This window comes from Hydra vulgaris, chromosome 08, assembly GCF_038396675.1.
Source record: "Hydra vulgaris chromosome 08, alternate assembly HydraT2T_AEP".
NCBI classification, from domain to species: domain Eukaryota; kingdom Metazoa; phylum Cnidaria; class Hydrozoa; order Anthoathecata; family Hydridae; genus Hydra; species Hydra vulgaris.
In genome coordinates this window covers 47,840,099-47,912,187 of record NC_088927.1, presented here as the reverse complement: position 1 = coordinate 47,912,187, position 72,089 = coordinate 47,840,099, and the positions used below count along the sequence as shown (strand labels likewise).

Sequence of the window (72,089 nt, the reverse complement as noted above, 5' to 3'; positions counted from 1 at the left end):
ATTGAATTTTAAACAATTTGGTGCCCTTTACAAAAAAAATTCGATTTGCCTTCTAAAGTGATAAATTTAAAAATAGAAAATGCATTATAAACTAACTTTTCTTTAAAAATTATTAATTATTACCAAAAATCAGATAGAATAGACATTCATTGATAAAAATTCCAAATTTTAATGATCAAACATGTAGCTCTGTCAGGAAATATTAGTTGGCCCAAGACAAGTTTTAAGTAAAATACGCAAAAAACATCAAAGTGATCCCAAATCATTAAAAATGTTTTAACAGTATTTAATTTTATTCTGCTTCTGGTAAATATTTATTTAACAAGGAAAGATAGATGTTTTGTAAATTTTTTATTTGAAAATGAAACCGTTTAAAGAAAAAAAATTCCATTATTTTAAAGTTTGTGAACTTTTATACTTTTTAAGCGGAAATTTTTTTTTTTTTTTGCAAAAATCGTGACGTAATGGCCAATTTTACATTTCGCGAAACAGCCTTGTATACCATGATCTTAGTGGTCAGCGCAAGAAAGTATCATTCAGAATACGATCTAAGTCCGCAAATTAATTTATACTAATCATGCGAAAGGTTTATTTTTAAATTATGCGAATGTCGAAAAGCTTTAAAAATAGCTGTTTACAAATGTTCTTAAACGTAATAAGTGTAAACGTAATAAGTGTATTTTAACTTTGCCGTGTTTTGAAACTTCCTGTTTATTTTAAAAATCTGTTTTGATTTTAATAATGATTTTTCAACAAAATCGCACTTGCCTCTCTTTCAAAATCAGCGAATCAGATTGCTCATTTTTCTGCCTATTCTGAGCCTGTATAGGATTTCAAAATATGCTTCCGGTACATTTTTGTTCGATGCATCGTGTTCGATGCATTGAACTATTAATCGCTTTCAATATATTGAACACGATGAGTTGTTCCATGCATCAAACATGATGCAATGACGCATCGTTAAACGATACATCGCCGCTCCCTTCTTAATATAACGAATTTGTGAAATTTTTTCTTTCATTAATAAACGTCTATACCAGACAATTCGAACAATATATAAAAAAAAGAAATTATTTAAAATAATGCAATCATGAAAGAATTCAATTTGAAATCTAACATAACTTAATTAACAAAAAAAAGAAAATAGCTCAGATTTACAACAAAAAAATTAAATAAAGTAAAAACACTATTTCTTGCTGAATTTTATGCTGATTATTTTAGTTAAAAAAAGTATTAAATAACCATTTGAATTAATTGAAAAAAAAATTAAAAACAGTTTATCTACCAATAAAAAAAATAGACACATGAAACTAAAATAATACAATACCAAATATCTTCAAACCATTATTTAATAAAATTCAACACAAATACATGACTAAATATTCAAGTAACAACTTTGTTTAACCCAAAACTATACATGAATCCACCAAGATCTCAATAACTATTAGAGGACCTAATGTATGGAGTAAGATAATTAGTAATGATATTACAACACTTACAACTCTTGAACAGTTTAAATAAAAACTAAAACTATTACTTTTAAATAATGGGCAAACAGAGAATTATTTTTAAAACTATCTATAAAAATATAATATTTAAAAATTATCTATTAGTGCATACTTTGTTTGTCTGGAAAGGTCTAAAGTCTTTAGTTAAATACATTATAGTCAATTATTATAAAAATATTATAAATATTATAAAAACGTCATTATATAGATTTACAACATTTATAGATTAGTAACAATAATTTAAAATTATTCTTTTTCTTAAATGAGAGGGAGAGGGAAAAAAAAGTAATCTACTTTGAATTTGAATTTTTTAAATTTTTTATATTCATTTTTTTAAATTTCTTTTCGTTGAATAAATATCTTGCACATATATACATAAATATATTTAAACAATTTTAAAATGTATTCTACAAAACAGAGTGTTCAATGTTCTTAAAAAAACAGAGCAATTATAAATTAGTAGAAAATCACTTAGCGAAAGTTTTTCTCATTTAACACAGTGTTTCATCAACAGACTCGTCAGAAATGAATGATCAAATTAATAAAACTTCAATTTGTACCAAAAAATAAATTACAGTAAGTCGCAAATGTCTTAACTACTGTAAATTTTCACACATTTGTGGAATTTGCTGACACCATTATGAAAAGAATTCTTTGGAAATGATTTCTTATTTTTTAAAAGAGGGACTTAATGTAATTATTATTTGAGTTCATTTATTTTTATAGTTTTTTAGGAGGAACTTATTTTCGTGCCTACATTTAGAAATTAATTCTGATTTTTTGTTTAATAAGCATTCTTGATTTGCATGTGTAATTATTTCAAATTTTTCTTGAAGGCATAGTATGCATTTTTTTGGAAATATTGTTATATGCGGGTGCTGTTTTAAGGATGGACCAATTCAGTAAAAAATCATAAATATTTCAATAGAGATTCCTTAACTTTTATTAAATAAAGAGTCTTTATTAATGAAACACAGTGTTAAGTGAGAAAAATTTTCGTAAAGCGATTTTCTACTAATTTATATACTTTGAAATTTGAATTTATATAGCATTGCATGACCGTAAGTTATTCTTCATGTTATTGTGATTAAATTACTTCCTTAACTGTTATTAAAAATAACTTTAAATTTTTAAACTATTTTGCATTTTACATAAACTTCTTTGAAACATTTCGCTCTTGTCTTTCATTTTTAATTTTTATTTTTAGTAACAACGTATTTATATAAATGTCTAGAAGAAACAAGGGACTTGATGATAAAGCAAACCTGTCTTCTTCTCGTCCTTGTCATCTTTACATATATTATAAAACACAGAACTTGTAAATAAATGAAGAAAAAAAAGTTCTGGTACAGGTATTTATTATTCAACGCGCTTAAAGTTAATGCATAGGTGACAATTGTTTTACTGTATTATAGAATAAATTTAAAAAAAAAGCGAAAGAGCAGCCTAATCCAAGCTAGCTCAAATTCAAGCTATTACTGAAAAAAAATGTATAGACTGCTAAATGTTATAATGTGGCAAAATCTACTCTTTTTGACAGAACAAAAGGGTCATCTAATGACCAAGGAGCGCCAAGAAAGATGAGCAGCACCACATAAGCTATTATTGTTAATTTATTTAAATTTATGAGCGATATAGGCTTTGGCTTGAATAGAAAAGACATGTTTATTGTTGTTGAAAATTATTTAAAAGAATCAAACCAAACTAGTTTATACAAAGACGGCAAACCAACTACAAAATGGTACTCCGGTTTCATGAATAAATATTGTAAAGATATTTGCCCAAGAAAAGTAAGCGGCATGCAAACTATTAGAGCTATAGCCGCACAGCCAGCTATAATTGAATTTGGCTCGAGTAATTAGCATCAGCATATGATAAACGTAACTTAGGCGATAGGCGGTTTCAAATATTCAACTGTGATGGGTCATGTTTTCAATTTTATAAAGGTAAATTCGAAATTATTTTGTAGAAAAAGAACAAAATATCCTAAAAAGCTAGTACCATTGAATGAAAAGCAAATGACGACAATCTTGACTTGTTGTGACGTTTTCGGCTATTATTTACCTCATCAAGTAATTTATAAAGGCGAACATATTATGAAAGACCATATTATGGGCACCGCCTTTGCACCAGGCAAAGGCGGTGCCCAGAATGTTTATTATAACAGTAGTAGTTCAGACTGGATGAAATCCGAACATTTTTTGTCATGGTTTACAACAGTCTTTTTGCCTCAGTTTTTTTGCGTCTTTTGCAAATAGACTTTCAGTTTTTAAGGTTCTAAGTCTTTATGACCATGTTTCCCATATGAGCTTAGAATTGAAAAAAAAAGCTTTAGAAAATTGTATTTTACTTTTAAATACGTTAATTTTAGATACTAGCCAATTTTTAACCTTAAACCTGGCGCTTGTGTTGGGGATTTTATATTGGTGAAACAAAAAAGAGAATTTTGCAAAGAAGCAAAGAACACTAAATTAATAGCATAGATGACAATTGGCATTCTTCTAGAGCGGCTAAATATTGCAAAGAATACTATGAAATAATTAGCTGGCTGCACCCAAAAACGTTATCTATAAATGACAACTAAAATGAAAAAAAAAAAAATGGCAATCGCGTAAAATTAATTAAACATTTCAGGAAGTTAAACAATCTCAATTATTACTGAACAGGGATAACGATGCAGAGGCGTCCCAAGAGGGAGTCATAAGGGGATATCTAGCCCCTCTACGAAAATTAGTCGGCAAATTAAACGAAGTCGGCAAATTGAAGACTGGAGTCTTCAAAATTGGATATATTGTTGGCAGTCGGCAGATGTCAGCCAACAAAGCTCTTTTTCTTTCTTAGGAAGTAAGGAGGGGGGAGGGGGGGGGGAAATCAAAAGTAATATTTGTTTCAAATAGTTGGAGTTCACTATTTTAAAAAATCATAAAAAAAAACAACTTTTATTGGCGTTGTTTTTAGAATTACTAATACCAACCATTAAGGTTGGTTTTTAATATTTTATTTTGTTACAGTTTTTAAATTGACATTTTACGTCTAACAACGGTCTGTACAAATCAGACTGGAAATTGGAGATACCACAAATATTCTGCAGCACTTAATTATATTGAGGGTTCCAACTAGCGTCGTTGTAGTGCATAAGTCAACTACTCTGTGGGCATTTATGAATAGGTTGTGGCACAGCATGCATTATTTGTCGACTGTTGCACCAAATATATTAACTACAGTTATGCATAAAAGTTTCGTAGTCTTCAAATCATTCAGAAAAGTTCAAGAAATAACCAGCTCAGGTATACTTTTTCACATCTGAGGCAATTTCAGAAAATTCAGCATAAAAAAATTTAAACTTATTAAAAACGATATTTTCATGATAACCTGAACTTAAAGCATGATTTAACTTTAATGTGATAGACGATTAAACGGTTGCCTTTTTTATTAAGTTGCCGAATATTCGTGACATCTCTACTGGAAATATCTCTTTAAAAAAAAATTAGTACGCTGTTGTTTTTATGTTGTATAACTTATCAAAATTTTACGTACAACAAGAAATGACGCTAAAACACTTCATTTATATTTGTTATACTTCGAGGCTATTTGAGCAGTCTCATCATCAGACAATAACGTTTAAAAATTTTTACTAAATCATTAAAAATAAAAAATTGTTTAAAAGAAAAAAATGAAAATATGCATTGCCATCATTTTTTAGATTTCAAAAAAGCTGGGTAGCTTTCTGAACTGGATGGCAATGATTATCTGACGATTCTTTATTCAGAAATATTAGATATTCCACCGATCTCATGAGAAAACTTTCAACACTGGGATCCAACAGCATGGCCTTAAAGTAACAGAAAAAATAAGATGCTTTTTGATTTAGAACGGGCCAGAGCAAGAAAAAAGAGAATTTTTTCCAAACACGCTGTTTGATTTTAACAACAGAATGCGATACTTCAGCACAAAATGAAAAAATTCATCCTAATGGTGAAAAACTTTTTCGCCATTGATAACTTTACAGCAATAAAAAAGATTCACTGTTTTGTTTTTGCTTTTTTGTTATTTAAAATTTTAAAAGGGTTTTATAACTAAAAAAAACCAAACCCAAGAATTCCTGAACATGAAGCAATGAACACTAAAGATGCTATTCTGTTTGGAAAACTCTCGAAAAAAACCATTGAAGAAGCAAAGACTGTGTGTTTTGATCTTCAGAGTTATCAATAGAGAGATGAAAAAGTGGAGAGACATCTTTGAAGTGATTGTTGATGCAGTTTTAATCTGTGCCAACAGCAATCTCACCCTTTGGAGTACAAAAAAAGCCATCGATCAACTAAAAAGTGGAACTTTTCGTGTTTATTGAGTTGATAAACCATTATTATGGCTTATCATTTAGTAGTTGAACAGATTGCATCTGTTAAATCAAAAAAAAAACAACATTCTATTTTTCACCTCAAATTCAAAATGAGCTGATTGAGTTACTCGGGCAGAAAGTCGGAAATAAAGCATTGTCAAACAGAAGCTAATTTAATAGAAGAATTTCAAAAGAAGCTAAATACTACTCTATTCTTTTTTGACTGCACTACAGATGCCTCCCACAAGGAGCAGATGACCCAAATAATCAGGTACGTCCAATCAATTGTGAAACCTGTACAATTGAGGAAAGCTTTGTGTACTTTTTTTTTCTTTTGTAGTTATTTTAGATGCTCCCAGAAGTCCTTATGTTCTTATCACAGAGCACCGCGGGAGAGCATTTAACAAGAAGTTCACGCCTCTTTTCGTACCATTGTCGCTTGTTGGGCGAGAGCTAGCGTCGAACCTCGGACCTTTGGGTTCTGAGCCAGAACTCTAACCACTGCGCCACGGCTGCTCATTTGAATTTTATTGAATATCACCGAAAAACCAGAGAAGGTCTTACAACAGAGATCACTGAAAAGTTAGAAAAAGATTGTTTTAAGGTTGTCGCGGCCAAGGTAACGACAATGGAGCCAATATGTTTGGAAAACACAATGGCGTTTATGCTCACATTCATTATGGGCCAAGAGCGTTTGTCTAGTCTAGCTATAGTTTTAATTAAACATGAAGTGGCCGACACTCTTTATTTTGATGACATCATTAGTGAATTTTTTTATACATTTATTCTAGGTGCCTTAAAAAGTCCCTTGCGGTCTTATCACAGAGCACATTTGAAAGGAAGTCAACGCCTTCTTCATTCCCAATGTTATAAAACTTGCCCGAGTTGAACCACGGATCCGTGGTTCAACTAGCTTTTGAAACAAGTGCACTAACCACTGCGCTACAACTGCTGATAACTTGCCTCCATAAAAACAGAAAAGTGAACGTGAAAAGTGAAGTTTGAGCTACATTTATGACAAAATGTACTTTACACTTGATGTGATAAAGTTTATGATCCAAAATGATGCAAAAATAAAGCTACACTAAATGTTTTTCATGGTTATAAAAACAAAATTTATATTCAAGCAAAAAAAAATTTTACGGCAGAAAAATTATGTTTATATGAACACTAGTACTTATATAAATAAAATCTTTAAAAAACGGAATAATATGGAAACATTTAATATTATCGAAAATAACTTACAGATTTCGAAATTAGACGAATTGTTGAAGCTGCTGACTAAGGAGGGTCTCACAAAAGCATTGAAAATTGTTTTAACTCGGCTATTAGTAGGTTGGTGAAAAAATATAAACACACCGGTAAAACTGAAGGCTCTGTTAGATGTAGGAGAAAGCCTAAAACTTCAACAAAAAAAAATATTTGTACAATCTCAACACTGTCAAAAAAGATTGTAAAAACCAGAATATGTGGTTTTGCGATCTTTTTTGACAATCTTTTTTAGATAAAACTAAATTTAAACCTTACTAATAGCTCAAAACGGACAATATATCGTCAAATAAGGGTGAATATTTTTTTCTGGAAAGCAAATATAAAAACCCTACCTTAGTGAAACCAATTGTAAAAAAGTATAATATTGAGCACAAAGCTTGGACATGAGAACAATGGGCTAAAGTTACTTGGAGCAACAAATAACTTTAGCCCATTGTTCTTATTTTCTATTGTTTTGTTTTATAATGGTCAATTTCACTCTTGGAAATTATTTGGAGAAACATTAAACCCCCAAGCATGCAAGGCATCCCTTTTAACATGAAAAAAGAGTAATAATTGGGTTACTATAGTGCACATAAAGTTTGAAATTTTACCGGTTAAAAAGCGCCATGGACCAGCATTTGTATCACATAATCTTAGTTAACCAACATAGACCAAGTATAAGATAACTTTTTTCCTAACTGTGACAATTGTACAATAACCACTCTCGCACTATGTGTGATGTATGTTTGCGATCGTTGTCCTTGTAAAACACAAATTTATGTCCAATTTTTTGACACTGGTTGTTAAGTTTTCTTTGAAAATGTTTTAGTACACTATTTTGTCTATATTGCCCTCGGCTAATGGGATGGGTAATTTACGTAAAATGTAAATTGCCCACCCCATTAGCTGAGCAACAACCAAAACCATTACATGACCACCACCATGTTTTACGTCTTGAATGTTGAGGTTTCATTTCTTCATTCGCTCTTTGCCATATATTTACTTGACCATTTAAACCAAAGATGTTAAATTTACTTTCATTAGTAAATAAAACATTCTTCCAGAGGTTAAAATCTTTGTTTTTGTAATCATTGGCAAACTTGAGTCGATTTTTTTTATTTTGCTTGCTTACAAATAGTTTGCTCCTAGCCATTCTACCATGTAAGTCGTTTTTTCTTAAAACTCTACGGATTGTTTCTGGATTCACATTTTTTCTAAATTGTTTTTTTACCTCAATGGCAAGCTTTGGTGCACTTAAACATGGATTATCTTGGATTATAAGGTTCTTCTCTTATTGTAAAACTTTTTTGGGACTTATTTTCACTTTATTTTTTTATTCTATTTTCATTTTGAGAAAGTTCTATAATATGCTGCCCTTTTATTAACAGTTTTTGTAATTTCTTGTTGACTTTTTTATTTCGAAAACAAAATAGGAATAATTGTCTTTCTTCAAGAGTCGTGTGTCTCTCCATTTTTGTATTTTAAAGCACACACAAACTAATTAAAAAACATATAAATAATTAACAATATTAATAATAATTTGACAGATATCATACTAAAACAAAATAATGTAATTGCGGTTAGTTACTTCCAATATTTGAGAGATATAGCAATAAATGTAGTTGCATCATTTTCACTGTGACATGTTTTTACGATAAACATGTTTTTTATTATTGTTAAGAAACTAATTTAAATCAACATAAAAACAAATGTCATAAAAACATAAAACATAAAAATAAAGATTATGCCACAATGTATACGTAACATAGAATAATTCAAAAATAATGTTGAATCACGAAAATGTATATTTTACTATGCTGCATCATTTTCACTGTGAGTCACTGCATATATATACATATATATATATATATATATATATATATATATATATATATATATATATATATATATATATATATATATATATATATATATATATATATATATATATATCAATTCGCATCCATATTCAAATATTTTTATACATATTTTTATTTTTGTATATTCACGTATATAAAACGTAGCGAATTTTAATGGAGTCTTAATGGCATTAAAACTACAAATAGATATTTATACTTTTAATGTCAGTGAAATATTTTCCGTGAGAATTGAGAGAAAGTTAAGTTGTATGTAATTTTCTAAGCTCTATGGTAGTTGCTTCTGAAGGAATCATTATTGACCCTTAAGGAACCGCTTTTAATAAATAAGAAACTTCTGTTAAGTGCTAGTATAGCTTAAAGACTATAATCAATTAACTTTGGTGCCAGTTCACAGTGGGACAGAGTTGCCAAAATACCTTAAAATCAATGTCGGCATTGCCCGGTGAAAATTTGTCACAATGGCGAAGACATATATGTTTATATATGTGTGTGTAAGTATGTTTGCATATGTGTTTGTGTATGTGTATGTGTTTATATGAGGATGTATATATGAGTTTTTATTCTTCACCTAGTATTTTTCAGAAAAAATATTTTATTGTAAATTTACTAAAGGCTTGTGGGCTTTAAATGTTATTTAATGTTATTGTAAATTATGTTATTGAGTTTTATTCTTCACGTAGTATTTTTCAGAAAAAATGTTTTATTGTAAATTTACTAAAGCCATGTGGGCTTTAAATGTTATTGTAAAGGGGCTCTATGAAAAGATTGTGGTGACACCAGTCATCCGTATCTTCTTTGAGCTCCTGTCTGTCTTATATATATTCTTTGTGTAACGTAAAAGTTTCATTGTAATTTTATTATTTTATTTTATATAAACAGCGAAAAAAAAAAAAAAAAAAAAAAAAAAAAAATGTTGATTAGAGGAAATATCTAGTTAAAAAAACATTAATATTAATTTAAGCGTTATTTTATGCGGTTATTACAGGCTAGATTGACATGTGTTCCAAAACGCTGTTTTGCATTTTTTGTTTATCAACTTTCTTACGCTACTATTGTTTTAAATTAACTTTAATGACTTTCATTTTAAAACATATTATTTTAATTAACAATGTTTTTTTCGCTAGGACTTTTAAAACCAATTTAACGTAAGTGTAATCGTAAGTTTTTATGCATCAAAAATAGACAGTTTTCGATATATTTTTTGCCACTAACCTTTGCTATTAGGTATCAGATAAACCAACCTCCAATATCCTCCAAACATTTGCTTATGTAAATCTCATGCTAAATGTATGTAAATAGCCATGCATCATAAATATTTTGCAACTTTTTGCAATAAAAAAAGTTGTAACAAAACATTGGTCTTCGGTTAATGGTCAGTTGATGAGAAATACTGAACATTTAAAAAAGATGTTTTGTACGCAAAGAATATTTACAAAAACTTTCATTACTGTTATAATATATAAGTTGTAAATATAAATCTAAAAAAGTTATTTTATGACAAATTTAAGCATTGAAAAGTAATATTTTTAATGTTTACACTGATAAAAGTTGTCTTGTCCATTAAAAATATTTCGCATTTTTCACCAAAATTTAACTTTTATAATATTTTTTTTTTATATTTTATAACTACATGTTTATTACTTTATTTATGTATTTTATAAATAAATATAAAACTATTTCGGTCTTTCCCTTGTTGACAGTCAAGAGTAGACTGTGAAGATATAATAAAAGGAACTCCAGAATAGGAAAGTTCTTTATCTTCAATAAAAAACTTTATAATTTTTTTTTTGTCAATTCTATAAAACAAATAAATAAATATTGCCATTATATCTACAACAACTTATTTCAGAAAATGAAATAAAAACATAATTTAATATCTATTTATAAACCAAGATTGTAGGATATAGAAGGGTATTAATGCATTATTTTATTTTTGTTTTACTTTTTTATCTTTTAAAAAAGTAAATATTTCAAAACTTATTTTAGTTCTTAAATTACATATATTTACATTAAAATTGTTTAACTTAATAAAATAGACTCTAGAAGTATAATATAAAATATTGAAGAAATAGAAAAGATCATTAATGATATTTGGGTCAAATCATTATATTTCAACCAATTGCCTGTGGGTCACCATCTCTGATTTTTACATATTGTTATGTGCATTATGTAGATAGGTTAAATTTGAAATTTCAGACTTCCAAGTACAACGGTTTAGAAATTATAGCCTCAGAAACATGACACAGTGGCCTCCCTCGATTTACAAATGGTCAAAACAGACTACTTTAGAGCTGTATAACTTTCAACAAGTGTCTCAATTTTTCTAGAACTATTTTCTGGATAGTTCTCTCTTTAAAAAAGTGGTTTTTATTAACTTGTGTTAAATAAGAAAAAAATTATGACCTCCTCAACTTGGAAAAAATCATAAAATTGCTAAAATATGCCAAAATAAAACTAACTGTAGCATATTCTGTTCATCCACAAGTTTTTGCAGATAAGTTTTCTAATTAGTTACTACTGTCTGCAATAAATGGGCAAAATATAGGGACCTTGTTGCAGTTTAAAACTTAAATATATCTGAAAACAAAATGTCCACTTGCCTAAAAAGTCCATTTGTCAGCCATTTTGAGATGCTTGTAAACTTTTCTAACACTTTGTTTTGATCTAAGATTAACAGGATATAAGACCATTAGACCCAACTATCTGAAAATGCAAACATTATAAACTTGTCGAACCCACACCAAAAATGCCAGCATTTTTAAATAACCCTATTCTTCAATCATCAACGGTTGAATGTGTTACTAGAAACCAGTGCCCCTCTAATCTGCCAACAGGCCTATGTGAAGGGTGCAAAAATTAGAAGTCATTTCTTAATAAAAGGAAAGATATGGTTGGTTGTCCTCTCTTTGATCTGGTCTTTATAGAAGACAGGGGCACAAATAAAGGGTTCAGTAACTTTTTAGAGACCTTCATTATTGTTCAAATAAAGGTCTCTAAATTAATTTAGATAGTTAGATACTTAATATCTATATAAATTTCAAAATGAAACCAATATTTCTTTAAATTCTATTTAATTATAGGTAATCAGTGGTCTATATGTGGTCTGGACCCTGCCCCTCACTCACAAGATGAGGGGGAGGGGCGTGAGGGATTTGGGTTGGCACTAATCTTTATTGTTAGTTTCATATATTTATATGTTAAATAAATATATTATATAAATATTTCATATATTTATGCAATATATAAATATTTATATATTATATAAATATATAAAAGTAACAATAAAATCATGTTTTTTATAATCAATACTAAAAGCTTTTTTTTTAAAAGACTTAATAAAATAATAACGCTTTTTTTTAAAAGAAAATTTAATAAAATAATAACGCTGATTTAACCATTAAATTTTCACAGTTACATAATAATAACATAAACAGTTGGTAAAAATTTTTTAGCATGTGCCAAAAGTAAGTTTTTGTTGTTTTTTAATTGCATACAAGCAATAAAAAAACAACAAAAACTTACTTTTGGCACATGCTAAAAAATTTTTGCGCGCAAGTATAAATAACTCGAGGTCCGCAGTTTAAACAATTTTCACAACCTACTTTTGCTCCATGCTTAAAATCGCTTACCTTAATTTTATTATAAGGCTATAGTTTTTTCATATATTAATTAAACCGAAGATAGGAAGTTAAATGGAATCTAGAGAGAATGAAACTTCTTTTCCAGTCTGGGTTGGGTCTCTTGCAGAATCTGTTAACAAGCCAGTATTAATGATGTATTTTCAAAAGTTTGGCCCCATTCTATATTTAAAGATTATGAAAGATACAGCTACTGGAAAATCAAAAGGTTTTGGTTAGTATATATATATATATATATTTTATTATTCATTTAATATTTAGTAAACATGTCATCAGCCAATGCTATCAAAAGTTTGATAACTTATTAAAAGTCGATGATATTGGATGTTTGTTACTTAAAAGTATTACAGTTATTGACAGGATAAGTTAAGCTTTCTGTCTGTAATCTTTGTTTAAATTATCAATAACAGTTATAAAGAAAATACTAAGCTAATAATAAATATTACACTTGTGTTTGGACAAGTTTCCACAGCACAATTTTCTTATTTAAATATGAAAGTGTTGCAACAATTCTTTTTAACTAGATGCCCTTAAGGTGTTTAACCTGTTTTATAGATCAACACTGAATATTTTCATTGCGATACTTCTAATACGAAGATCACAATTTTTAGTTGCCCTTACCACTGCTAAAGAACCTCACCTGTTTAAATTACTTCTGCTTTATGATAAAAATAAGCTCAAAAAAAATGTCAAAATCCATTTTTCCATTCCATAGACTCACAGGGCCCTTTCAGAATACATTAGAGTACTAAAGTCGAAAAATATTAGCTCTAAATCATAATCAACTGTATAATTGGAATATGATATGGAATGACTGGTACTTTTGCGGTTTCTTCCCCCCCCCCTCTCCTTTTTTTCATTGTTAATTCTGATAAATAATAGTTTAATGTCTTTGCAATTGTTTCACGTCTTTGCAATAGTTTAATGTACTTGCAATAGTTTGATGATGATAATCTTTTTTTCATAAAGGTTTCGTAAATTACAGTAACCAAGAAGATGCAGAGCGAGCAGCTGATCAAATGAATAATGTTGAAATATGTGGAAAGAAAATAAAAACAAAAGGCCCCCACGATCAACCAATCAAATCATTTATTTCATCAGAAAGCAAACTAAACATTAAAAACTTAACAGACTGTTACTATTTTACCCAATTTGGTGAATGTAAAGGATTCGGTGAAGTGAGCACAGGAAAGGTGATATTTTATTAATTAAACTATATGCGATCAGAAATATTTTTTTAACTTTTTTTTTAATTTTTTCTCTAGACCTGTCAGTATCGTCACTTTGATTTAATACAAAAAACTGTAGAGGTTTGCCCTAATTGGGGTAACAAAAGTTGCACTAATCTGCAATGTCTTAAATTGCACCCTAGTCAAAGGCATTATAAGTATAAAGGTATTACGAATGCAAGTTTTTTATTGTTGGTTTAAAATCTTTTTATATAATAGTTTTAATTTATTTGACTTAAAGTCGATTTTAGACAATTATTTATTTCAAATTCATTATTTCTTCAATTCACTTCATTCAATTCTTTAAAAATTTTAATTCAGTTCAAGCTGAGTGTCTTTGAATAGATTCATACACGTTAGTTATGAAATCCTGGGGTATGTTTTGCTGTTCTCTTTGAAGTACTTCAAAACATTCTTCAGCATTTCAGGGAGCATGTTCTACCTTCTTTCTGTCCAGGTAATCCCAAATATGCTCAATTATATTCAAAACTGGACTCAGGGGAGGCCAGGTCATCAATTCCAGTACTCCTTCCTCTGCCATTTTATTTAAATAATTTTTACCACTCGGGAACAATGTTTTGGGTCATTGTCCTGCTGCAGAATAAAATTATGACCTATTAGTCTCATTGCAGATGATACAGCATGGTGCTTTAGGATATCCACATAACATTCCCGGTTAGTCGACCCCCCTATTTTAAATAAATCACCTACTCCAGATGAAGATAAACAGCTCTAAACTTGTAAGGAGTTTAAGAGAAAAACGACTTAAATATGTTTTGCATATTTAAGTCGTTTTTCTTTATTGCCACACCGTAATAATGGTTTTCGAATTGCAACACACCCTCTTAATCCTGATTTAAGTAGGTGCTGTAGAATAATATTTGGATGTAGTTGTTATGACACATTATTTTAATAAATAAACAAACAAATCCCTCCTGTTTCCTCATCAATTTTGTTTATTTATTCAAAATAATATATTCTTTCAACTTTTCTTATATATTATTAAACTTAAACACGCTTTAAAAAAATTACATAGGAAAAAAATTGTAAATACGTCTAATTATACAAGTGGTCTAAAACTTATTCACAGTACTATATATTGTGGTTATAACCCTCTCTCAACTCTATAACTCCGAAACCCGAACCATGACGAACAAGGTCACTGCGCAGAGAAACAAGGCCGCTGCGCGGTACTACCAGGGATGTGGTGGGGATCGAACTCGGAACCTCTTGCTTAAGAAGCGAGCACTCTACCACTACCGCATATATATATATATATATATATATATATATATATATATATATATATATATATATATATATATATATATACACACACACACATATAGCAAGAGCTATAGTTTACGTCCTTGCCCACACTCCTCTAAAATGGTTAACAGGAGCAAAATTTACTGCTCTCGCAGAAGAATAATTATTTCTCTCAAAAGTATAATTATCATTGTAACATAAAAAACACAAAGTCATTTTTATAAACAAAATAAATTAATTGCATAATAAATTTCGATGCTTTTTAAAAAGGGTTGTTGCAAAAAAAAAAATTTATTGGTGATGTATTTATCGCTGCATGAGTCTTTATCGCTGCATGAGTCTTTATTGATGCATGAGTCTTTATTGATGATGCATTTCTGATGAGCCTTTATTAATAAAACACAGTGTAAAATGAAAGAAAAAATTTGTTAATTGATTTCCCACTAATTTATAATTGCACTGTTCTTTAAAGAACATTGATCACTAAATATAAATATATATATATATATATATATATATATATATATATATATATATATATATATATATATATATATATATATATATATATATATGACAGCTTTATGACAGCTTCATAATGCCGTACATCCAGTACGAAGTTTGTGGAAAGTGATTTTAATCATTAATCAATGATTTCCCAAATATATGTTAATTAGTTTCTTTTTTTTATGTTTATATCAGGGTCAAACTTCGAAGTCGGAAGAACATTTAGCATTTTTTAAAATGCTAAATATTCTTCTGACTAAAGAATATTTTAGTGTATAAAAATCTTTCAATGAGTCATGATACTAGCTGATTGTGTATTAATTCGCAAAAGTAAAAGTCTATGTTCTTACATTACAAAGATATAATTGACCAATTATTTTCAAAAAATATGGAAAATCTGGTGCCGGTTTAGAGTTTGTTTTTTTGTTTTTTCAAACAAGCAACCACTAATTAGAGTTGGAAGTTACTGGAAGAGAAAAGTCACAGAAAAAAGATGAGACTTAATTGAATATTATGGAATCTGCAGATTCCATAATATTTATTTGTAACATTAAATAGACTTCTGCAGATTCCTTAATATCCATTTGTTACATTAAATAGACTACTGCGGATTCCTTAATATTAAAAAAAAAGTAATCAGAGTTTTATGAATAATTTGATAAATAATAAATGGAGTTTAATATATAGATTATTAGAGTTAACTGAAGATTATTTAAACTGGCCTGTGGTATAAGCTTTTAATGCTCTCAACATCAATATAGTTTTTATCTATTTAAAATATATCAATTTATATAATTTTTAAACAGATAAAAGTATAAAAGAATCCAAAGAATACAATGCAGGTGAAACTGTTTTAAACTGCAGGTAAAACTGTTTTTGGCTAGATATTAATGGCAAAATCTTTTGAATTATTTAAATATAAATTCTAAAAAACAAATTTATATGACCATGTGCTTCTTTTCACTTCTATTTATTTACAAGAAAACCTTTACATTAGAAAACCTTTACATCAGCATCAAAATTTTTTTAAAGAATATGTTTAACCAAAAATATGACCATGTCTTTTATCTATCAATTGTTTCATTGATATTTTAATTAATTTTTTTTTCAAATAAATATTTTATTAAAAAATTTTTTAAATTTTTTATATAATCTTTTGTTATTTAGATGATTCTACAGCCAAACTAAATTCTATTAATACTCCTGTTTCTCATAGTGGCATCAATGTTGTGCCAATAGGTGTTTTTTGGGATATAGAAAACTGCCAGGTTCCAAAAAACAAATCTGCATTAGCAATTGTTAAAAAATTGCGAGATCGGTATTATCCTGGCCGCAAAGAAGCAGAGTTTATTTGTGTTTGTGATACTAAAAAAGAAAAAGAGGATGTTCTGGATGATCTAAATAAAGCACAAGTATTAATTTTCTATAAAATAAATTGGTAAATTTAGAAATATCATTTTTTCATTCCATTAAAAGAATTTAATTAAATGGTGTCTAATAACAGTCATTTTTTAGATATTCTATTTTATTCTATTCAATCTATTTTATTATTTTTTGATGTTTATTTTAAGTTTCCAATAGTTTGAAAATTTTAAAGTTATCATAATTTTTTTAGTTATCATAATTTGTTATTATTATACAAGGTAAATGTCATTCACATAAATGCATCCTCTAAAAATGCAGCAGATTTAAAGTTAATGCAACAATTAAGGCGTTTTGCACTATCTAATCCATCTCCTGCAACAGTTTTACTTTTATCTGGAGATATCAATTTTGTTAATGATTTATCAGATCTACGTTATCGCCATAACTTGCACATTATATTACTTCACAATAAACAAGCCTCACAAGCACTTCTCCAGTGTGCGCATGAGAGTGAATGTTTTGATGTATTTACAGATCGTATTTTGCCGCACACTCCAATGTTGATGGTATTTTTTATTTTTAAATTTTATAATTAAATGTTGAAATATTTTGAATTCAGTATTAATTATTAAGGTAAATAAAATTGTTTATATTACTTATTATTAAAAATTATTAAATATACATTACATATTAAAAAATAATTATTAAAAATAAATATTGTGATATTAGTTTTGTACATTATCTTTTATATTGTTATATATATAATCTTGTTAATTATTATATATTATTATCCTTATGTTATGAAAAATTTTAATTATATTTAAAAAAAAAAATGTTTTTTTATAAGTAAAATAAACAATTATTTTTCTCTTTTTACAAGTGAATGTATTACATACATTGTATAAAGTTTTATGTATTGTATACATTGTATACATTCTAATGCATTGTATACATTGCATTTTTAGACTAATTAAGGGTAAAAAAAAGTTGTTTTTTTTTTTCAAAGAAAAATTAAATGTAATTATATTTAATGCATAAATAACTTTTTTGGTTTTGTAAAGGTTGGTGGTGACTAACTAAACTTATGGTGACTAAATAAACTTCTAACTTAAGTTATGTGTCATAAAAGTCTTATTTATTGTGTTTGAGTTTTAAAAAAAAGTTTTAAAAATAGTTTAAAAGTTCTTTAAAATATAACTATCAAATCAATTTTCAAAACTGAAATAAAAAGGCTTGATCAAAAATAAAATAAAACATAATAATTCATAATATAATGTATAATGATTTTTAACATTTACTAGGGTAAAGCATAGAGAAGGGTATCCCTTCTGAGTGGAAGTGGAATGGGGATTAGCAGTAAATTTTTTCTAAAAATATTGACAAAGGATTATCATAATCATGGCAATTTTAATCAACTTTTAAAGAAATGCATTTCCTAATAATATCAAGTAATACAAAAAATAAATATAAACATTTGATAAAATCAAATATCATGAGATCAAGATCAAGCTAATTATAACATAGATATGCATACCTGATGCATCAGCATCAGGTTGTTGATGAATTTACCATTTATCCAAGCATCAGCAAAATTAAAACTGATGCATTTATCCAAGCATCAGATTCAATTTTTTTCAAATATGAAAAAAATTAAAACTGTATTATACTGTATCATATTAAAAACCTGTTTTATCTGCTGTAATAATTAGATATTAACAAACTTTATCGTTAATTAGAGACGGAAAAAAAAAAGGAACAATGGCTGTATAGGACCTCAACAATAAATTCTCTATGCTAGTAACATAATACTTAATACAAAATTGTAAAATTAAATTCTACAAAGAACAACTAATAAATGTCTTTCCTTTTTGGCGTGTATGCTAAGAAAGACCTGATTTTGTTTATTTTTACAACCTGGCTCTTGGGTGTGTATGCCTTTCTTTTGTTCACTTTTTCAACCAGACTAAATGTAACTGAGTATTTTTGATAATTAACTAAATGTAAATGATTATTTTTTATTTTATTGAACTTATACTTTAGAGCTTTGAGGAGTATATGGTTGGATTAGAGTTATAGCACTAAAAAATATGAAAAATGGATATATGTATATTAGGGTGGAGCGATTTTCATAGAAAAAAAAAAAGAGTTTAAAAACCATATATATATACATATATATATATATATACATATATATATACATATATATATATATATACATATATATATATATATATATATATGTATATATATATATATATATATATATATATATATATACATATATATACATATATATATATACATACATATATATACATATATATATAAATATATATACATATATATACATATATATATGTATATATATATATATATATATATATATATATATATATATATATATATACACACACATATATATATATATATATATATATACATACATATATATACATATATATATATATATATACATATATATATATATATATATATATATATATATATATATATATATATATATATATATACATACATATATATACATATATATATATATATATATATATATATATATATATATATATATATATGTATATATATATATATATATACACACATATATATATATATATAAATTATGTCAGTGTATTCTACAAATAGAGTGCTCAATGTTCTTAAGGAACAGAGCAATAACAAATAAATAAAAAAACTTATCTAACATTTATCTTCTACAGCATGTTTCGCCATCAGCAGGCTCAGCAAGAAACTCATCTTCCTGATATATATATATATATATATATATACATATATATATACATATATATATATATATATATATATATATATATATATATATATATATATATATATATATACATATATATATATATATATATATATATATATATATATATATATATATATATATATATATATTTAACATATATATATATATTTAACAAATATGCAGTATATAGATATGAATATATATATATTTATAACAAATATGCAGTATATATATATGAATATATATATATATATATATATATATATATATATATATATATATATATATATATATATATATATATATATATATATATATATATTACAGGCCTTGTTACGAGATTTCGCTGCGTAGCGAAAACGCGTAGCGCATTTCTAAGTAACTCAACTCAGCAAATATATTTTGCATCGTTAGAAGTTATATTGCGTCACTAGCGTCTTTTCAAGTACCGCATTGTAATTAAAGTTATTTTATTAACGCGTTAAAAATCATACAAACAGTTTGTTTTTTTCTCACTATAACAAAAGTTACAAACAAAATCTAAGTTCTTATTAAAAAAATCATTTTTATTATTTTTTTCAAATATGAACTAAATTTTATTTTGAAAAAAATATTTTTTTCATGAAACGTAAAATATTTGTTTATTTTCTTATGATTTTGTATTTAGTTTTTGGTTATTTTATTAACTGTTAATACATTTTTTCTTATTTAATTTGTGAACTCTTTTTAATAATGTTTTTAAACAATAAAGTTTTTTTTTGTTATTTATCCAGTTACCGATAACATGTTCGTGATCATAATTTATTTTCATAAATTAAATGAACGTCATTAAAACTTTACGTTATTGAATTAACAATAAACAATATATCTTATTAATAATATATTTACATCAAAATATATCGTGCATTTTTTAAACTTATTATGACTAAAAATAATTTTTATATTTAAAAGGAATTTATATATTTAATTCCTTAAGATAAAACTTAAAACACTTTTTTTTTTTAACTAATTTTTAATAACAAAAAAAAAATTATGAAACAAACTGTTTCTTTAACAAAAAAATCTATTATTTTACAATTGCGGTTAAACTTACGACTTTATTTCTTCTGAATAAACGTCACGTTAACAGTAATCAAAAGATAATTTAAATATTCTAAAAGATATAAGTTTTTGCGTAGCGCAAAACTGCTGAACGCGTAGGCAAATCGCCTTTTCGCAAGCAAAATGCGAGCTGCGTAGCGCTTCTTAACAAGGCCTGATATTACACATTTAGATAGTGAATAATGATATAGTGTAGATCAAACATGAAAATTTTCAAACAAGAAAACTTTCCTTCTAATTCATTATTTTGTAATTATTTAGACAAGCGAAACAAGAGAGTCGAATCAACTTGCTGTATTCAATATTCCTCACTGTAAAACTATATCATTTGAACGCATAACACAACGGTTAAACTTACTTTCACAAAATACAGGAGGAAAAGTGATTCAAGTCAAAGCTCTTAAAAGTCCTAGCAATAATAAAGCTATAATTAATTTTCCAAATGTTGATTGTGCTCGCCGGTAAGTAATTATTTTTAAGTTTAATTTTTTACAAATGTCAGAGAGATGAACTAAAGGTTTAATATAGTCAATAAGCCATATTTATAGTGTGTTTATATTGATAATGTTATAATATTATTAGTAGGGAGATTGTAATACCAGTTTACTGGTAAATAACTTTCTAATAAATAATTAATAATTTTTCTTCTGAGAAATTGCAAATAATTTACCAGTAGTTCTGAGAAATTCTGAGAAAATAATTTACCAGTAATTTGCCAGTTTTTTTGTACAGGCTGACTTAATTACTATTTATAATATTTGCTAGCTACTCTGTTATTTAGAAAACATACATTAACTCTATTCAGTTTTAGGTGGTCATATAATTGGGTGTTCATGTCATGTTGGTGGGAGAGAGTGAACAGGAAATAATTTAATTAAAAGAATATAGGAATATAGAAACAAGTCCAGTAAAAATCTGAGAAATTGAATTGATTTTCTGTAAAAATTAGACAGAATTCATGGACACTGAAAAAATTATGCCATCTTAGCTTACTACATGTAGTTATAATATGATCTTTATAAGTTGTCATTATTTATCTAAAATTTAAATATGCAAATTTTATTAGGTTAAATTAATCCTATAATAGGGCTGGTGAGACTCATTAATAATGATATGATAATGAAGGCTTAGGAGAAGAAAAACTAAAATAAAAACTTTCAATTTAATTGTGGGTAACAATTAGAGTAGTTCCTTTGGATGGTAATCAGATAAATGCCTGGAAAAGCGTCTGGTTGTAAAAAATTGCTTCAGCTTTTCCATAATGTCATATTAAAAAAATCTTTCTACTATACTTTAAATGCAGGTTGTATTAATGTTTAATTATGAGTCTTCTTTTTACTTTATCAATTAGTAGCCTTTAAGGGAAACACTGTTAGTTGGTATGATTAGTTCTTTTCCCTATTATGCTGATATTATTGGTCTGTTATTGCTTTTATTTTCTTTAGAACAGATCAAGAATAAGTTAATAAAAACAATGACTAATAATTTTACCAAGTTAAATTGAGTATAATTGAGTATATAAGATTATAGTGATATTTTTGTATTTATTGTTTTTAGTATTTAAAAAGAACATTTCAAAAACAGTTTAACAGATTGTATTGGCTACCTGTCATTTTTTTTTTTTTAAATCTTTAAAATTAATATCAATATTGATTTTTTTAATTAAAAACTGCTTTGTTTTTTAATTAACAAAAAAAGTTTAACTTTTTTTGTAAGTTAAAAAACAAAACAGTTTTTAACCTTTAAGAAATCTTGAAATTATTTTTTTACAATTGTTTCTCTACTGTATCTACTTGTTTACTATTGTTTGAAAGACTTGAAAGATTTAGAGATTTGACTGAGATTTTTCACTTTATTTTCTTAAGAGTTATCATTTTTGCTTTTTTAATGTCTTTTTAAATCATTGCTTATATAAAACAACGCAATGATTTTTTTTTTATTAGTTAGTTTAATATATTATTTATAGATATTAAAATAAATCGTTCTGATATATAAATATCAGAATGATATAATTTAAATTGAAAAGAAATTCCTTGTTTTTGTTTTTAAATTGATTTTTCTAGTGTTACTATTTTGTTTAGATTGAACACTTAAATTATGAAATCATTTATTATCATGTTTATACCTGCTTGTTTTTGTATTTTCTTAAATTTGTATTTGTATTGTTTTTGTATTTTCTTAGGTGCCTTAATATCTTTCTTGAGTTAAAGTGCATGATATGAAGAAGTAATTGCAAACTCAAAATATGGTTTTGACATGTGTTAGTCCATAGATTGAATTTAGGTCTTCTCAAATCTCTTTTAGACGATATTGATATAACTTGTTTGCTTTCCATAGAGTTTGTTTTCATAGAGATATGTCAAAGTGAATTACCAAAACATTATTTCCAAAACTTGATAGTTTCACAAAAATTTGGTTTAGGTGACAATTCTGTTCATGATGTCTTGTATAAGTTATTTTTTTTTTCTTCAGGTTTGTAAACAACACTGAGAACTTTTGTGTCGTCTGCATATACTTAGCAGACACCATTAGGGTTGATAGATTCAGGGTTCTGAATAGCATCCTGCAAATAGCATCTTGCAAAGCTCACCTTGGCTTTTTTTCCCCAGTTAGATAAGACATCACCTAGAATAACTCATTGAAATCTTTAATATAAAAGGTTTGATCTGTTACAATATATTTTGATACCATTATATTTCAAGCTTGTGCAATAGAGTTTTATGGGTAGTTTTTTAAATACTTATTCATATATAAATTTAAATTACTTATGCATAATACATATCGAGGGTATACTGCCAAAATGCACTAAGTCATTTTTGTTGGTTTAGAGTCAACATAAACACTCATTATTATATGCTTTATCTCTTCCAAAATGCACCAGACCTTATATTCTATATAATACCAAGTTACTGATCATTCTCAAATATACAATGGAATATACGCCATTGCATGAAAAAATTTCATTAAACTGCCATTATCTCAAAATAATGAAAAATGACTTGTGCGTTCTGGCAGTATACCCTTGATATATACCAAAGTTGAAAAATTTAACATCAATCATATGCTTTCAGACAATGTAAATGATAATAATTAAAAACATAAGTTTGTTTTATCTATGTATCTACAATTCAAATTATTCAGTGGCGTGCTGGTCTCAGATGCTATGCAAACTTAATTGTATATTACCTACAAATGTGTAAAGTGTTTTCTTTCTAGAAGCTTCTGTGGCGTACTGGTGCAAGAATCCTGCATAGTCCTCAAGCTTTTTATCTTTCTAAAAAACAAAAAAAAAGCTGTATTTTTTAAATGATCAACAAATAATTTCTAATTCACTTTGTTTATACTTTCACAAGTTCATTTTTTTAATTATATATTTGAGCGCTAGTATAATAAATGATGAAGTTTGTTGTTTTAGATTTATTTTAATGATCTAAATAACTGTTTACTTCTCATTAGTCAATTTATTTGCTGATGATATTAATATCTTGCATATTATTACATCATTCCTTGTGTAAGCATATAAACTTAGATCTAATAGGTTTAGTTCATTGGCTAAATGCAAACTTAAATTCTCTGAACTTGGAAAAAACTGAACTTATATTTTTTTCATCTCCAAGACAAAAACTTCTATTCAACAATCATGTAACTGAAATTAAAATTATTAATAAACATTTATATCCAACACACGTTGTTAGACATCTTGGTATTTTTATAGATTTTTATAGATTTGAACCTCTCATGAAATTTTCATATAGATGCACTCTGTAAAAAAACTTATTCAACCTAATGACATGCATTCAATAATTCGCCATTATGTTGATAAAACTACCCTTAAGAATCTGTATTTTGCAATTTTTCAGTCTCATCTCAACTACTGTTGTCAAGTATGGGGACAAATTGGCATTTTTTTATACATGTTTATTTTACAACTACAAAGTATTTACAAGTAGCCTATCACAGATTGGCGGTAAAGATATACAAATATAAATCATAAATATAAAGTTTGAAATATACAGAGTAAATAAAAGTCATAGAGTACCTTTTTCTTAGACGTGTAATACACATAAAAAATCAATTGCGTATGTGGTATATATGTATGTGTTACATATATACCTTGTTACTAATATTACTTTTTTTTTATCAATTTGTATTAAAAGTTAAGTTACATTTCTTTATTTCTTTATTCAAATTAAAAAAAATTCCTTATAGTTGTTTAATTTGATTATTGTAGGTTTTTAGCTGTTTTTTTCAGAGAGTGTTCGTTGTTTAAGTTTAATAGTGAATGTTTCTGGAAACTAATTTGTTAAATAAATAGGGACCAAGATATGTAATTGAGAATCTGGTTGTTTCAAAAGGTATCTTAAAGTTGCCTGTTGCTTTTGTATTGTATTTATTTATATTGTTTTTAAAAAAGTGTGCTGTAAAATGTCCCGGAACCAGACTTTATATTTAAACATGAAAAATATATTTTGAAAAATATTTATTTGAAATATATTTAGTGCGTTCATTTGTTCCAGTAGGGTTTGAGCATGAGTAAATTTGTTTTTGTTGTATACTAGTCTTGAAGCGTGTTTTTGACGTAATTTTGACGTAATTTTGATGTTCTTTTCATAGCAAGCAAAGTAAAATTACGTTGTTTTTTTTTTATTGTAAAATGTTTTTTTTTTTAATTGTTAAATTTTCTTTCTTTTTGCAGCAAGCATATGTTGAATAAAATATAAAAATAAAATATGTAGTTTTTGTTTTAGAGCACTACAACGAATGAATGGCGAAAATGTTTTTGGTTACACTATTAATGTATCTTTCCATTTTGAAAAGAACAAGAAAATTAAAAACAACAAAGAAAAATTTCAAGCTGAACAACCTAGAGAACATGAAGATATTGAAAATCAAACAAGAAGCAATTCAGCCAATGGTGCTTACACCAATTTAAAAAAGTTTTCATCTCCATCTACTCCTATTTTAAATAGTGTTCATGGAAACTCTTGTAGAAAAAAAGGTTTAAACAAACAAAATACTAATCAAAACAAAGTTTTGAATGAAGAATTTGCATTTAAAAGAAACCAAAATGTTGCAAAATTTATGCCACCTTTGATAGAAAATAATAAACAAAATGATATCAGTTGCACGCCATTAATAGGAGTATTCCCATTTGGAATGCCCGCTTTAAGTAATGTAAATCCAGTGTTGCCTAACAGTTTACCTCCTTTTGATACAACAGAGAATAATGGCATTACCATTCAAGTTTCAAACTTAGATAAATCTATAGATTTTAAGAATATCAAAAGAGGTTTATATTTTTTATTCCAAAAGTTTTCGAAAGTGTTGCATATAACTCAAGGTCAAAGCTTTAGTAAAACATTGAATGCACTTGTCACAGTAGCAAATATGCATGATGCACAACTTTGTTTTTCGAAGTTAGATAACAGATTGTTGTTTAATCGTCCAATTAAACTCACAATTAAATCACAATTAAACAAAGACAATATTAGTTTTGTTAAAATGAAAGAAAATGTTGAAGCTATTTTATGCAAAACCGTTTCTGGGTGGCTTCCATTACAAGACTTTCTTTCAGGGTACAAAGTTAAATATGAACAGGCGTTTTATGTCTCAAACTTTAAACATATGAAAGACTTAATTTATATTGATGGGAAGCCTGGTTATCAATTTATATGCTTACTTTCATTTTGTGTTGGTTTAACATTAAAACCTGATATTGATTTTCAAGGAAAACTTGAAGATATTTTGCTGTCTCACAATCGCAAAGTACCATTAGCAAGGTATTTTCTTTATATTTAACTATTTATGTGTGAGTACATATTAATTATAAATGACAGTGTGTCTGTATAATATTTAATAATATAATTTTTTTTGTTTTTTGAAGCTCAATAATTAATTTTATTTTCAAATCCAAAAATAATTTTACTTTACTAATTTTTTATCTGAATAAAAATACAAATAAATATACAAAAAAAATATAGATACAATAATATACTGTGACTTGATAGAAATAAAGTTTTGCCAAATCTCAGTTATTCTGTGTTTAAAATCTACAGACTATACATGGTACTTGGATTTTGTTAGATTGCAAGATTATTTTTTGTTTGAATTTTGAAAAATATTTTATTCAAATTCTTGTAACTTTGTTTTAAAATACCTTGTTTTGAATTTAGAGAAAAAATAAAATAAAGTTACCAAATTTTTATGAAGTATAGTAAATATAAATTTTTTTTTTTTCCCAGTGTTTTTTAATTTTATTTAATTTTCTTTTACAACAAAGATTAAAATAACTTTTTTTATTTTACTAAATATACTCATTTGAATGTATTTACTAAAGGTAATGCATTCAATTAATTAAATAAAAGTGAAAATATCACAGTGTCCCATGTGAGCAGGGGCTATTCTAGGAAACCTGACACCTGCCGTAATGAAATTTGGCAGAAGCCTTGCTGTATATAGGAATTATTTTGCAAAATAACAATATTTGCCTTTTAAAAAAAATAAGTCTTTAATTTCTGAATTTGGTCGGCACCCAACTATGGTTGTCGCTGTTGAAAACGGTTTAGAAGAAGCCCCTGCTGAGTTCTTAATGATGAATTTTTAAATAAGTTATTCAGTACAATTGCTATCTAGTACATGTTAATCCAGATTTAGATATTGTATTAGTATCTCAGTAAGTTAGCAACAATCTAAAACCATTTTAGGCTACAATAAACTTGAGTTTACCTTTTATAACTGACAAATCTAATAACAAAAAAGTTTAAAATCTTCTTGTTAATGATATTGCAAACACAGCAAAACACATACCAAAAGAAATTTCAATCCTAACTCACAGTGTCACGAAATGACTTTTAATTCGAACCTCTTGTCCCGAGAAAACCCTTTGGAGGTTTGAGAGTACACATGTGTAGAATAACACTAGAGTTGGTTTTGAAATCTTTCATCATCGTTCGAGAAAGAAAAATCAGTTTAAAGTTTTTAATTTTATTGCTCAGAATAAAAATTTTACAAAAAAATAATTTCTTTAAAAAAATCTTGTTCTTTATTATAACATATAAATTTCTTCAACATATAATGTGTTTGCAACTCTAAACAAAGCAAAACCAAAAAAAATACATACAAACTATTCTTGAAAGACAAACAGTTTTCTAATTTCAGCTTTGAAATTCAAGCTGTGAAAAACATTAATGATTCTAGATACTTATACAAAATTATTCTACTCAATTGATTAAGAAGCAAGCCTTTATTAAACTCTTACATAGCATATGTAATTAATAACTCTAAATGTCTCTTCCACAAATAGAAATTAAAATAAATGTTTACTGTTATACTCGATCAAACAGTTTCGAAGATTCCTGGGATAATCTGGATGGATGGCTGGCCTCTTGAAACGTTGCCAATGAAGACTGAAGTTGTGGTGAAGTGACTCTGTGGCTTGCTCAGAAAAGATGCCCAGAGAGTGGTTGTGGCGATCAATAAACTGTGTCACATGGAAGAAAACAGCATGTGCTTTGGGGGTAACACTTGTGTTTGGAAGGTTGAGATAGGAAGCTTTAAACTCTTCAATAAGCTCACAGTAGTTCTGTTGGAGTGTATTCCCAAAGCAGGCATGAACAACAGCATCAAATTTTCTGAGGGTTTCAATAAATGGAAATGCCAAAAAGCAAGCATGCTTCTCTGCAAGTTGTTGAAGTGAGTCAACATTTCTCAAAAGGTTTCTACACTCATTGCCAGCAAATTGTCCTCCATGAAAAGGTTGTTGTTGAATGTTGATCATCTTTGGCCACTCATCTGCATTTTGCAAAACCTGACAGAGGTTCTTAAAGAGGTGGTTCACAACACCAATAAGAAGGTGAAGTTCCATAGGAGGAATAAAATCTAGGACAAGAGTATCATCAGAAAGTCTTATTATTGGCTTGTGAACAACATTTTGAAAGTCCCTTGCCTTTTTTGTTTGGGCACCGGCTGCTTGGAAGCTTTCAAAATCAGAACGAATGGAGCCAAATGTTCGAAGCTCACTACTGTGATGAAGATTCTTTGACTCAATGTGCAAGGGTGTGCACTAGAGTGAGATTGCAAGCCACAAATTATGTTAGCAAGCTTCATGTCGCATGACAACACAAAAGACATTCTCTCTAAACACAGTTTATCCAGGATTTGTTTGACATTGTCATAGTTTTCAGAGACATTTTCTGCAATGGCCACCAAAAGTTGACGCTTCACTCCTGAGTCTTTGAAATTTTTAAAGAGAGGTTTCTTTGATGGAGGAGAAGTATCTGGTGTTTCTAAGCTCATAATACCAAAAGAAACTTTCACGAACCCGCCTCCACCATCTATCCCCACCTTAATAAGCTGGTCTGACTGAGGGTCTCTGACTTCAGCAACAGTGTTTCTTAATGCCTCCATGTCATTGCAGTACACAAATAAATGTTTAGACTCTTGGCTAGTGCTTTTGGATGTATCAGTAATTTCTGAGGTGACAAAGAGGTCAGAAAGTTGCTTTCCAAGAGATTCAAACTTTTCTCTGAAATTTTTCTCCACAACACGCTGTGGAACTACTTTGTTTAGAGTTGAAGCAAGTATATTCATTCCTCTATTTGAAAGACCAATCTGGTTTTGAACTTGTACTAGATGTTGTGCAGTCAAGGTGGGTGTAGATGAAGGAAATAATTCTCTTTGTCGCGATGGACCTGCAAAAAATCACAGAAAGTTACCATTGTATCATTTCCGAAATTCATAGTGTATATTTTGTTGCTATGCCCTTTGACAAAAGTTCTTTTTGTTTAAAAAGTACAGTTTTTACCTGGAGTTACTGGAAAGGGTCTTCCTACTCCTTGATTGAGATGGACATTGCCATGGGGGGAAGGAACTTTGTTAGCAATTACAGAAACAGCCACTCTTTCTGCTGCTTTTTTGTCCTTTTCTGCAACTTCGAGTAAGTTCTGTCGTAACATTGCTTTAGTACAGACATGAGGGATGCCTCTTCCTATCAATGAAAAGCATGCTGAACATCTTTTCTCAACAATTGGCTGTTCTATAAGCTGACTGGCAGTGTTTGTTGCTCCACTTATCTGAGGGCTTCTGAATTTTGCTTTTCCCACACTACAAATCAAGCAATCACATGCTGATTCTCTTGTTGCAGGACGGATCTTTATGTTTTGATAGTCTGGCAAGGAAGGAAGTTGGACATCTCTCCCTTCACCTTTTCTTCTGAGACTTACTCGACAGTTTTCACAGATTCCAATTGGTACTCTTTGGTCTTCAAAGTTGATTCTTTGGCCCAAAATTTCTTGACTGCGTTTAATCATAAAATCAGTCAGCTGCCTGTTAGCTTTGTTCATACAGAGAAAACAGACAGTTTTCCTGTTGTCTTCATGAGTTTTTGCTTGGTTAGGCATTTTGAAAAATGACGCACACCTTGTTCTTTTAAAACGGTTTCTAAACTGTTTGCAGGTTTTTCCCGGAATTTTTTAGTTAATTATTTTTTTGCTAAAATATTTTGTATGTACTATTTGTAAAACAAATAACCAAAATAGACAGTTTTTTTGAGAAAGAAAATAAAACTCTTAGTTTATTGACCTTATTAAATAAGCATAAAATTAAAAACTTTAAACTGATTTTTCTTTCTCGGACGATGATGAAAGATTTCAAAACCAACTCTAGTGTAATTCTACACATGTGTACTCTCAAACCTCCAAAGGGTTTTCTCGGGACAAGAGGTTCGAATTAAAAGTCATTTCGTGACACAGTGAACTTGGATAAACTCTTTAATACTTTTTCTTGTGTTAGACTATATTTCTTTATGTCTAACCTAATGGTTAGACATATTTCTTTGCATTTACAAATAAGTATCTTATAGAAAAGAATATTGAGTTAAAGAATATTGAATTGAATTGTATGTTTTTGCTCTCAAAATATTAAAGTACTATTTTGAAGATCTTTGTGATCAGAGGAAAAAAGTCTCAATCCGTTAATAGTTTTTTTTTCTTTTTTTTTTTTTTTGCAAAACTTTTCTAAGGATAAAGGTAGTGTCAACCAAATAATCTTCTGGATTGATTATTATTGGCAACCAATAAACAACTAAAACCTATAAACAGCCTTAGGGTTGATGGGGACTTAAACAAGTAAAATGATAAACTAAGCTAAAAATAATAAACTGATCAAAAAATGCATTTGAACTTGAATATTACCTTATTTACTTATGATGATAGAACGAAAATTGGTCTCAATCCGTTAATCCTTTTTTTTTTACAGAACATTTTTTAATATAATGTCAACCAAATAATCTTCTGGATTTGTTATTATTGGCAACCAATAAATAAATAAAACCTATGAACAGCTTTCAAGTTGACGGCAAAGTTGATCAGACGACTCGAACAAGTAAAATAATAAGCTAAAAATAATAAACTGATCAAAAAATGCATTGAACTTAAACATTTCCTTATTTACTTATGATGATGGAACATCTACTGGAAATTTTTACCAATAGGTAAATTTCTTATACTGGTGCTACAGGCTTATTTCTTGCTACTGAAGCATTAAGTTTTTTTTAGAAGAACTTAACAGTGCTACCAATAATTGACCAATAAAGTTTGTTAAATGGAAAAATTTGAAGAGTTTTTTAAAAAGTTAACTACATCTCATTGAATGCGTTAAAACAAACTTCTGTTGTGGAAAACAAACTTATATTATAAGCTCTTTTTAAAAAATTGATAGTAACTGAATAAACTGGGCTAATAAGTTCTAGCTGACCTCTTGGCAAAAGAAATGCTAGTAATGTTCAAGATATAAATCAAGTTTTATTTGAGCATATTGAAAATCCAATAATACATAGGATAGATGGAATAAGATCTTTGATCAGAAATTTCAGAAACTGTTAGACCTCTGTTATGATCAAAGAATAGAAACAACAAACCAAAAGCTTCTTTAAAAAATAATCCTGTCTATTTTTTTGTTTATGTTCTAAAATTGGAAGCATCTCAATATGTTTATTTTGCTTGAAAATCAACAAAACTGCATTTTGACCAAATTAATAAGCAGGAAGATGGGATATCCATTTTTATAATGATGTTTTGAAAATACTTGATTGAAAATATTTTTCTCAAGTACCTTTAGTTACAATAATTTAAAGCTCCTTTAATATTGATTGATAAACAACTGCATTATCCAAAGATTGCATTGTAAACGCTTTCTAGAACATCATCAGTAGTTAAGTTGTGACAATAGTGCAGATTGCTTTTTGGTCGCATACAAGTCTGTTTCCACATAACTGTAAGGCACTTATTAACAGAAAACTAAGAAATACTGACTTAGGCTGCTATTATTCTTTAAGTTTTTTTAAGGGTTATTTTGAGAGAGAAGTAAAAAAGAAAACAACAGGTACAGCAATTTTTTGTACTGTTGTAAGTATAACCTTTATCAATATAACTCTGCAGTAATTCTTGTTTTTGTTACTGTAGAGTTTTGTGGGTGTAAATTATGATAATGCATTAATTTTTTTTTACATTTTTTAATGCTTTTTTATCAAATTTCTGTTATTTTAATTCTTAGCCTTCCAGGCCTTTATTGGAGCTATCAGCAAGAACTCCTTCCATTATGTAATGATGGAATTCCATTACAACATGTTTTGAGTAAAAACATCACTCTTGTTGGTTTTCCAGGATCACAAGAAGTTTTTCATAAAAAATTGCCAGCAGTGAATGGTAAATGTTCATATATATACACAGTTAACTCCCGGTTTTGAATTTCCATAGCGAATAAAATTTTACCTTGAGCGACTGAAATTTTCAAATAACCGAAACTAGTTTAATTTATCCACTTTAAAATGACTTATTTTAAATTAGTATATATTTTTCATTAAAATGAATTAGACGATGGAATAAAATATTGCATAATATGCTGAAATAAAATGTTGCATAAGATGTTGAAATAAAATGTTGCATAAGATATTGAATAAGATGAATAAGATGCTGGATAAGTTGTTTACATGTAAAATAATAAAATTTTTACAATTAAAATATATATTTTTTAAAGATTGTACTGTTGTTAGAAAGATCATTTGAGTAACTTTATTGAATCTGCAGGGACTATTATTTAAGTAACTTTATTGGACATGCAATTTCTGATAATTTTAGCTTTTTAGCAGGCAAATTATTTTTCTTATTGTGATAATTAACTAACTAATTAAAGAAATTACTCGTTTACCAAAAAGGAAAAGTGACACAAAGCAAAAACAATATTTTTCCTTTTATAAAGTGAAAATATTACGTTTAAAGAGCTTTTATGTTTTAAGAGCTGACTTTTTGGATATTTTTCACATTAAAACTACATAAAAAAGTCGTATTTTTGGTGATCAACAAAATTGTAAGAATCTTTTTTCTTAAAATTCATTAGAAATTGTAAGATTTTGTAATTGTAAAAATATAATACAAGAAATTTTCAAACTGTAAATTTTTAAAACTTTAAAAATATTAAATAGAAAACTCTTTTTAGTAAATAAAGTCTCTGTTTCTTTTAACTTTCTTTGTTTTTTAAAAAAATAACTCAGAACTTTAGGAAAATTTTTTGAATATCTGATGAGTTTTTATCAAAAATTACTTTAAATAAACAAAATTTTGAATAACTGCCTGTTCAAATAACTAATGGGTATTTACATAAGTTTGTTTAGGAAAATCAAACAGAAAATAGCTTTGAATAAATGGGAATTTCGAATAAATGTTGGTTTGATAAACCGGGAGTCAACTGTATTTTTATAAGTTATGCTGTGTGTATCAGGATAGAAAAAAACATTCAAATCCTAAGGTAATTGTTTTTGCAAGGGGGCATTTTCAAGTTATTAAGTGTGAAAAGACCCATTTTATTTAAGTTTAAGGAAATATGTTAAAAAGCTGTTGAAAATTTGCTTTTTCATTTTTAGTTAAATAATCACATTTTTTTTTCATTAAAAATTTTTTATCAGAAACACACACTCACACACACACACACACACACACACTCACACTCACACACACACACACACACACACACACACACACACATATAAATATGTTTTATATATATATATATATATATATATATATATATATATATATATATATATATATATATATATATATATATAAAAAATTAGTAAAAAACTCTTATCTAACTTTTATAAGAGTATCATCAGGATCAATCAGGAACTCTTCCTGATGATCCAGCAATGGTGAAACTTAAAGTAGAAGATAAGTGTTTTTTACTAATTTATTATTGCTCTGTTCTTTAAGAACATTGAGCACTCTATTTGTATAATACACTAACATAATTTACATACATATATATATATATATATATATATATATATATATATATATATATATATATATATATATATATATATATATATATATATAAGTAAAAATTACATTTTTTTTTATTATGTTTGCCGTTTATTGTTTAAATATTTCTTGCTAATAGGTTACTCTTTATCAAGCTTTCAGTCGGATATTATTTTGTTGTTAAAAATGTCTCCAAAATTTGAAATTCCTTGGAATCATTTCAGTCCTAACTACTACCAATTCTTTGGTTGTGAGCTGTGCGTTCAAGATTTTGAATGTAATGATCTTGAAGAATTGATTAGTAAAGTTTCTGAAATAGTGCAGGTATTTATTATTTAACTTCAATTGTTCTATAAAACGTATTGTACAATTATTAAAATATACCAAAAAGATATAATTTATTAAAATTGTTTTGCTTCTTCTATTTTATTTTGTCCTTTCTAAAACAATGTTCTAAATTAGTCAAGCAAATTTTAAATTGGCAAACACTAATAAACACAACAACACTCTTATTAAATTTTCATCTTGGAGTTTAATCATTGCTGTAATCCTGTAATCATATTTATGAGAATGTTTTGTTTTTTATATTTTTAAATTTTAGCAAATCTAAATTTTATTTCAGTGATGTTTTTAAAATATTATATACTTAAAATAGTTATATGTTATTAATTTTACTTTCTATATGCATAATTTGCATTAGTTATGTTATTTGTTTTATTTTCTATAGACCAGTTGTTTACATTTTTACTGTAAATTAATGCATGCACTGTAGTTGATAGGCAAAAATAAATTAAAAAAAAAAAGATATAAATGAAATAAAGAAATAAATGAAATAAGATAAAAAATAAAACAAGGAAGTTATCTGCTAAAAATGTTGAGTTGTCTATACATTTTTTTCACCTTAAAATACACCTTAAATGTGTAATTGGAAGGCTAAAAAGTTTTAAATTACTTAAAAGCGTTATTTCTATGAAACAAGTTGACATATTGAATAGCATTATGATATTATTTGTGCAACAGTTTATATAAATAAAAGTGTTGTTTCTTAACCAATTGTCAAACAATTTTCATTTGAAATTTCTCTGTTTTTAGTTTAAATGAGAAGTTGTAAACAATCATCTATATAAAATATAAAGACATATATATATATATATATATATATATATATATATATATATATATATATATATATATATATATATATATATATATATATATATATATATATATATATATATATAAGGGGTGTTCTTTTTTTTATCAGGTCGAAATTCGAAACAATAATAGAGTGGTGACTTTTACTTTAAACTTCAAGTTACAAATTTTAAATGAAGAATTACATTCACTAATAATGTCTTGCAATAAACTTCCTGTTAATAGTCTTATTACTAAATATTATTGCTTTTTTGGACGTAAATTTGTATCTGCTAATTTTGGCTTTGACTCACTTCAATCATTGCTCTCTTCTCTTCAACACCCTTTTAAAGTAAGTTTTTTATTTTGTTTATATATATATATATGTGTGTGTGCATGTGTGTGTGTGTGTGTGTGTGTGTGTGTGTGTGTGTGTGTGTGTGTGTGTGTGTGTGTGTGTGTGTGTATGTGTGTGTATATATATATGTATATATGTGTGTATGTGTATATATATATATATATATATATATATTGTTGTTTTTATGCTGTAATAGTGACTCAAAAATTACTCCATCCATATAAGTGTTTATGTCACAATCTTATTGACATTTACATGATCAATTGAACGGGTGACATTAACACACAGAGTATAATGTTCACACACACACACAACTGGAAATGGAAATTCAAATATTATTACAAATATAACTAGCTGACCAGACCAATAAAATTACGGGTCTTTATAAGTTTTTCACACCTACCTTTTCTATACTTTTTCCTTATATATATATGTATATATATATATATATATATATATATATATATATATATATATATATATATATATATATATATATATATATATATATATATATATATATGTCCAGACCCATAAAATATGAGACCAAACCAACCATTTCTATACTTATTCCTTATTTGCTTCAATATTTTAGTAAAATAATTCATTCTTGAAAATTGCTTTAGAAGCTAAAGATCTTTACACTTACAGAAGTTTGTATGTAATGCAGCACATATGCTAGAACTAAGAAGTCATAGCAAATCTAAAATCTGAGTTTCAAATTTTCAACTTAAATGAGACAATGTTTTGTGTTTTTCAATTTTTTGAGTTTTTTTAAATACAACAACATAAATACAAAAATTTAAAACAAAAAAGACTTGTAGTTATTTAAAAAGTTTTAAAAGTGGCGAAATCCACACCTGCATTTAATTTCCAGAGCCCTTTATTTAAAAAAGGCAAAATCCACACCTTTATTTAATTTCCGTTTATTAAAGGGCCTCTGTGAGAGAAGTTCTGAATGCTGGGAGCAATTATTTCCCATAAACACTCCAAGCTAGTTCTAAAGAAAAATTAATTCTTAAGATATTATAAGTATGTAAAAAGATTCAAAAAATGTAACAGTGTTTTGAGTCTCTTGTTAGAACAAGTCTTACTAACTCTCTGAAAATCCTTTTTGATTTTTACTATAATCTAATATCGATTGGTCCTTGTGTAAAATCACTGTCCTTGTGTCTACCTGACTGAATAGCTCCATTGGTCATTTGTGCACAATCATTGTGTCACAGAAACAATGGAAATCATGTAATTTGTGATCAAAAATATTATTTCAATTTTTTTGTTGCAATTTTTTTTTTTAAAGTTTTCTTTTTGGCACAAGTTAATAAAACCTGTTTATGAAAGGTACTTTCTTTTATTATTTTCCATGGAAAATAATAAAAGGAAGTACCTCTCATAAACTGGGTTTACAAGAGGTACTTTACTGTTTTCATATTTCATCTCATAAAAAAACTTTATTTAATTACTTTATATATTATCTTCTTTATATATATATATTTTTGTATTTTTTATTTTGCACTTTTTTGAGAACTCAATTGTATTAATGTTGAATCCCTTAAAAAAACAATGATTAGTTATTTATTGAATGCAGTGTTTTTTTCTTTTTTAGATTTTTATTTGTATGAGATTTATGATTTTTCCATTTCTCACCATTAATAGCATTTCATTATAATCTACTTTTTTTTTGTTTAACAGGTTAAAGTTTTCAGAGAAAAAAAATATTTATCATTGCTAGAAAACATCGTGGCTCCACATTTGCCAAATTATTACACAGATATGTTTAGAAAACCGTTTCCCTTAGAAAACTTGAAAACCACCACTTTTTATGATATTGCTCCTTCAAATTTTCTTGTATGGTTTTACCAATTATTTATACAGTTATTTTTTGTTTAAACATGTTTACTTTTAAAAAAATTTTGTGTAATTTTTACAATAGAGCATTGGAGATGGATCTAATAGAATACTTATGAGTAAAGGTAGATTTCATTTATATATAAATATATAAAAAAAAATATATATATATATATATATATACATACATAAATTAGTGATTTGCCAGGTACCCCGGGACCTGGTAATTTGGCTGTTTTACTGGGCACCCTAAATTGGCTATTTTGTTGCAGTACCCGGCACTGGGTATCTTGATGTTCTTGATGTTTTTGGCATTAACAACTACATATGGCAAGTTATTCCAAATATTAATAAACCTGAGGAAGAAATATTATTTGCGGACATTGAGTTTACACATTAGTTTGTGTAAATTGAATTTGTGACCTTGAGTGTATATTTTTTTATTAAAAAGAAAATTGATATATTTAGGCTAACTAAGTTAGCACAAATTAACCAATCTTATTTTGTCAAAACAATTCAGCGCAAGATGAACAATTCAGAGATTTTACAAGGTTTTATTACAATTTTTTAATATGGAACCGGTGCCAGGTGCCAAGACTCTTTTTTTGCCGGTACCCAAAATCCGGGGCATATACTGATTCTGAGAAACCTCTTTTGTATATATATATATATATATATATATATATATATATATATATATATATATATATATATATATATACATGTATATATAAATTATGTTAGTGTATTGTATAAACAGAGTGCTCAATGTTCTTAAAGAACAGAGCAATAATATATTAGTAAAAGCACTTATCTAATTTTTATTTCAACACTGTGTTTCATCATTAGTAGGTTCATCTGGAAGAATCTTCTTGATGAACCTACTGATGGTGAAACGCAGTGTTGAAGAAAACAAAAAACTAGATAAGTGTTTTTACTAATTTATACATATATATGTATATATATGTGTGTGTGTATATATATGTGTCTATTTCGCTGGTTATTCGTTTTGAAAAACAGTTAACCGTCCTCATTAACCGTTGCTTAACTATTAAAAAAAAATAACTTTTTAACACGTTTTATTTAACAAAAAGAAATATAAAGTGCTGAAAGCAATTGTTTTTATAAATAATAATCCAAACTCATTACAAATATAATAAGAATTATTTTATTAAAACTAATTACTTACCTAAATTCTTCTCCGCTTCTACAAGTTAAGTTTACCGTTGAAATACTAACTCAAGGATGTAATAATCGATTTTATATAATGTTAATTCTTATTTCAATAATAATTTTATTATTATTTAATCATATTTTATATAATAATAAATCTTGTTTTACGTCCTTGTGCTGCTTTATTTTAGAACTAAATTTAAAGTTTTTTTCTCTCATGTATTTCCTAACTTTGTAAAGTGATTTTTTATAACTACACAATATGGCTCTTATTTGTTATTACTTTTGTAGAGTATCAGTTATACTTTAAGAAAAAAAAAATTATGTCTAGAATAAAAATTAATGTATAAAAAAAAATAATAATCTTTTTTTGCGAAGTATACTCGAAAGTTACTTCCAGCAGCTTGCTGTAAAAATTTTACTAAAATCAGAAGCCACTGTCGACGTGAGCTTGCTTGAAGTTGTGTCAGAGTCTAAATTTAAGTATTTATTTTTTCATTTTTAAATTTCTTTCTTTTTTGAATCATCTTTCGCGTTTTAATATAAATTTGTAAATATTAAGACAAATTCGAAAAATTTAAAAGCCGGTTTTTATTATTTGAATATTGATATTTGATATTCGAAAGGAAATCTTAATATCTGAAATGGCAAAATCAATATGTGTGTCTATATATATATATATATATATATATATATATATATATATATATATATATATATATATATATATATATATATATATATATATAGACAGTTGCTTAAAAACTAAATATTTTGACTTCAAAGCATGTTTAGATGAAAGAGCCCATCAAAAGCTGCACCAAATTTACGTTTCTAGCCCAATTAGAAGCAAAGTTATAGTATTTTGAGTGATCAAAATTAGTGATGGACGTATTAACAAAGAACATAGTATATATTTTTGTGTGAATACATAAAATAAATTAGGAATATATTCTATATACTCCTTTTTTAAAGTTATGTAAAATCTATAACAAGTTATATAATAAATATGTTTATTATATTAATTTTTATTTACATAAATCAACATTTTGTTTCATTTCTTTTTATTTCTACCAAAAATCCTCATTCTGCATCTGAATTCTTTTTGCATTCTGAAATTTTCACTTTCATTTAATTAAGTCTCATCCTTTTGCTGTGACTGTTCCTAAGTACTCCAAAATTATTTATTTGTCTAATTTTTTTCCTTGAACATCAGTTCTTTGTTTTATTCTGATGACAGTAAAAAAATTTTTTACTAAACTTCAACTTACTCTGGTTTTTATATAAAGTTTTAAAAATTTTTGTTTTTTCCAAAACAATTTCTTTAAAAAATCATTCTCTTCAAAACATAAATCTAGATAACTTAGCCATCACATGGTGAATTTTAGTGGCCCCAGTATCCTTGGTGAATTTTAGTGGCCTTAGCACCCTTGGTGAATTTTAGTGGCCCCAGCACTCAGCACCCAGCATCCTTGTGGCCCCAGAACTCTTAGTGAGGTTCATAAGATTAAAAAAAACTAATAAAGAGTTGAAAATATTTTTAAAAAATTTAATATGTACTAATAGAATCAATTAATATAATTAAGTCATATAATCAAAGTTTAATTTTTCAGAAATGAAAATTTCTAAAGAATATTATATTCATTTAAATTTAAAAGTATTTTTTATATATTTAATTGGTTTATTTTTGTAGAAAATTGTCGATGTAAATTACGTTCTATTTTGCTGGAAAACTTCTTATATTCTTGTGAAAAGTTTTCAACGAACTCTTTGGAAATTTCAAATAATTTTAAAAAATTTGGTGATATATTTAAACCAGAAGAACTTAACGATATATTTGGATTATGCGGACATCCATCATTTAAGGTATATTTTTAATTTTATATTATAAGTTATTTCATATTATAAGTTTTTGTACTATTGTGTAAGTATAAATATAATTTGAAAAAAAAAATTAATTATGTAAGTAAAATTTTGGTAATGTAGTAATTTTTTAATATCCAAGATCAAAGCATCTGTATTTAATGTTGGTTACAGCTGCAAACCATCATAAAAATTCTAAATCCATCCAGTTTCTAAAATCTCCTATTTAGAACAAATAAGTTTCACTTTTCTTTTATTAAGTAGGATGAAATGTATAAACATTATTGACAATAGCCTGATTTATGCAATATAAGTCAAACTCGTTTATAAAGTACCTCTCATAGTTTATTTTATCCATTGGCACGTTGTTTTTTGGGGGGTTTTTTTGAGAATGAAAACTTAATTATATTTAAGTAATTTTAATCTTTTATAACGGCTTATTAAACTAAGTTGCTTTCAAAACCAATTTAATCTAAATTAATATTAACACAACTTAAATTTATACATCAAAATTTTTGTTAATTTCCATTATGAAAAAGCATAACTTGAAGTTTTTTTTAACGTTTAATTAGTTTTTAATTGTTGAAATTTTAATTGTTGAGATTTTAACTTCAAGTTGAGAAATAAAAGAACTACAAAAGTGATTTTTTTAGTTTTAAATATTTTTAATCAAAGTTGGTAGTTGTTTTATCTTAAAAGCATAAAAATATGATCCATATTCTTCTTATAAGTAATTTAATATATTGCCTATAAATATATGGATCTGACCTAAAAAGGTAGTTTCTCTAAAAAAAATTGAACAAAAATGTGTTTTTATAATTAATAATATGAAAAAAAACAACAGGTTTTCAAGGTTTTATCATTAGTGGATGTTAGAAATACTGAAGCTCTAATAAGATAGATACTATAAGATAGATATATAGAGATAAGATAGTTTATACAGAGATAAGATGGTTTATATAAACCTAAGATACTGGAGCTCTATAGTAAGAATACAAATCTGTCTCAAATTACACCGGTCAACAGTCAAAGTGTATTGGCGATGAAATCAGCCAATTAAAGCTAATTTTGTTGTGCTAGAAAAATGACATTAAAAAAAATGTTTATCTTTATTTTTTATGACTTTTTGAGTTGTTGGTTGTATTAAAAAGTTTGGTAAAAAATAGACTTGTGTTAGGGTTTCTATTTATCTAACAATGATTACTTGGATATTGAATACATAATATTCAAAGTATTGAAAAACTTGCTTTGTTTCAATAAATGTTGGTTTTATTGTAAGAAGTGAAAATATTTAAATTATTTATCTTTATGTTAATGTTTGTTAAAATCATGAAATGTTTTTTTAACAATGTTCTGAGTATGTTTTTTTACTTCAGCATGGGTAATTGATGAAGTCATCATTTTCAGTAGTTGACTTTCCAGCAGGCTTTCACTTGCAACTTCTTTTAAGACTTCCTCATCTCAGTAAACTTAGTAATGTCATTGTCATAACCAAATATATAAATGATTTCAAAATTCTCTGCTGCCCATGCACTGGTGCGAGCTTTTAAAATATAATCTAAAAATTGGTGTTGAATATTCCCTGGTTCTAAGAAGATTGTTGGTGTCATAAGTACTTCATCTCAACATCCATTCATTTTTTTTCGTTTTGACACATTTTTACTTGTAAACTTTATTTTAATTCAATTGTAACTGATTTAAGCTTTCAAATGTAGGTTTAAAAACATACTCTGTAGTCAAAAGGGTTTGGTAAAAGGGTTGCTAAATTTTCACTTTTTTATTGCAGTTTCAATTGATCAATTCAAAAGTAAACTTGGTTAGTCCTTTTAGCCATATATATATATATATATATATATATATATATATATATATATATATATATATATATATATATATATATATATATATATATATATATATATATATATATATATATATAGTTCAATAAATTGTTGCATTTGATAGTACGGAAAGTAAAAAATGATTCTTTTGACAACAGATACGTTACTTTTAATTACTTTTGACTTTTATCCAACATTTCCGTGTTGTCAGAAAGTTAAAACCATTAATTTAATTACAAAATAATGGTTTTTGTAAAAACCTCAAAAGCGCAAATTTAATTAACCAGAATGTTTTTAAAAACATTCTAAATGTTTTTAAAACATTCTGAATGTTTTACTTTAAATCATACTGAATTTACTGTAAATCATGCATAAAGTGTAGTTACATCGATTATCTTATAGCAAAGACTCGCAAAGGAGTGCTGCTACATCAACTGACAAATAAACCAACAAAATACGGATAAACTTTGTGACAACCAGTTAGGACTGAGGACTAATGGTGAAACACAGTGTTGAAGTAATCAAAAATTAGATAAGTGTTTTTACTAATTTATATATATATATATATATATATATATATATATATATATATATATATATATATATATATATATATATATGTATGTATGTGTATATATATATATACTACTGTGATCAAAAAGTAAGGTGAATTTTTTTATAAAATGAAAAATCTTAATTTATTCTTCCAAATCTGTATCGGCCCGCTCACAATAATTCCCCCCGGCCCCAATGCACTTTTGCCAACGTTTTTTCCAGTCTTCGAAGCATGCCGAAAAGTCCTCGGTAGGGATAGCCTTCAATGCGCGTGCCGATTCACGTTGGATCTCTTCAATGGACTCAAAACGATTTCCCCGGAGTGGTCTCTTGAGCTTTGGGAACAGCCAGAAGTCACACGATGCTAAGTCGGGCGAATACGGTGGTTGTGGAGCAACATGGGTAGAGTTTTTGGTGAAAAACTCACGAAGAACCAGTGCTGTGTGCGAAAGCGCATTATCGTGGTGCAAAATCCAAGAGTTATTGGCCCATAATTCCGGTCTCTTTTTGCAAATAGCTTCACGCAAACGTCACATAACGCTTAAATAATATTCCTTGTTGACAGTTTGGCCAGTTGGAAGGAATTCGTAGTGCACGACACCACAATAATCAAAGAAAACAGTCAACATGACCTTGATTTTTGAGCGACTTTGACGTGGTTGCTTCGGTCTCGGCTCGCCTTTTTCACGGTATTCACTCGATTGGTAGGTTGTTTCAGGGTCGTATGCGTAGACCCAAGTCTCATCGCCAGTAATAATTTGTTTGTAGACGTCTTGATAGTCAGAAAGCATTGCTTCACACGTTTTAACGCGACGCTCTTTTTCAAAGAAATTGAGAAATTTCGGCACCAAACGTGATTTGAGTCTTCTGAGGCCCAAATGATCCTTCAAAATCGCTTGCACCAACCCAAATGATATTCCAACCATGTCAACAAGGTCTCGAATGGTTAACCGACGATTTGCAAGCACCAATTCTTTGATTTTGTTGATGTGGCGATCATCAATCGAAGTCGATGGTCGTCCGGAGCGTTCCAAGTCATCAACACGTTCTCGGCCTTCTTTGAAGTCTTTGTACCACTTGTAAACATTTTTTTGAGACATAGTCTTTCCACCAAAGGCCTTTTGCAACATTCAATACGTTTCAGCAGCAAAAATATCATTCCGCAAACAAAATTTCATAGCACATCTTTGCTCAACAAAATTAGACGTGAAAATCGCCGAATGCACTTTTGGTACTTCAGAAACAAGCGTAAACAAAAAAAAATAATTATGAGTTTGACATGTAATTTGGCGCAAATGTTAATGACATTCCTACCAACTTAAAAATAAAAAAGATTGGACGATTCGAATAAGGCGGGAAGTTTAAATTAAAAATTCACCTTACTTTTTGATCACAGTAGTATATATATATATATATATATATATATATATATATATATATATATATATATATATATATATATATATATATATAATATATATATATATATATATATATATATCCATATATATATATATATATATATATATCCATATATATCCATATATCCATATATATAGATGTCGCTAAAAAGATCTATATATGTTTACGTGTATTTATGTGTAGGTATGTAACAATGACATTAGTTTAACCCAGTCAGCTGCTTGCAAGATGTTTGAGCATGATATCATTAGCTTATTACATGAGGAACCAGAGCTGAATTTAAAATTGGATGATATCATAGGAAAATATCAAAAAATGTTTTGCAGAACTTTGAAAGTTACTGATTTTGGATATACTACTGTGCATGCCTTATGTGCAAATCTCACTGGAGGGATTGTTGTGGTTTGTATATATTTTTAAAAGGTGCTATAAATAATGATTTTGCCGGTTATTCATTTGAGAAATCAGTTAATCGTCCCCATTAACTGTCGGTTAACCAACTAACTAGTAATAGTGTACACATGCACTGTATGTATTATGATAATGTAATTATTTTATTATTATTTTGTTGTTAATCATAATGCATAATAAATAAACTATTTTTCTTAAAATTACTGAAAATAATATATTAAACTAGGCTTGATCAGGAAATGCCTGCGATCGCACTCTAATCTTGACCACGCATACAATATTTAATTGCGACATTGATGTTTTGAGAACATTCAAGTTTAAGTATGTTTCCGTGTTTGTCCGCATAACAATTAATTTTTAAAATATACGCTAAACAATTAACTTCACAACTTTAATCTTTACTAATCAAATGTTTTTATATTGATTTTTATATTTTATATATAAAAATTTTTTATATAAAAGTATTTCTATATTAGCAAATGTTTTAGAAGCATTTGCTACTATTTGATTGTTTGAAACAACGCTTGATTAGTAAAGATTAAAGTTATGAAGTTAATTTTTAGCGTGTATTTTAAAAACTAATTGTTATGCGGAAAAACACGGAAACATACTTAAACAGGAATGTTCTCAAAACATCTTGTTGTGGATTATTCGCTAACACTAAAAACCCGCCAAATCTACAAATAAAGATATTCTATTGGTTTAAAAAAAAACGCCAACTAAGCAAATTAAAGTACTAGAGTATTCTGAAGAATTTTTCTTTAAAATTGTATTATTGATATTTGATAAGTTTTTATCGAGATTTCTATTGTAAATTGTTATAAGAGTATATAACAAACAAATTTTTTATGATATTGTCTCCCCTCATACATCCTACAAAGCAACATTATTATCTGCTTTCTTAAAATACTTCCATACAGTGCTCTTCTTGTGGCTAGACATTATGCTCTGAACAAATTAAGTATCATATTGAAAAAAGTAACCTTAGATTATATAATATGTTTCATTATTCATGCAGTTAAGTTTTATTATTAGGAAGTTGAAGTTAAACCTAAAATTTTTGTTAAAACTTTTTACAAAAGTTTTACCATGTTGAATTTGTCATTAAAAAAAACTTAATATAATTTAATAAAATATTATTAGATATTATTATAAAATATTTATAAAGTCATCATTAATTGCAAAAATTAGAAATATTTATAAAGTCATAACTAATTGTGAAAGTTTGTTATCAAACTCTTTCGCTACCAGCCGCTATAATCAAAAAAAACTTTGCTGTAACCGCACATTTTTTACAATAAAATTTGGATGACTTTACACTGAAAACTAATTAAAGTTTGAATAGTAAACTCCGTTGAAAGCTTAATAAATTTGCTTAATTTATATAACTTTTTAACACATTTAATTTAACAACAAGAAATGCAAAGTGCTGAAAACAATTGTTTTTATAAATAATAACTAGTCTAAACTCATTCCAAATATAATAAGATTTTTTTTTTTAATAATTACTTACCTAAATTGTTATACGCTTCTACAAGTTAAGTATACCGTTGAAATACTAATGCAACTCAAGGACGTAATAATCAATTTTATATAATGTTATTTCATATATTTAATAATAATTTTATTATTATTTAATCATATTTTATATAATAATAAATCTTGTTTTATGTCCTTGTGCTGCTTTATTTTAGAACTAAATTTAAACTACACAATATGGCTCTTATTTGTTATTACTTTTGTAGAGAATTATATAAACTTAAAGAACAAAAAAATTATGTGTCTAGAATAAAAATTAATGTTAAAAAAAAAATTAATCCTTTTTTGCGAAGCATACTCGAAAGTTACTAAGCGTCTTGCGGTAAAAATTTAACAATAATCATAAGCCGCTGCTTGCTTACAGCGTCAGCTTGCTTACAGTTGTGTCAGAGTCTAAATTTAAGTATTTATTTTTTCTTTTTTAAATCATCATTTGCATTTTAATATAAATTTGTAAATATTAAGACAAATTCGAAAAATTTAAAAGCAGGTTTTTATTATTTGAATATCGATATTTGATATTCGAAAGGAAATCCGTATATTCGACTATCCGTTTAACCGACAAAATCTAGCTATAAATATGTTTGCATGCATTTTAATATGGCTGTTATATTTCTATCTTAAGGTGAAGACAATTAATAATGAAAACTTGGTTGAGCTTGGTTCACTAGGCAAGATTTACTTCAAGTGCAAAAGTGTTGTTGATTTTCATCATGGAGCTCTGATGCTTTGTAACTTTGCTACAGAATATCATAAAATGCATGGCACACAAATTAAACTGGCAGATTATGGGTTCAAAAAAATATTGGACCTTATTACTTGTTTTCACAAAATATTTTTAGTTCACACTGAAGAAAAAAAGAAGTTAATAATTTCAATTGAGCACCTAAGCAATTCAATTAGTCAAGGTATGTAAGTTTTAGTATACAAGTATAAATCAAAAAACTGTTTGAAGACAATGTTTTCAAAGTTATCTTAACTTTTTTGAAAAGAAGAAAGAAAAGTTTTTTAAATAAGTAGGGTACAGCTTAAGTACTCTTAACTGTTTAAAAATCTTATTGTTATGACTTATTGAAAAACTTTAAGAACTTTCTGCCCAAAATAAGTATTTTATTATGTCTTACAATGTTGAGTCTTACTAACCATGTCTTTTACTCAACCATGAATCACATGGATTACAAATTACTATCATATTTTTATTACTATAAATTATGTATACATATTTATAATAATTCAAGAAACCTTGAAGTATCTTATATACATATTTATAAAATTTCAAGAAATCAAAAATGATATAGAGATGCAATTTGCAAATAGTATTAAAAAAATTGTCATTGTGTTTTTAGATGTACTTTTATATATAATTGTCATGTCTAAAAACACATTCTAAACCAAACTTTACCAAGTAAATCTTCCAGTAAAACTAATATTTTACTAGAATATTTAGGCAAACAACATTATTAAAGATTCATCTTAAAGTTTAAACAAACCAAACTATGGCTTAAAAATTAAATAAGTCCCATTTAATATAACATTTTTATACAGTTATAAGAGAAAGTAGGACGTGCCCTACTTTTTTTTTTAAAAAAATTATTTTCCTAATATTAAAAAAGTTAAGATAACTTTGAAAACATTTTTGTCTTCAAACATTTTTTGGGATTTATACTTATTAAGTTTTATTTTCATATTTCATGCGGTAGTGGTAGAGCGCTCGCTTCATAAGCATGAGGTTCCGAGTACGATTCCCACCACGTCCCTGGTAGTACCGCGCTCAACTTGTTTCTCCGCGCAGCGGCCTTGTTCGTGTTTCGGAGTTAATGAGTTGAGAGAGGGTTATAACCACAAGTAGCCTCCTCATCTGTAGTGGCCTTTTCGGCCTTTGGGTGGTGAACTACAAAAAAAAAAAAAATTTATAAAAAATGAATAAAATAAATAAAGTGTCAAGATTGTGTTAAGATTCACTTAGATGCATCAATGGTCAAAGTATGAATACATCCAGTTGTTGCTACAGGTGCATCAATTACATGAATTATCTGCTTTAGATTGCCTAAAGAGTTTGTTAAAAGGACTGTACGGTTGCATAAATGTTACTATAACATCTTGCTCAATATTGCAATTTCATTTATCATACCAATCCAATGAAACGTATCATATTTACACAGAATAAATTGACCAAATTTTAATGTAATAATGTTAACTTGCTAATTAGGTTAAACTCTTTAAATACCAGAAATTTTTTTTTTGGTATAATAACATTTTCACTTAACATCTTCACTTGTTTGTTTAAGATTAACTGTATTTATTATAGGTTCTATCAATTATATAGTATATATTCTGTATTTATTTAGTATATATTCTATAGTATAGATTCTGGGTTAAAATGATAATAGCTGCTAGTTCCAAGAAATGTTTTTCTTTTTCAATCTTAAAAAAAATAATCCCCATAATAATGTTTGCACAGTAATCAAACATTTTATTACAGTTCAATATCTGGTCATCAATGGGCCTTTGTTATTGCATTCGCAGTTAATTCTTTAACAGTGCCACTTATACCATCACATGGTGGCTTACCATGTGGTCATGTTACCATGGTTACCGTGACTTGTCGCTTCTCTACAACAATCAAATCTCCTTAAACCTTTTTACAATAAATTAGTTTATGATAAGTATCATTTAACAGTTTTCCAAAATCACATAAATCCGTTCTTACTGTAAAACTAACCATTAAGTTGCATTTCAGATTAAATTAAAAATAAGAAACCAATAGTAATTAATGAAACTTAAACACCATGGTAATGGAAAACTAAACAGTAATTGAAATTTTTATGTTTTTTTAAATATATAATTTTGAATCTTCAAGTGGTGTTATATAATTTTCAATCTTCAAGAGTGGTGTTGTAAAATTTTGAATCTTCAAATGGTGTTATATAATTTTGAATCTTCAAGTGGTGTTATGTAATTTTGAATCTTCAAGTGGTGTTATGTAATTTTGAATAATTTAAGAGGTGTTATAATTTTAAATCTTCAAGTGGTGTTATAATACTTTAAATCTTCAAATGGTGTTATATAATTTTGAATCTTCAAGAGATGTTATATAATTTCAAGTCTTCAGGTGGTGTTATAAAATTAGGATTTTTAAAGTGGTGTTATATAATTTTGAATCTTCAAGTGTTGTTATATAATTTTGAATCTGCAAGTGTTGTTATATATTTTTAAATCTTCAAGTGGTGATATTATTTTGAATCTGCAATCTTCATACAATATTTACAAAAATTGCCTAATATTTTGTTGCATGTCTTTTTTTTTTTTCCACTTTGATTGGTCTTTTGGGCATGCTGTTGACCAATTTATGGCATGTTGATATTGGAATAGTGTACCATGATGTTTTCACAGCCTACCACAGATCCTTTAGTTCCAAAGCTTTTGTTTTCCTACCTCATTCTTTACAATTTTCCATAAATTGTCTATTGGATTTAAATCTGGCGATTATGCTGGCCAGTCCAATTGTCTCATACCATTATTTTGGAACCATCTCTTTGTGATAGAAGCTGTATGTTTTGGATTGTTATCTTGTTAAAGTATCAAGAGCAGCAGCATGTTATCCTCAGCATAAGGAAGCATTATTTCTTCAAGTATATTAGTATAAACTCAGCTTTCATAGTGTCTGTTATTAAATAGATAGGACCAATACCAGATGGCGAGAAACATCCCCACACATGTTCCCACCACCAAATTAAACTGTTTTTTTAGTGTAATGTGGGTCAAACTCTTTATTTAGTGGTTTGCGGACAAACTGCTTACCATCTGGTCCAAAGATATTAACTTAATACAAATTGTAGAAATTGTAGATCATTTTTTTTAATATTATAATTGAAAATAAAACTATTAACTATAATAAAAAAAAAAATAATATAATTATATTACTTTTAAAAATTATGAATATTTTGCTGATTATAATACAATACAGCAAGAAATGTATTCCTAAACATAAACACATGTTTAAATAAAGATATTTACTAAACATAAAAGCTATAAAAACTACTGATTATGAAATATTGTCATATATGTATATTTATATATATATATATATATATATATATATATATATATATATATATATATATATATATATATATATATATATGAATATTCGCTTCAACGAAAATTGTTGCCAATATATAACAAAGTTTAACTTTTTTCTATTTCAAAAAAAAAATTACTACTATTATGGTGGTTTGTTTACATCATTTGTATAGAAATTTATTGTTTTACTGTTCCGTACAGCGCGCTATAAACATTGTTAAACTTGTAATATTTATTTTTTTTATGAAAAAAACATTTAAAATACCTCGCCCTAATCAATTAACCATTTTAATCAAAAAATAGTAACACCATTATTCTTAGTTTTTGTTACAGAATTTTCCACATCTATACCAATTTTAAATGGTAAAAATGGAATTGCCCTACTATATATATATATATATATATATATATATATATATATATATATATATATATATATATATATATATATATATATATATATATATATATATATATATATATATATATATTTGTGTGTATGTATGTGTGTATATATATATTATTCTTTTTATTATTATTTATGCAAACATCAAACTATTATTAATAAAGTTACTAATTTGCTTCTTAAAATATTTTTTTAGGTTCAGATGAAGATGTGGGTATGTATATAATTTATACTTGGGTTACTATATTTTTATAAAGGTTGCTTGAATATTTAATGTAAATTTAAATTTTTTTTTTAATTTTGAGTTTTCCAGAAGTGTTATATAATTTTATGTCTTTAAGTGGTGTTATAAAATAAGGAATCTTCAAGTGGTGTAATATGATTTTAAATCTTCAATAAGCATTCAATTTTTTTTTTTTCATTTAAGTGCAAATAAATACAAATGAGAAATTAAATTCAAATAAAAGGTTTTAAAAATCCCATCCAAAGAAACTCTTTATTTCGATATTAAACTATATTTTACTTAAAAATTCTTAATATATAACAAAAATCGTTTGCAATTAATTTTTGATAAAATTTTACCATTTATATAAAAATTGTAAAAAAAAATAATTGAGATTTAATTTTGCTTAGAGTATGAATTTATGTTTTACTATTTCCTATATTTTTTTATTTAAGTTCTTTTTCTATTGCAGAAATCGACAAAAACTTGCAATTAGATCAACTCAAATTTGATGTCAATTCTGAAGGTAAACAATTAGTTTTTATGTCTTTAAACCATAATCTATTGAACTTTTATATAAAAGTAATATACTTTCGTGCTATTCTGAATAGAGAAAATTTTGAGGTAGGAAATTTTAAAAATTTAATGCTTTTTGTTCTATTCTAAATGATTTGTAAATACATTAAAAACTGACTATCAGAACATCTTATCAGAAACAAAGTTAATGAATAAAAAAAAGCGTAAAAACTTTTAATTCTAGGTGTAACAAAATGTATATAATGTTTACATAACATGGATGTTTGAAAAAATGTTTAGATTAGATCTAAGCATTTTTATTATATATTTGTTATAAATTTTTAATACTTATCAGCCCTTAGAATTAGATTTGGTACTAAACATATATGTTTATATATATATATATATATATATATATATATATATATATATATATATATATATATATATATATATATATATATATATATATACACATATATATATACATACATACATACATACATACATTTTTGTCAAAAATGAAGCAATAGATCTTTCCCACAAATCAGCAAATTCAACATTACAACATCCCCTACACTAGTTTTAGCAATTGAAAAGCTAATGTAGGGTGCCGTTTTAAGTATGTTAATGCATTACTATACCAACGGACATTAAACTGGTTCTAAAAAGTAAAATGCGTATAGACATATTTACAGAAATTGCAGGTATTAGGTGAATGAACTAACTCTGAAGCAATTTTATTTTAAAACTTGAATTTTGAAAAAATTGATGCTTATAAAGACAAAAATAACACTTGAAAAAGACTTTTAGTTTCAGGAAATCATAAATATTGTTTTGCAATATTTTATACAGTTTAAAAAATTTTTGCTGTAGCATTTTTCTTACGCGCTAAAGATTTTAAAATATTTTTTTTAAGAATCTTTCTTTTAGCTTCTTCTTTTATCTTTAATGTACCTTAAAGTCCCCATTTTTTGTGAGCAAATATTTTCTTACTTAAGGAACTTAATTGTTACTCTCTATCTTCGCCATAACAGCAAACTTTTTAATTAGACCATTCTTACAATATTTTCATTTCGATTTTAGCTCCTAGGCCATGTGTTTTCACTTTTTTGCAGTTTGTCCTGCAAGCTTTGTCGAAAACAGAGCCACTTGTTTTTGGAACAAATCTCATTTTTTTGCTTTAATGTCCAGCAACTTGAACGTTTGTGATTGCTGTAATTTCCTGCCGAAAGTTAATCTGATTTTGAAGTTTATATTTCAAACTCAGATTTACCTTCAGAGTTACTTTGTGATTCTTTTGCATTTAAATTGATTTTTTTCTGAATCGAGAAGAAACTAGTGATTCTTTTCATACTTGGCTTTGTGTTACTTTGTTTAATTCGTATCTTTATATTACTGTCGCCAATAGCGTAAAGTTTGTGTTCTAAAAATTCAAACATTGTACATAAGCAATAGAGTTTCTTAGAAATGCAAATGGTTGTGGAATTGATATTCGGCTAAAAATTAGTATGGCATTATAAATATATATATATATATATATATATATATATATATATATATATATATATATATATATATATATATATAATTATTTTTTTAATTATTTTTGTAAACATCAAACTATTATTAATAAAGATACTAATTTGCTTCTAAAAATATTTTTTTAGATTCAGATGATGATGTGGGTATGTATATAATTTATACTTGGGTTACTATATTATTATAAAGGTTGCTCGAATATTTAATGTAAATTTAAATATTTTTTTTAATTTTGAGTTTTTAAGAGATTTTATATAATTTTATGTCATTAAGTGGTGTTATAAAACTAGGAACCTTCAATTTGTGTTATATAATTTTAAATCTTCAATTAGCATTCAACTTTTTTTTTTCATATAAGTGCAAAATTTTTATATAAAATGTTAAAAAATTAATTAATATTTAATTTTGCTTAGAGTATGAATTTATGTTTTATTATTTCTCTTATTTTTTTAAGTTCTTTTTTTATTGCAGATGTCGATAAAAACATGCAATTAGATCAACTCAAATTTGATGTCAATTCTGAAGGTAAACAATTAGTTTTTATGTTTTTAAACCATTATCTATTGAATTTTTGTATAAAAATATTTTACTTTCGTGCTATTCTGAATGAAGGAAATTCTGAGGTAGGAAATACAAAAATTTAAATTCTTTTTGTTCTCTTCTGAATGATTTGTAAATACATTAAAAAACTGAGCAGCAAAACTTCTTATAAGAAAAAAAGTTAATAAATAAAAAAAGCGTAAACACCTTTACTACCAGGTATAACAAAGTGAACCCATGTTTACATAACATGGACGTTTAAAAAAAACATTAAAAAAAAATTATTAAAAAACACTTGTCTAACTTTTTTCTTCAACTTTAAGTTTCACCATTGCTGGATCATTAGGAAGAGTTATACCTCATTATACCAACAGACATTAAACTGGTTCAAAAAAGTAAAACGCGAACAAATTTACAGAAATTGCAGGTATTAGGTGAATGAACCAACTCTGAAGCAATTTTATTTTAAAACTTGAATTTTGAAAAAAACTGATTCTTATAAAGACAAAAATAATACTTGAAAAAGACTTTCAGTTTCAGGAACTCGTAAATTTTGTTTTGCAATATTTTATGCAGTTCTAAAAATGTTTGCTGTAACATTTTTCTTACGCGCTAAAGATTTTAAAATATTTTATGAAAGAGTCTTTTTTTTTTAGCTTTTTCTATTTTCTTTAATGCAGCTTAAAGTCCCTGTTTTTTGTGAGCAAATACTTTCTCTGAACCGAGAAGAAACTAGTGATTCTTTTCATACTTGGCTTTGTGTTATTTTGTTTAATTTATCTTTATATTACTGTAAATTTAAATATTTTTTTTAATTTTGAGTTTTCAAGAGATGTTATATAATTTTATGTCTTTAAGTGGTGTTATAAAACTAGGAATCTTCAATTGGTGTTATATAATTTGGCTTTGTGTTATTTTGTTTAATTTATCTTTATATTACTGTCGCCAATAGCTTAAAGTTTGTGTTCTAAAAAATCAAACATTGTACATAAACAATAGAGTTTCTTAGAAACGCAAATGGTTGTGGAATTGATATTCGGCTAAATATTAGTTTCGTATCATATATATATATAGATATATATATATATATATATATATATATATTTATATATATATATATATATATATATATATATATATATATATATATATATATTTTTATTATTATTATTATTTATGTAAACATCAAACTATTATTAATAAAGATACTAATTTGCTTCTAAAAATATTTTTTTAGATTCAGATGAAGATGTGGGTATGTATATAATTTGTACTTGGGTTACTATATTATTATAAAGGTTGCTCGAATATTTAATGTAAATTTGAATATTTTTTTTAATTTTGAGTTTCCAAGAGATGTTATATAATTTTATGTCTTTTAGTGGTGTTATAAAACTAGGAATCTTCAATTGGTGTTATATAATTTTAAATCTTCAATTAGCATTCAACTTTTTTTTTTTCATTTAAGTGCAAATAAATACAAATGAGAAATTAAGTTCAAATAAAAGGTTTTAAAAATCCTATCCAAATAAACTCTTTATTTCTATATTATAAACTATATTTAACTATATTTTACTTAAAAACTCTTAATATAAAACAAAAATCTTTTGTAAACTAATTTTTGATAAAATTTTACGATTTATATATAAACTGTAAAAAAATAATTGATATTCAATTTTGCTTATACTATGAATTTATGTTTTATTATTTACCTTTATTGCAGATATCGACAAAAACTTGCAATTAGATCAACTCAAATTTGATGTCAATTCTGAAGGTAAACAATTAGTTTTTATGTTTTTAAACTATTATCTTTTGAACTTTTATATAAAAATAATATACTTTCGTGCTATTCTGAATAGAGGAAATTTTGAGGTAGGAAATACAAAAATTATATTTCTTTTGTTCTATTCTGAATGATTTGTAAATACATTAAAAAAACTGACCAGCAAAACTTTTTATACGAAAAAAAGTTAATGATTAAAAAAAGCGTAAACACCTTTACGACCAGGTATAACAAAGTGAACCCATGTTTACATAACATGGACGTTTGAAAAAAACATCCATGTTATGTTAGCATTGTTTTTTTTCTTGTTTAGGTTATATTTAAACTTTTTTTATTATATTATAAATTTTTTAATATTTATCAGCCCTAAGAATTAGGTTCGGTACTATACATATATATGTGTGTATATATATATATATGTGTGTGTGTGTGTGTGTGTGTGTTTGTGTTCATATATATAAGTATATATGCATTTATAATAAATATATATATATGTGTATATATATAAATAGATATACAGTGCTTTTTGTCAAAAATGAAGCAATAGATCTTTCCCACAAATCAGCAATTACAGCATTGCCACAGCCCCTACACTAGTTTTAGCAATTGAAAAGCTAATGTAGGGTGCCGTTTTAAGTATATTAATGCATTACTATACCAACGGGCATTAAACTGGTTCTAAAAAGTAAAATGCTTATAGACATATTTACAGAAATTGCAGGTATTAGGTGAATGAACTAACTCTGAAGCAATTTTATTTTAAAACTTGAATTTTGAAAAAATTGATTCTTATAAAGACAAAAATAATACTTAAAAATGACTTTCAGTTTCAGGATTTCGTAAATATTGTTTTGCAATATTTCATGCAGTTCTAAAAATTTTTGCTGTAGCATTTTTCTTACGCGCTAAAGGTTTTATAATATTTTTTGAGGGAGTCATTTTTTTAGCTTTTTCTATTTTCTTTAATGCAGCTTAAAGTCCTCATTTTTTGTGAGCAAATATTTTCTACTTAATGAACTTAATTGTTACTCTCTATTTAGCCATAATAACAAACTTTTTAATTGGACCATTTTTAAGATATTTTCATTCCGATCTTAGCTCCTAGGCGATTCACTTTTTGGCAGGTTGTGCAGGCAAGCTTTGTTGAAAACAGAGCTACTTGTTTCTTAAACAAATCTAATTTTTTTGCTTTAATATCAAGCTTGAACAGTTGTGTTGCTGTAATTGCCTGCCGAAAGTAAATCTGAGTTTGAAGTTTATATTTCAAACTCAGATTTACCTTCAGAGTTACTTTGTGATTCTTTTGCATTTAAATTGATTTTTTTCTGAACCGAGAAGAAACTAGTGATTATTTTCATACTTGGCTTTGTGTTACTTTGTTTAATTCATATCTCTATATTACTGTCGCCAATAGCGTAAAGTTTGTGTTCAAAAAAATCAAACATTGTACATAAGCAATAGAGTTTCTTAGAAATGCAAATGGTTGTGGAATTGATATTCGGCTAAAAATTAGTATGGCATTATAAATATATATATATATATATATATATATATATATATTTATTTATATATAATTATTTTTTTTATTATTTTTGTAAACATCAAACTATTATTAATAAAGATACTAATTTGCTTCTAAAATTTTTTTTTTAGATTCAGATGATGATGTGGGTATGTATATAATTTATACTTGGGTTACTATATTATTATAAAGGTTGCTCGAATATTTAATGTAAATTTAAATATTTTTTTTAATTTTGAGTTTTCAATAGATGTTATATAATTTTATGTCTTTAAGTGGTGTTATAAAACTAGGAACCTTCAATTTGTGTTATATAATTTTAAATCTTCAATTAACATTCAACTTTTTTTTTTCATATAAGTGCAAAATTTTTATATAAAATGTTAAAAAATTAATTAATATTTAATTTTGCTTAGAGTATGAATTTATGTTTTATTATTTCTCTTATTTTTTTAAGTTCTTTTTTTATTGCAGATGTCGATAAAAACATGCAATTAGATCAACTCAAATTTGATGTCAATTCTGAAGGTAAACAATTAGTTTTTATGTTTTTAAACCATTATCTATTGAATTTTTGTATAAAAATATTTTACTTTCGTGCTATTCTGAATGAAGGAAATTCTGAGGTAGGAAATACAAAAATTTAAATTCTTTTTGTTCTCTTCTGAATGATTTGTAAATACATTAAAAAACTGAGCAGCAAAACTTCTTATAAGAAAAAAAGTTAATAAATAAAAAAAGCGTAAACACCTTTACTACCAGGTATAACAAAGTGAACCCATGTTTACATAACATGGACGTTTGAAAAAAACATTAAAAAAAAAATTATTAAAAAACACTTGTCTAACTTTTTTCTTCAACTTTAAGTTTCACCATTGCTGGATCATTAGGAAGAGTTATACCTCATTATACCAACAGACATTAAACTGGTTCAAAAAAGTAAAACGCGAACAAATTTACAGAAATTGCAGGTATTAGGTGAATGAACCAACTCTGAAGCAATTTTATTTTAAAACTTGAATTTTGAAAAAAACTGATTCTTATAAAGACAAAAATAATACTTGAAAAAGACTTTCAGTTTCAGGAACTCGTAAATTTTGTTTTGCAATATTTTATGCAGTTCTAAAAATGTTTGCTGTAACATTTTTCTTACACGCTAAAGATTTTAAAATATTTTATGAAAGAGTCTTTTTTTTTAGCTTTTTCTATTTTCTTTAATGCAGCTTAAAGTCCCTGTTTTTTGTGAGCAAATACTTTCTCTGAACCGAGAAGAAACTAGTGATTCTTTTCATACTTGGCTTTGTGTTATTTTGTTTAATTTATCTTTATATTACTGTAAATTTAAATATTTTTTTTAATTTTGAGTTTTCAAGAGATGTTATATAATTTTATGTCTTTAAGTGGTGTTATAAAACTAGGAATCTTCAATTGGTGTTATATAATTTGGCTTTGTGTTATTTTGTTTAATTTATCTTTATATTACTGTCGCCAATAGCTTAAAGTTTGTGTTCTAAAAAATCAAACATTGTACATGAACAATAGAGTTTCTTAGAAACGCAAATGGTTGTGGAATTGATATTCGGCTAAATATTAGTTTGGTATCATAAATATATATATATATATATATATATATATATATATATATATATTATTATTATTATTTTTATTATTATTTATGTAAACATCAAACTATTATTAATAAAGATACTAATTTGCTTCTAAAAATATTTTTTTAGATTCAGATGAAGATGTGGGTATGTATATAATTTATACTTGGGTTACTATATTATTATAAAGGTTGCTCGAATATTTAATGTAAATTTAAATATTTTTTTTAATTTTGAGTTTCCAAGAGATGTTATATAATTTTATGTCTTTTAGTGGTGTTATAAAACTAGGAATCTTCAATTGGTGTTATATAATTTTAAATCTTCAATTAGCATTCAACTTTTTTTTTTTCATTTAAGTGCAAATAAATACAAATGAGAAATTAAGTTCAAATAAAAGGTTTTAAAAATCCTATCCAAATAAACTCTTTATTTCTATATTATAAACCATATTTAACTATATTTTACTTAAAAATTCTTAATATAAAGCAAAAATCTTTTGTAAACTAATTTTTGATAAAGTTTTACAATTTATATATAAACTGTAAAAAAATAATTGATATTCAATTTTGCTTATACTATGAATTTATGTTTTATTATTTCTCTTTATTGCAGATATCGACAAAAACTTGCAATTAGATCAACTCAAATTTGATGTCAATTCTGAAGGTAAACAATTAGTTTTTATGTTTTTAAACTATTATCTATTGAACTTTTATATAAAAATAATTTACTTTCGTGCTATTCTGAATGGAGGAAATTTTGAGGTAGGAAATACAAAAATTTTAATTCCTTTTGTTCTATTCTGAATGATTTGTAAATGCATTAAAAAAACTGACCAGCAAAACTTTTTATAAGAAAAAAAGTTAATGATTAAAAAAAGCGTAAACACCTTTACGACCAGGTATAACAAAGTGAACCCATGTTTACATAACATGGACGTTTGAAAAAAACATCCATGTTATGTTAGCATTGTTTTTTTTTGTTTAGGTTATATTTAAACATTTTTTATTATATTATAAATTTTTTAATATTTATCAGCCCTAAGAATTAGGTTCGGTACTAAACATATGTTTATACATATATATGTGTGTATATATATATATATATATATATGTGTGTGTGTGTGTTTGTGTTTGTGTTCATATATATAAGTATATATGCGTTTATAATAAATATATATATATGTAAATATATATATATATATATATGTATATATATAGATAGATATACAGTGCTTTTTGTCAAAAATGTAGCAATAGATCTTTCCCACAAATTAGCAATTACAGCATTGCCACAGCCCCTACACTAGTTTTAGCAATTGAAAAGCTAATGTAGGGTGCCGTTTTAAGTATGTTAATGCATTTCTATACCAACGGGCATTAAACTGGTTCTAAAAAGTAAAATGCGTATAGACATATTTACAGAAATTGCAGGTATTAGGTGAATGAACTAACTCTGAAGCAATTTTATTTTAAAACTTGAATTTTGAAAAAATTGATTCTTATAAAGACAAAAATAATACTTAAGAAAGACTTTCAGTTTCAGGATTTCGTAAATATTGTTTTGCAATATTTTATGCAGTTCTAAAAATGTTTGCTGTAACATTTTTCTTACGCGCTAAAGATTTTATAATATTTTTTGAGGGAGTCATTTTTTTAGCTTTTTCTATTTTCTTTAATGCAGCTTAAAGTCGTCATTTTTTGTAAGCAAATATTTTCTACTTACCGAACTTAATTGTTACTCTCTATTTAGCCATAATAACAAACTTTTTAATCGGACCATTTTTAAGATATTTTCATTCCGATCTTAGCTCCTAGCTTTTTATTGAAATGATCATCATAGTTTAATAATATGATCTGTTCTGATAGTTTATTGGCAATTTTCTTAAATATAAGCTCTGGTCAAGTTCTAGTATTTTTTGTGAAAATTGATAGAAGTATATTATTAAAGTTATATAAGTTAATATACGTAAGAACCGAATAGAACTAGGATCTATAGTGGGTTAAAGTACTTTTTTCAAAAGTGTTTAACTAAGTTCATGTTAACGCCGATGAGCAAAAGTGATAGAAAGACTCCAAAATTTTGTACTTTAGATTCACTATTAGGAGCAGTAAAAAAGTTTTGAAAATTATATTAAAAAAAATAAAAGTTTCTTTAAATATTAAAAAAACCTGAAGCTAAAAAAATTATAGCATCTGAAGCTCTTGTTTCGACATAATTCGCTGATAAAATCATGCTAATTTCAAATAAAAGAATTTGAATAATTTGTAAATCGCCTTAACTACACCGAATAGTTAATAATGTTTGTGTCATCACAAACATTGTAGCAATCTGATTGGCTGAATCTCAAAGGAGCTGATTAAATTGTGGCAAGAACCAAACCCCTGAGACTTAAATGCTTTTTATTTAAAACATAACTTTATATTTTATTATTTATATTAAATAACTACTTCAAATTGACGTCACTTTTATTTTAAGATCTTCTGGCGTTTGATGACGATGGCAAGGCTGATGTCTTATCAGATCTAATGGAGAATGAACTTGCTAATCCATTGGAGTGGTGGATGGAACCCAATCCGAATCTCTCAGATTCAGTTCTTGAACCTGAGCTCAGTCAAAACGTTGTATACGATTTGATTTCTTTTACAGAATTCGAAGACAATCAAAACATTAATAATGGTGGTTCAGACGATTTTGGAAAAGCTGATTCAGTTAAATCTTTGCATTCTCACCAAGTAAACGATTTGGCAGATGTTTTTAGTCATGAAACACCCATTGAAAAAATTGCGAACAACTTTGTTGAAAGTGAAAGTGAAGTTGAAAGTGAAAGTTTTCAATCTTTTAATCATTATTCTTGTTTATCAAGTTCTACGAGTACGAGTGTTGCTGGAGAATTGCAAAAGACCCAAAATTCAAATGGATTAAATACATCTGAAAAGATCTCTGTGCGTCCAAAACTTGCTGCAAATTTTTCTAAATTTTGAATATTTTTCTGTTTTTATTCTGTTTCTTGTTAACTCTTGAATTATCCATTTATTTTAGTTCGTATCGCATTGCATTAAGTTTTACCTTATGATCATATTTTATTTTCTATGTAGTGAATTCAGAAGAAACAGAAGAAAACAAGTCTGTTTTCTTTTATATTTTCCAGGCACAAATGAGATGTTGTGTAAATGCAAATTAATGATGTATGTTGACCAGAGACACATGAGATGTCAAAATGCAAATGAGTTGTGTATATTGACCTGACGCATATAAGATGATGTTATTTACTTTTTATTCTTTTTTCTTGTATTGTTGATAAAGGATATTAGAATAAAATGAAAGTAAAATCTTATTTTGAATGGTATTAGGATTTTATTTTGAATGCAGAAGTAGTCGTATACATATTCTATGATTTTCAGAAACAGGTAAATATTTAGTACTTGTAACCATCGTTACAGAAACAAAAATGTTTTTGCTATGATTACTGAAACATACGCATGCCTTTCTTCATGGTAATTGAAATCAGCTTTTTCATGGTTGTTTTTACTGGCTTATATGCATTTTCATGTTTACTGGTTCATGAGTATATTTGCCTTGATTCCAGAAAGAAATATGATATTTTCGAAAAGTGCATTTGTATTTTTCATTCTTACAATGAAAGGCATATATATATATATATATATATATATATATATATATATATATATATATATATTGATTGAGTGTGCAGTACATATATAGAATTAGACAATTTGATTAATATATAGATATAATAGATGCGCAAACAACGACATTACGTCATAAATGTGCATGTCTTTCGTTTAATGCACATATTAGGTCATATGCATGCTTTTCTTATTCATAACTCATAAGTATACGTTATACGTATACAGGTAATATGCTTAAAGCATAAAGTGTTGTACATATTCATATGTCGTATGCATCTGGCTTAATTATGTCGTGTGCATCAGGTTTTAACGTATACATACGTCGGTTGCATCAGGTTTTAACCTATACAATCTATAGAGGTGTTGTATTCATCGCATGTAATGGATGAATTTTTATAATACATCATTAGTGCATTTATCGTCACAAATTCGTCTTTGCATATATTTTAAAAGATAAATGTAAATTGTATTTTTTTGGTTTGTGTATTATTTTTTACATTTTTCTATTTTGTTTTTTTATACTATAATATTATATATAATCTAATTTGTACAAGAAAATGATAATTTAAATATAAACTGTAATAACAAATAAATTAGTACAAACCAGGTAATTACAAAATAGTATAACTCAAAAGATATATGTGAGAAGTAATCAATTGAAATCAGTAAATAGATTTTGTTTTTTCTTTTTAAATTTTCATAAAAAAAACGAACGGTTTGAAAGTATTGGTTATACAAGTTTTTTGATTCTTCATTTTTAAAGGTGTCAATCGTTATTTAAAAAGATAGTAAACAATGATATTGTTTTAAAAAAACAGAACCTTTTTTTATTAGTAAAACTAATAATAAAGGTTAACGTAGAAAACATGTAAATTTTTATGTATGTTTTTATCCTTTGTATCGATAGTATTCAATTTGTGAATAAAAACTTTTTATTACCCCTAAACCTATTTTGTGAAATCATGACCAGGATAATATTTATTTAATTCATTTATTATCTATAATAAATGAAATAAATGCCCATAGTACATTCTGTTTTAATAGGCATTTTTTCATAAACTTTAATTGTGTATACTCTAAATGTATACTTGATGCTTTTTTTCTTCAGTCAAAATCAACGGGTAATTTATATTTAAAATTATTTGTGATCTGTCTTTCTGAGGAAAACACTTTTTTTTTGGTTTTTAATTTGAAACTATTGAATGACACTAGGTGGGATAACTAGTAGAATAAAGGATTTTAAAGCTCTGTTGGATTCATTTAGGAAATATTTACGATACCTTGTTAAGCATGTATAAAAACATAATTATTGATGCAATAAAAAAAAGTCGCTGTTTTCTACTTTTCTCTGTGTTTTTAAAATATTAGATGATTATTTACAATGACTTAAAATTCTATTATGGCCATTTTTTAATGCATTTTTTTCAAAAAAAAAAACTTTTATGTGTAAAATTCAAACAATCGAAAACATTTCCAATATCATTACAAGGTTTCCACCATTAAAACCGAGGGTTATTATAAGGAGATATTAGGGAGAGCAGTCATATTTTAATTTCTTTTAAGGTTACTTAAGGACTTTTAAGGAGGAGTGGGAACCCTGCATTAATACCATTATTGAAACTTATAATGGCAAAACACACATCAGTTGTAAGTACTTTTCTGCTACAATAAATTGATTTGGGACAGCGTGTCTAAATAATTCCATTTAAACACTCATTTACATTTTGCGTTTGGTCATGAAAGCATTATTCTAGCAAGAGTGTTGACTTAAAAAAAAAAATCAGTTATGCTCATGACTTACTATATAACAAGCCTTGCCAACGCACGGCTTGCGTAAAAAACTGGAGGCAAGTTTTATATTTTAAAACTAACAAGCAGTTCTACAAAATAAATACGGGCGTGGTTTTTTTTGTAACAATAATAATTATAAAACAATAAATAATTATTATAAAATTAACAAAATAATTTTCATTCAAAATTTTGTTTAATAAAATTAATTTAAGTTGAATATATTTATATATATATATATATATATATATATATATATATATATTTATATATATATATGCATAAATTTGATATTTTCATAAAATTTACAATAACCAAACACCCGTAACCATTTTAACTAACTTCCAAATTAAAAAAAAAAAAGTTAGTTGAGAGGTGAAGGATTAAGCAAAGGATTTAATTTAGTATTTAAAAAATGGTTCGTCGATGTTGTGTAACAAATTGCAATGGCAATTATAATCCTCAGAATAGAGTTAAAACATTTAGACTTCCGAGAAACATTGAAGAACGAAAACGTTGGATTGTAAATAATACCAAGAGATAATGTTCCTGATACTAATAACACCGTAGTATGTGAAAGACATTGGCCGAAAAATTATTCAACTGTAACTGATTATAGAAAGCAGAGACCTAGTGATGCTCCGTCAGTATTTGATTGTATAAAGCCAAGCTTAGTTCCTTCTGTACCCATGCCACTTAGAAAAATGTCAAAAAGTCCTAATAGTCTTCGCTGGCAAGAAAAGGAGGCGCTACTGCAGATTCTCCCCCCCCCCCCTTTTTTTTTTTTTTTCATTGCTAAATATGATAGAGAATTTTATGCTGATTAAGAATCGTATAAAAAAATAGGTCTGAAAACCAACAAAAAGTGCTCTAAATCGCAGTTGAAGTTTAAAAAATTACACTAAAAAACGCTAATATTCACCACTTTTTCATACTCGGTTATAAATTAAATTCTTTTCAACAATGAATTTTAAAAAGCCTGGTTTCTATCAAAAGTGTAAAGCAAAACTGTTAAAAAATACTGAGAGCATCATTTTCTGATTTATCTCTTGCCCTAACCCTGTCTCAAATCATGTACTTTTAATTACACCAATCCCTATTTGTCAGTCGAGGTATGTGCATTTAGTTGTGCATTCAATTGCGCCAATCCCTATTTTTCAGTCGATGCATGTACATTTAATTGCGCCAATCCCTATTTGTCAGTCGATTTATGTACATTTAAAAAGCAAAATCTTAAATTAATTTTTAAAAAATTAATTAAAAATATATAAAATATATCAATAAAAACATTTAATTTAATTTAAATATTATTTAATTTTGAAGACTATAAAAACTGGGTTGCGTTATTTAAAAAAGATTTAAGATTAAAAAAGATAATTTTAAATCAATCTAAACAATTGATTTAAACATGTAAATTTTGATGTAAAACGTTTTAAAAAATTGCGAATATTAGAGTTTTTTAGTGTAATTTTTAAAACTTCAACAGCGAATTAGAGCACTTTTTGTTAATTTTTCAGACCTATGTTTTTATGCGATTCTTAATCAGCATAAAATTCTCTATCAATATCAATAAAAAAAACGCCGAGGAGGACGAGTTAGCAATATTTAATTCACAAGAAAAATAAAAAGTAATAATGTTTTATAGAAAAAGTTAAAAACTAATAAATTTTATTTTGCTATTATTAATTATTTATGCATTGATATATTATATATTCAGTCTTCAGACTTTTTAAAGGAAAGTGCTATTGCTAGATTTCTTCTTTGCATATATAAAGATCTCACTTTGAAGTATTTCATTGTGGAGTTAGTGTTATGAAAATTAGTGTTATGGCTTTATCATCTAACCGAGTTTATATTAGGAACAAATTTTCTCATATCCAAGAAGCATTAAACTTTTTAAATTGTTGTGAAATAACACCCCAAAAAGAAGTTGTATATCAACAAATTTTGTCAATTAATAAAACATGTATTGGGGGAAAAAAGTATCCAATTGAAACAATTGTGCGAGCATTTGAGTATTTTTTTTTTTTTAAGATTAGTGTATGCCATGAGAACACTTGGTCAAAGCCAAGTTGGTCTACATCGGTTTACCACTCTTATGAATATTCCAAAAGGATTATGCAATAAAAGCTATAATGTTATTGTTCAGATATTGATAACCGCAGCGTAGTGAAACTACGAACGAAGCATTAGAAGAATTCAGTTGCTAATGAAACTATGAACCAAGCATTAAAAGAACTCAGGGAAGGCAAATCTCCTAATAAGATAGTATATACTGGAGTTTCTATTGGTAGAAAAAGGTAAAAAAGGGGATATACACCTCATTGTTCACACAACGGGATGACCGCAGCATTATTGATCAATTGCAAAATTATTTTGGTATTTGCATTATTCAAAATTGTGGCAACCTTGAGGGTATGAGATCTTCAGCCTTAGCAAGTTTATTTCATGTAGCAACTTTTTAAAAACATTTTTTAAATTAAAGAAAACATTTATCATTTTTGAGCCTAAAGTGTTTGCCATAATTAAACAGGCCTACCACCTAACAGAAAAGTTGTTTGCAAAAACTGTCTGCTTATTGCATAGATCTATCTTTCTACTATAAGTTGAAAATTCTAATTAACTGCAATCTTTGCCAGGGTGAGGAATCTAATTTGAAATTTTTCCTTAGTTAGCAACTTGTTATGGCAAAAAGTGCCATTTTTTATGATAAACCTTCTTAACATTTTGTGTACTTCTATTTGGAACATGTAATAACTTCGTAAATGCTTTACTTTTGAAAATAATTTTTAGAGTGGTTTTCCCCTTTAAAATGTTTTTTAAGTACTAAAGAAGCATGCTAAATAAACCAAAATAAAAAAGTAGAAACTTTTGACGCTCGAAATTAAAGGAAATATCTAGGGATTGATTTTGTGGACTTTAATTTATGTAAAAAATTAGCATTAGTAAATTTCATTTACAACTTTATCTAAAACCAGACCAATTATAAATTGTGTGCATAAAGTTACGCAGAGCATCATAAAAATAAGAAAAACTAGTAATAATAATAAAAAAATATTTTTATCTAAATTTTCTAGAAACGCAATGCCAGATAAGCATCTCCCCTCCATCTCAATAAAAATCTTCAAATAAGTTTATCTCGTTTTCAATTTCATCATTTGGCACTTCTTTAATTTCTAAATCCCGAAAATGCAAAATAATTTTACCAACAAAAATCCCGCAAATTTACTTTCCTAATCAAACGGTTTGGTAAAAAAGAATACATATTAAAATGAAAAAGGAAAAACCCTACGTTTTGTTACTGCAATCTTGACCATGACAGCCACTGCATGCTGACATACATTTTTTATGCAAGAACATATATTAGTAAATCGGAAAAAGGCAACCAGTTTTTAATTTTTATCCCCATTCATTAGGATTCGAGTGGAAAAATTTATTTAAGATTTTATGTTTAATAATATAGAGATGAATTCAAAAATCATGAAAATAACGGTAGATAATAAAATCAAAAACCTAATACGAAGTTTGAAATTTTGTGTAATTTGATGACCCAATAATAAATCGTTGTTTTAAATAATTGCGTATCGTAAAAAAACAAGTATATATAGTTTACTTCGTAATGAAAATGTAATGTGTAGCCTTGAGGTAACTAAAGTTTGTCGCCCGGCGACGCGGGATCGATTTCTCGTGAGCACATGTTTTTGTATTTTAAAGTATTTGGTTCTAGTTTTACGTGTATTGCTTATGATTGTTGTTAATAAAAAGTTATGTGGTTTATAAATTATTGTTTATTATAGTTAAAACATGCAGGTAGTGTACATACATTGACTGACACTAATAACGACATACATTGATTTATTTTATATTGTATTTTATACATCGACTAGTATCGACATATATCGACTTATTTTGTTATATTCCGATCATTAATTCACACAAAACTTTAAACGTCGAAGTAAGTTTTTGATTCTATCATCTACCGAAAATAACCACACCATCACATTCAACTTATTTGTCTTTTTTCTTAGAAATTTTTGCTACAACCTGTGGATGGTAGCTTGAGCAATTAAAGATTAAAGATTAGCTTAAAAAAATGATTTAATGAGTAACCTACATTTAAAAACAAATTTAATTTTATTAAAGAAATACCACCTTTTACATATACCACCTTAAATACCACCTTATACATATACCATTTTTAAAAAATTATTTTTAATTTTTTTAATACAAATTTACAAAGATGTTTTACTCGATTGTGAACGTGGGCGCCCACGGTATAACGCAATAATTTAAAATCATGCAACTAAATCTAGGCAGTGTTTTTTTTTCTTTAAATATTAGTTAAAATTACATTTACAAAGTAAGGGATCATCCATAAAGTATGTTCAAAACTAAAATCTCTTTACCCAGTGGCGGATCTAGCTTTTTGGCGGCCCAGGGCTTAAAAATAGCAAGGGGCCCTAGCCCTTCACGAATAAAGATTTTTAATTGATTATGCGATTAATTGATTTTCGGTTCATTATTTAAATAAAATGAAAGACAATATTAAAGATTAATTGTTTTTATTATTATTATTCCTATTCCCTAACAATCACAAATATCGTAAATATTTAAACATAATAAATTCATAACAAAAACAAGTTATTTAATTTTAAGATTTTTAATGACGCAGTTTTCGAACCTTTATTAGGGCATATTCCTTTATAACCTCATCGTAGTTTAATGACTTTGTAATTTTATGTTCTATGGATAGAAGCATTAAATCAGCCAATCTGTCATCACTCATTGTATTTCTTTGCTTATTTTTAATATAGCTCATTCTGGAAAATGATCTTTCTGCTTCACAATTGGTTATAGGCATTGTAAGGAAAATATTCATTACTGTGTACAAATTCGGAAAAGTATCGATAAGGTGTTTGTCATAAATTATTTTTAAAATTTCAGCACAATTAATTTGGCTTTGCTCGTTAACTACAATTATGTTAATATATTCTTTAAAATGAATGCATTCGTTTTTCAGCGTGGCAAAATCTTCAATATCCTCTTTATAAAACTTACATGCATTCTGCATACTGGACTCAGAATTTTCCTTGTATATTTTTTTTCTTTTTTGAAATTCATTTTGAAATTTGTCCAAAACGACATTTAAGATTTCAATTTTAAATTTGTTTTTACCTGTTAAGTTGCTCCCACACCCTGTTGTACCGTCTGAGTATCTTAGTATTCTTTTTCTTTTATCTTTATATTCCGAACTAAGGTAATTAGTCAAAGTTTTTGCTAATATCTCGTATTGGGTCAATTCGGTGTTGATATTGTTTCTTTTTTCTTTAATGAATCCTTCAAGTGATGAAAGAAGAGTGGAAGCGTCTAACAAATCTAGTCCGGCTGTCTGTAATTTTTTATTTACTTTATTAATTCTTTCCAGAACTTGTTCCCAAAAATTAACCAAAATTCCATTTTCCAATGAAGTCATTTTTGAAAATAATGTCTTCGCTTCTTCTCTTTGGTCCATTTTTTCTTGGTCATCGTTTGCAATTGATTTTAAAACCATTAAAATTTCTTCATAATTATTTTTTAAAGCTTTAACAGCTTCATAATGGCTGCACCATCTGGTTTTGCCTAAATTTTTTAGGGTGTGCGTTTTCTCATTTAATTTTAAAGCGTCGGTAATTGCATTCCATTTTTTAGTAGAACTTAAAAAAAACACAAATAATTGCTGAATTGTACCGAAAAATATTACAACTTCATGCACAACTTTTGCAACTTCTATCCCTATCAGATTTAAATTATGTGCTGCACACGGTGTATATACTGCCAACTGATTTTCTCTCTGCAGTAGTTCCCTTAAGCCGTTATATTGGCCTGACATGTTGGCGGCATTGTCGTATGATTGGCCGCGACAATTTTTGATGGACAAATTATTTGTATCTAATATTGTTTTGACTACATTTAGTAGAGATTTTCCAGTATGTGAAGTGATTGGGGTAATTGTTAAAAATCGCTTGAATACATCACCTTGATAGCAATATCTTAGTATAATAGCGAGTTGATCAACATGCGCCACATCCGGGGTTGAATCAACAACAATCGAATAATATTTTGTCGAATTGACTTCCTCTATAATTGTTTTTGTTACTTTTTTTGCCATTAATGTAATAATTTCTTCATACACAGTTTTGGTTAGGTAAGAAACAGAGTGTTTTTTTCCTGAACATTTCTGCATGTGCTCTTTAAGAAACGGATCAAATTCAGCAATCAATTCCAAACAGCCCATAAAATTGCCATTATTTGGACCACTAAATGTTTCATTGTGACCACGAAATGCTAAACCTCGTTCACTCAAAAACTTAACAACAGCAACAACACGCTTCAAAATTTTATAAAATTTATCTGATTCCTGCTCTAATTCTTGCATTAATTGTTTATCGATTGTATTTTTCCTTTCTTTTCGCGTAGTCCAATTTATAACGGCGTTCTTGTGCGGCGTAGAATTTTCGTGGAGTATGACATATTTCTCTCCATGTTTCCAATCAGAGAACCCTTTGGAAAATGCTTGTACATTTATAGAAAATAATTTGCACATTAAACAATATATGTTTCCTGTGCTTTTCGAATAACATATCCAATTTCTTGACACTGGCTGTGCATTTTTAAGCCGTTTTTTAAATAGTTCTTCGGAAAAATATCGATTTTATGTTTTTGAAATTCTGCACGAAGCTGCATAATCACGTTTATGGAAACCCTTATTTTGAAAATATGTCGTATCTTTGGTTAAACAAAAATTAATGAAATCCCTATTTAATATATCCGGCCATGTGCCCAAATCACAAAAATTATCTTCGGAGGGCAGTTCAACGATGTATGGGGATGTTTGAATTTCTGATGATTCAAATATTGAAACATTTTGATCATTATTTTTATCTTTAATTTGAGCTGAAGATGTTTCGTCGATCTGGGATTGGATTGAAAAGAAGTTGGTTAATGTTTTACATTTTTTTATTGCGTCTTGCTTTTGTTCTGCTAATTTTCTTTTTTGACATCATCGTTAAACCTATATAGAAATAAAATTTATATAAATTTTATTTAATATGTTATAATTTTAATACCGAGCGAATGAAAAATAATCAGTGGAATTTGCACAAAAATAAACTTAATTATTCAAAGCTGAGTCGCAGGTGCACTATTTTTACAAAAGCAAAGACACTTAACAATTTTTTAATACAAAAGCATTTGAACATCATCGTAGCGATAACAATGCCAATACAATTTTTATTCTCTATTCTAAAAATTTAGTTTTCGTTCGCTTGAATTTTCACACACACTTACTTATGTTTGAAATAATTAATTATTTAACCACTTTTACGTTTGATAAATGAATATTCACAATAATATGTAAAATTTCTCTTTTCATACGGGCCCCTTACTGGTCGGGGCCCCGGGCTTTAGCCCTATTAGCCCATATATAGATCCGCCACTGAGTAAACTCTCGGTTATTCGAACCTCCAAGGGGTGAAATTTTCAAAAGAAACATCTACATTTTTATTATGAAATATAATGTTTTGTCAATAACTATTTACTTAAAAGGAATAATATCAATTAATTTTAAACTATATTTTTTGGAATTTATTTTTAGAAAACGTAAAACTAATAATAATAATGGTTTATCATCAAAATGATTTATTGGACATCAGATCTCGGGTCACTTGTAATTGAAAAAAGGGCCTAACCTACAAGCAATGTGATGAAAAATATCAAATATCAGTAAGTGGTGTTAGAAAGATGTGTATAAAATATGAAACAACTGGTTCTACTGAAAATCAGAAATAACTTGGTCGCCTCCTTAAAACTTCAACAAGAGCCGATATCCTAATTGCACTGATAGAAAAAAAATTCAACAAAAACCTCAAGACAGATTGTTGAAAATCTTAAACTAATTGTTTCCTGTCGAACTGTACAGAAAAGACTTAATTTAAGTGGTTTAATAAATATGGTGGTTTAAATAAATCTTCTTCAGAAAAGTCCTCATTAGTCGTATAAACAAAAAAAAACTTTTAGCATTTGCAAAACTGCATATTAACA

At 26.8% G+C, this 72,089-nt stretch overlaps 2 protein-coding genes across 4 annotated transcripts; one reads left to right on the top strand and one right to left on the bottom strand.

The window, feature by feature from the left end:
- The first annotated feature begins 12,505 nt into the window (after window positions 1–12,505).
- Window positions 12,506–61,637, top strand: LOC136083911 (meiosis regulator and mRNA stability factor 1-like). Of its 3 annotated transcripts, XM_065803840.1 has the most exons (26): window positions 12,506–12,833; window positions 13,589–13,812; window positions 13,885–14,014; window positions 16,792–17,036; window positions 17,268–17,555; window positions 21,143–21,342; window positions 25,630–26,661; window positions 32,432–32,583; window positions 34,337–34,521; window positions 35,462–35,683; window positions 37,382–37,537; window positions 37,623–37,662; window positions 40,404–40,576; window positions 44,575–44,793; window positions 46,967–47,249; window positions 51,027–51,044; window positions 51,526–51,579; window positions 53,240–53,257; window positions 53,583–53,636; window positions 54,889–54,906; window positions 55,375–55,428; window positions 57,091–57,108; window positions 57,434–57,487; window positions 58,696–58,713; window positions 59,182–59,235; window positions 61,048–61,637. In XM_065803840.1, the coding sequence occupies exons 1-26, from the start codon at window positions 12,674–12,676 to the stop codon at window positions 61,551–61,553; spliced, it is 4,575 nt and encodes a 1,524-aa protein (XP_065659912.1). In that variant the 5' UTR covers window positions 12,506–12,673; the 3' UTR covers window positions 61,554–61,637. The 3 variants fall into 3 exon arrangements, 2 of the variants coding, with proteins under 2 accessions (XP_065659912.1, XP_065659913.1); XM_065803841.1 differs by lacking the exons at window positions 54,889–54,906; window positions 55,375–55,428; window positions 57,091–57,108; window positions 57,434–57,487; XR_010640192.1 differs by lacking the exons at window positions 54,889–54,906; window positions 55,375–55,428; window positions 57,091–57,108; ... (2 more) ...; window positions 59,182–59,235; window positions 61,048–61,637 and having other exon boundaries at window positions 53,240–53,383; window positions 53,566–53,636.
- A 7,033-nt stretch (window positions 61,638–68,670) lies between these two features.
- On the bottom strand, window positions 68,671–70,593 carry LOC136083379 (52 kDa repressor of the inhibitor of the protein kinase-like). The gene has a single exon (XM_065802774.1). The coding sequence runs from the start codon at window positions 70,591–70,593 to the stop codon at window positions 68,671–68,673; it is 1,923 nt and encodes a 640-aa protein (XP_065658846.1).
- Between the last annotated feature and the right edge of the window lie 1,496 nt (window positions 70,594–72,089).

Excerpts from the sequence above, each read along its gene's own strand:
- LOC136083379 (XM_065802774.1), bottom strand. The coding sequence starts at position 70,593 with ATGTGCAAATTATTTTCTATAAATGTACAAGCATTTTCCAAAGGGTTC.
- LOC136083911 (XM_065803840.1), top strand. The coding sequence starts at position 12,674 with ATGGAATCTAGAGAGAATGAAACTTCTTTTCCAGTCTGGGTTGGGTCT. Across the intron at positions 40,577-44,574 it reads GCGGACATCCATCATTTAAG|GTATGTAACAATGACATTAG; the intron begins GTATATTTTTAA and ends ATTTATGTGTAG. Across the intron at positions 44,794-46,966 it reads TCACTGGAGGGATTGTTGTG|GTGAAGACAATTAATAATGA; the intron begins GTTTGTATATAT and ends TTCTATCTTAAG.